Genomic DNA, 72089 nt, shown 5'->3' with positions numbered 1-72089 from the left:
CCTTTACTTATGACACAGGCGCACGCTTGGCACTACTTTGTTGATGCACGTGCGGCTACTGCGCACACAATTCACAAACACAGAAAATATTTTTTTTTTTGGTTTTGACTGGAGTGTACTTTGGGGGTTACAGCACCCTTTAATGGTCAAGCCAGCCGGCCCTTTACTTATGACACAGGCGCACGCTTGGCACTACTTTGTTGATGCACATGCGGCTACAGCACACACAATTCACAAACACACAAAAATATTTTGTTATTTGGTTTGGAGTGTACTTTGGGGGTTACAGCACCCTTTAACGGTCAAGCCAGCCGGCCCTTTACTTATGACACAGGAGCACACTTGGCACTACTTTGTTGATGCACGTGCGGCTACTGCGCACACAATTCACAAACACAGAAAAAATATTTTGTTATTTGATTTGGAGTGTACTTTGGGGGTTACAGCACCCTTTAACGGTCAATCCAGCCGGCCCTTTACTTATGACACAGGCGCACACTTGGCACTACTTTGTTGATGCACGTGCAGCTACTGCGCACACAATTCACAAACACAGAAAAAATATTTTGTTATTTGCTTTGGACTGGAGTGTACTTTGGGGGTTACAGCACCCTTTAACGGTCAAGCCAGCCGGCCCTTTACTTATGACACAGGCGCACGCTTGGCACTACTTTGTTGATGCACGAGCGGCTACTGCGCACATCATTCACAAACACAGAAAATATTTTTTTTTTTGGTTTGGACTGGAGTGTACTTTGGGAGTTACAGCACCCTTTAATGGTCAAGCCAGCTGGCCCTTTACTTATGACACAGGCGCACGCTTGGCACTACTTTGTTGATGCACGTGTGGCTACTGCGCACACAATTTCACAAACACAGAAAAAATATTTTGTTATTTGGTTTGGACTGGAGTGTACTTTGGGGGTTACAGCTCCCTTTAACGGTCAAGCCAGCCGGCCCTTTACTTATGACACAGGCGCACGCTTGGCACTACTTTGTTGATGCACGTGCGGCTACTGCGCACACAATTCACAAACACAGAAAATATATTTTTTTTTGGTTTGGACTGGAGTGTACTTTGGGGGTTACAGCACCATTTAATGGTCAAGCCAGCAGGCCCTTTACTTATGACACAGGCGCACGCTTGGCACTACTTTGTTGATGCACATGCGGATACTGCGCACACAATTCACAAACACACAAAAATATTTTGTTATTTGGTTTGGAGTGTACTTTGGGGGTTACAGCACCCTTTAACGGTCAAGCCAGCTGGCCCTTTACTTATGACACAGGCACACGCTTGGCACTACTTTGCTGATGCACGTGCTGCTACTGCGCACACAATTCACAAACACAGAAAAAAAATTTTTTTTTTGTTTGGACTGGAGTGTACTTTTGGGGTTACAGCACCCTTTAATGGTCAAGCCAGACGGCCCTTTAGTTATGACACAGGCACACGCTTGGCACTACTTTGTTGATGCACGTGCGGCTACTGCGCACACAATTTCACAAACACAGAAAAAATATTTTGTTATTTGGTTTGGACTGGAGTGTACTTTGGGGGTTACAGCTCCCTTTAACGGTCAAGCCAGCCGGCCCTTTACTTATGACACAGGCGCACGCTTGGCACTACTTTGTTGATGCACGTGCGGCTACTGCGCACACAATTCACAAACACAGAAAATAATTTTTTTTTTGGTTTGGGCTGGAGTGTACTTTGGGGATTACAGCACCCTTTAACGGTCAAGCCAGCCGGCCCTTTACTTATGACACAGGCGCACGCTTGGCACTACTTTGCTGATGCACGTGCTGCTACTGCGCACACAATTCACAAACACAGAAAAAAATGTTTTATTTGGTTTGGACTGGAGTGTACTTTTGGGGTTACAGCACCCTTTAATGGTCAAGCCAGCCGGCCCTTTACTTATGACACAGGCGCACGCTTGGCACTATTTTGTTGATGCACGTGCGGCTACTGCGCACACAATTCACAAACACAGAAAAAATATTTTGTTATTTGGTTTGGACTGGAGTGTACTTTGGGGGTTACAGCACCCTTTGACGGTCAAGCCAGCCGGCCCTTTACTTATGACACAGGCGCACGCTTGGCACTACTTTGTTGATGCACGTGTGGCTACTGCGCACACAATTCACAAACACAGAAAATATTTTTTTATTTTGTTTGGAGTGTACTTTGGGGGTTACAGCACCCTTTAACGGTCAAGCCAGCCGGCCCTTTACTTATGACACAGGCGCACGCTTGGCACTACTTTGTTGATGCACATGTGGCTACTGCGAACACAATTCACAAACACAGAAAAAATATTTTGTTATTTGGTTTGGACTGGAGTGTACTTTGGGGGTTACAGCTCCCTTTAATGGTCAAGCCAGCCGGCCCTTTACTGATGACACAGGCGCACGCTTGGCACTACTTTGTTGATGCACGTGCGGCTACTGCGCACACAATTCACAAACACAGAAAATATTTTGTTATTTGGTTTGGACTGGAGTGTACTTTGGGGTTTACAGCACCCTTTAACGGTCAAGCCAGCCGGCCCTTTACTTATGACAGAGGCGCACACTTGGCACTACTTTGTTGATGCACGTGCGGCTACTGCGCACACAATTCACAAACACAGAAAATATTTTTTTTTTGGTTTGGACTGGAGTGTACTTTGGGAGTTACAGCACCCTTTAATGGTCAAGCCAGCCGGCCCTTTACTTATGACACAGGCGCACGCTTGGCACTACTTTGTTGATGCACGTGCGGCTACTGCGCACACAATTTCACAAACACAGAAAAAATATTTTGTTATTTGGTTTGGACTGGAGTGTACTTTGGGGGTTACAGCTCCCTTTAACGGTCAAGACAGCCGGCCCTTTACTTATGACACAGGCGCACGCTTGGCACTACTTTGTTGATGCACGTGCGGCTACTGCGCACACAATTCACAAACACAGAAAATATTTTTTTTTTTGGTTTGGACTGGAGTGTACTTTGGGGGTTACAGCACCCTTTAACGGTCAAGCCAGCCGGCCCTTTACTTATGACACAGGCGCACGCTTGGCACTATTTTGTTGATGCACGTGCGGCTACTGCGCACACAATTCACAAACACAAAAAAAAAATTTTTATTTGGTTTGGAGTGTACTTTGGGGGTTACAGCACCCTTTAACGGTCAAGCCAGCCGGTCCTTTACTTATGACACAGGCGCACACTTGGCACTACTTTGTTGATGCACGTGCAGCTACTGCGCACACAATTCACAAACACAGAAAAAATATTTTGATATTTGCTTTGGACTGGAGTGTACTTTGGGGGTTACAGCACCCTTTAACGGTCAAGCCAGCCGGCCCTTTACTTATGACACAGGCGCACGCTTGGCACTACTTTGTTGATGCACGTGCGGCTACTGCGCACACAATTCACAAACACAGAAAATATTTTTTTTTTTGGTTTTGACTGGAGTGTACTTTGGGGGTTACAGCACCCTTTAATGGTCAAGCCAGCCGGCCCTTTACTTATGACACAGGCGCACGCTTGGCACTACTTTGTTGATGCACATGCGGCTACAGCACACACAATTCACAAACACAAAAAAATATTTTGTTATTTGGTTTAGAGTGTACTTTGGGGGTTACAGCACCCTTTAACGGTCAAGCCAGCCGGCCCTTTACTTATGACACAGGAGCACACTTGGCACTACTTTGTTGATGCACGTGCGGCTACTGCGCACACAATTCACAAACACAGAAAAAATATTTTGTTATTTGGTTTGGACTGGAGTGTACTTTGGGGGTTACAGCACCCTTTGATGGTCAAGCCAGCCGGCCCTTTACTTATGACACAGGCGCACGCTTGGCACTACTTTGTTGATGCACGTGTGGCTACTGCGCACACAATTCACAAACACAGAAAATATTTTTTTATTTGGTTTGGAGTGTACTATGGGGGTTACAGCACCCTTTAACGGTCAAGCCAGCCGGCCCTTTACTTATGACACAGGCGCACGCTTGGCACTACTTTGTGGATGCACGTGCGGCTACTGCGCACACAATTCACAAACACAAAAAAATATTTTGTTATTTGATTTGGAGTGTACTTTGGGGGTTACAGCACCCTTTAACGGTCAATCCAGCCGGCCCTTTACTTATGACACAGGCGCACACTTGGCACTACTTTGTTGATGCACGTGCAGCTACTGCGCACACAATTCACAAACACAGAAAAAATATTTTGTTATTTGCTTTGGACTGGAGTGTACTTTGGGGGTTACAGCACCCTTTAACGGTCAAGCCAGCCGGCCCTTTACTTATGACACAGGCGCACGCTTGGCACTACTTTGTTGATGCACGAGCGGCTACTGCGCACACCATTCACAAACACAGAAAATATTTTTTTTTTTGGTTTGGACTGGAGTGTACTTTGGGAGTTACAGCACCCTTTAATGGTCAAGCCAGCTGGCCCTTTACTTATGACACAGGCGCACGCTTGGCACTACTTTGTTGATGCACGTGTGGCTACTGCGCACACAATTTCACAAACACAGAAAAAATATTTTGTTATTTGGTTTGGACTGGAGTGTACTTTGGGGGTTACAGCTCCCTTTAACGGTCAAGCCAGCCGGCCCTTTACTTATGACACAGGCGCACGCTTGGCACTACTTTGTTGATGCACGTGCGGCTACTGCGCACACAATTCACAAACACAGAAAATATATATTTTTTTGGTTTGGACTGGAGTGTACTTTGGGGGTTACTGCACCCTTTAATGGTCAAGCCAGCCGGCCCTTTACTTATGACACAGGCGCACGCTTGGCACTACTTTGTTGATGCACATGCGGATACTGCGCACACAATTCACAAACACACAAAAATATTTTGTTATTTGGTTTGGAGTGTACTTTGGGGGTTACAGCACCCTTTAACGGTCAAGCCAGCTGGCCCTTTACTTATGACACAGGCACACGCTTGGCACTACTTTGCTGATACACGTGCTGCTACTGCGCACACAATTCACAAACACAGAAAAAAAAATTTTTTTTGGTTTGGACTGGAGTGTACTTTTGGGGTTACAGCACCCTTTAATGGTCAAGCCAGCCGGCCCTTTAGTTATGACACAGGCGCACGCTTGGCACTACTTTGTTGATGCACGTGCGGCTACTGCGCACACAATTTCACAAACACAGAAAAAATATTTTGTTATTTGGTTTGGACTGGAGTGTACTTTGGGGGTTACAGCTCCCTTTAACGGTCAAGCCAGCCGGCCCTTTACTTATGACACAGGCGCACGCTTGGCACTACTTTGTTGATGCACGTGCGGCTACTGCGCACACAATTCACAAACACAGAAAATAATTTTTTTTTTGGTTTGGGCTGGAGTGTACTTTGGGGGTTACAGCACCCTTTAACAGTCAAGCCAGCCGGCCCTTTACTTATGACACAGGCGCACGCTTGGCACTACTTTGCTGATGCACGTGCTGCTACTGCGCACACAATTCACAAACACAGAAAAAAATGTTTTATTTGGTTTGGACTGGAGTGTACTTTTGGGGTTACAGCACCCTTTAACGGACAAGCCAGCCGGCCCATTACTTATGACACAGGCGCAAGCTTGGCACTACTTTGTTGATGCACGTGCGGCTACTGTGCACACAATTCACAAGCACAGAAAATATATATTTTTTTGGTTTGGACTGGAGTGTACTTTGGGGGTTACAGCACCCTTTAATGGTCAAGCCAGCCGGCCCTTTACTTATGACACAGGCGCACGCTTGGCACTACTTTGTTGAAGCACGTGCGGCTACTGCGCACACAATTCACAAACACACAAAAATATTTTGTTATTTGGTTTGGGGGTGTACTTTGGGGGTTACAGCTCCCTTTAACGGTCAAGCCAACTGGCCCTTTACTTATGACACAGGCGCACGCTTGGCACTACTTTGTTGATGCACGTGCGGCTACTGCGCACACAATTCACAAACACAGAAAAAATATTTTGTTATTTGGTTTGGACTGGAGTGTACTTTGGGGGTTACAGCACCCTTTACCGGTCAAGCCAGCCGGCCCTTTACTTATGACACAGGCGCACGCTTGGCACTACTTTGTTGATGCACGTGCGGCTACTGCGCACACAATTCACAAACACAAAAAAATATTTTGTTATTTGGTTTGGAGTGTACTTTGGGAGTTACAGCACCCTTTAACGGTCAAGCCAGCCGGCCCTTTACTTATGACACAGGCGCACACTTGGCACTACTTTGTTGATGCACGTGCAGCTACTGCGCACACAATTCACAAACACAGAAAAAATATTTTGTTATTTGCTTTGGACTGGAGTGTACTTTGGGGGTTACAGCACCCTTTAACGGTCAAGCCAGCCGGCCCTTTACTTATGACACAGGCGCACGCTTGGCACTACTTTGTTGATGCACGTGCGGCTACTGCGCACACAATTCACAAACACAGAAAATATTTTTTTTTTTGGTTTGGACTGGAGTGTACTTTGGGGGTTACAGCACCCTTTAATGGTCAAGCCAGCCGGCCCTTTACTTATGACACAGGCGCACACTTGGCACTACTTTGTTGATGCACGTGTGGCTACTGCGCACACAATTCACAAACACAGAAAATATTTTTTTTTTTGGTTTTGACTGGAGTGTACTTTGGGGGTTACAGCACCCTTTAATGGACAAGCCTGCCGGCCCTTTACTTATGACACAGGCGCACGCTTGGCACTACTTTGTTGATGCACGTGCGGCTACTGCACACACAATTCACAAACACACAAAAATATTTTGTTATTTGGTTTGGAGTGTACTTTGGGGGTTACAGCACCCTTTAACGGTCAAGCCAGCCGGCCCTTTACTTATGACACAGGAGCACACTTGGCACTACTTTGTTGATGCACGTGCGGCTACTGCGCACACAATTCAGAAACACAGAATAAATATTTTGTTATTTGGTTTGGACTGGAGTGTACTTTGGGGGTTACAGCACCCTTTGACGGTCAAGCCAGCCGGCCCTTTACTTATGACACAGGCGCACGCTTGGCACTACTTTGTTGATGCACGTGCGGCTACTGCGCACACAATTCACAAACACAGAAAATAGTTTTTTATTTGGTTTGGAGTGTACTTTGGGGGTTACAGCACCCTTTAACGGTCAAGCCAGCCGGCCCTTTACTTATGACACAGGCGCACGCTTGGCACTACTTTGTTGATGCACGTGCGGCTACTGCGAACACAATTCACAAACACAGAAAAAATATTTTGTTATTTGGTTTGGACTGGAGTGTACTTTGGGGGTTACAGCTCCCTTTAACGGTCAAGCCAGCCGGCCCTTTACTTATGACACAGGCGCACGCTTGGCACTACTTTGTTGATGCACGTGCGGCTACTGCGCACACAATTCACAAACACAAAAAAATATTTTGTTATTTGATTTGGAGTGTACTTTGGGGGTTACAGCACCCTTTAACGGTCAATCCAGCTGGCCCTTTACTTATGACACAGGCGCACACTTGGCACTACTTTGTTGATGCACGTGCGGCTACTGCGCACACAATTCACAAACACAGAAAATAGTTTTTTATTTGGTTTGGAGTGTACTTTGGGGGTTACAGCACCCTTTAACGGTCAAGCCAGCCGGCCCTTTACTTATGACACAGGCGCACGCTTGGCACTACTTTGTTGATGCACGTGCGGCTACTGCGAACACAATTCACAAACACAGAAAAAATATTTTGTTATTTGGTTTGGACTGGAGTGTACTTTGGGGGTTACAGCTCCCTTTAACGGTCAAGCCAGCCGGCCCTTTACTTATGACACAGGCGCACGCTTGGCACTACTTTGTTGATGCACGTGCGGCTACTGCGCACACAATTCACAAACACAAAAAAATATTTTGTTATTTGATTTGGAGTGTACTTTGGGGGTTACAGCACCCTTTAACGGTCAATCCAGCTGGCCCTTTACTTATGACACAGGCGCACACTTGGCACTACTTTGTTGATGCACGTGCAGCTACTGCGCACACAATTCACAAACACAGAATAAATATTTTGTTATTTGGTTTGGACTGGAGTGTACTTTGGGGGTTACAGCACCCTTTAACGGTCAAGCCAGCCGGCCCTTTACTTATGACACAGGCGCACGCTTGGCACTACTTTGTTGATGCACGTGCGGCTACTGCGCACACAATTCACAAACACAGAAAATATTTTTTTTTTTGGTTTGGACTGGAGTGTACTTTGGGAGTTACAGCACCCTTTAATGGTCAAGCCAGCCGGCCCTTTACTTATGACACAGGCACACGCTTGGCACTACTTTGTTGATGCACATGCGTCTACTGCGCACACAATTCACAAACACTGAAAAAATATTTTGTTATTTGGTTTGGACTGGAGTGTACTTTGGGGGTTACAGCTCCCTTTAACGGTCAAGCCAGCCGGCCCTTTACTTATGACACAGGCGCACGCTTGGCAATACTTTGTTGATTCACATGCGGTTATTGCGCACACAATTCACAAACACACAAAAATATTTTGTTATTTGGTTTGGAGTGTACTTTGGGGGTTACAGCACCCTTTAACGGTCAAGCCAGCCGGCCCTTTACTTATGACACAGGCGCACGCTTGGCACTACTTTGCTGATGCACGTGCTGCTACTGCGCACACAATTCACAAACACAGAAAAAAAATGTTTTATTTGGTTTGGACTGGAGTGTACTTTTGGGGTTACAGCACCCTTTAATGGACAAGCCAGCCGGCCCTTTACTTATGACACAGGCGCACGCTTGGCACTACTGTGTTGATGCACGTGCGGCTACTGTGCACACAATTCACAAACACAGAAAATATATATTTTTTTGGTTTGGACTGGAGTGTACTTTGGGGGTTACAGCACCCTTTACCGGTCAAGCCAGCCGGCCCTTTACTTATGACACAGGCGCACGCTTGGCACTACTTTGTTGATGCACGTGCGGCTACTGCGCACACAATTCACAAACACAGAAAATATTTTTTTTTTTGGTTTGGACTGGAGTGTACTTTGGGGGTTACAGCACCCTTTAATGGTCAATCCAGCCGGCCCTTTACTTATGACACAGGCGCACGCTTGGCACTACTTTGTTGATGCACGTGCGGCTACTGCGCACACAATTCACAAACACAGACAATATTTTTTTTTTTGGTTTTGACTGGAGTGTACTTTGGGGGTTACAGCACCCTTTAATGGACAAGCCTGCCGGCCCTTTACTTATGACACAGGCGCACGCTTGGCACTACTTTGTTGATGCACGTGCGGCTACTGCACACACAATTCACAAACACACAAAAATATTTTGTTATTTGGTTTGGAGTGTACATTGGGGGTTACAGCACCCTTTGACGGTCAAGCCAGCCGGCCCTTTACTTATGACACAGGCGCACGCTTGGCACTACTTTGTTGATGCACGTGCGGCTACTGCGCACACAATTCACAAACACAGAAAATAGTTTTTTATTTGGTTTGGAGTGTACTTTGGGGGTTACAGCACCCTTTAACGTTCAAGCCAGCCGGCCCTTTACTTATGACACAGGCGCACGCTTGGCACTACTTTGTTGATGCACGTGCGGCTACTGCGAACACAATTCACAAACACAGAAAAAATATTTTGTTATTTGGTTTGGACTGGAGTGTACTTTGGGGGTTACAGCTCCCTTTAATGGTCAAGCCAGCCGGCCCTTTACTGATGACACAGGCGCACGCTTGGCACTACTTTGGTGATGCACATGCGGCTACTGCGCACACAATTCACAAACACAGAAAATATTTTGTTATTTGGTTTGGACTGGAGTGTACTTTGGGGGTTACAGCACCCTTTAACGGTCAAGCCAGCCGGCCCTTTACTTATGACAGAGGCGCACACTTGGCACTACTTTGTTGATGCACGTGCGGCTACTGCGCACACAATTCACAAACACAGAAAATAAATTTTGTTATTTGGTTTGGACTGGAGTGTACTTTGGGGGTTACAGCACCCTTTAACGGTCAAGCCAGCCGGCCCTTTACTTATGACACAGGCGCACGCTTGGCACTACTTTGTTGATGCACGTGCGGCTACTGCGCACACAATTCACAAACACAAAAAAATATTTTGTTATTTGATTTGGAGTGTACTTTGGGGGTTACAGCACCCTTTAATGGTCAATCCAGCCGGCCCTTTACTTATGACACAGGCGCACACTTGGCACTACTTTGTTGATGCAGGTGCAGCTACTGCGCACACAATTCACAAACACAGAAAAAATATTTTGTTATTTGGTTTGGACTGGAGTGTACTTTGGGGGTTACAGCACCCTTTAATGGTCAAGCCAGCCGGCCCTTTACTTATGACACAGGCGCACGCTTGGCACTACTTTGTTGATGCACGTGCGGCTACTGCGCACACAATTCACAAACACAGAAAATATTTTTTTTTTTGGTTTGGACTGGAGTGTACTTTGGGAGTTACAGCACCCTTTAATGGTCAAGCCAGCCGGCCCTTTACTTATGACACAGGCGCACGCTTGGCACTACTTTGTTGATGCACGTGCGGCTACTGCGCACACAATTTCACAAACACAGAAAAAATATTTTGTTATTTGGTTTGGACTGGAGTGTACTTTGGGGGTTACAGCTCCCTTTAACGGTCAAGCCAGCCGGCCCTTTCCTTATGACACAGGCGCACGCTTGGCACTACTTTGTTGATGCACGTGCGGCTACTGCGCACACAATTCACAAACACAAAAAAATATTTTGTTATTTGATTTGGATTGTACTTTGGGGGTTACAGCACCCTTTAATGGTCAATCCAGCTGGCCCTTTACTTATGACACAGGCGCACACTTGGCACTACTTTGTTGATGCACGTGCAGCTACTGCGCACACAATTCACAAACACAGAATAAATATTTTGTTATTTGGTTTGGACTGGAGTGTACTTTGGGGGTTACAGCACCCTTTAACGGTCAAGCCAGCTGGCCCTTTACTTATAACACAGGCGCACGCTTAGCACTACTTTGTTGATGCACGTGTGGCTACTGCGCACACAATTCACAAACACAGAAAATATTTTTTTTTTTGGTTTGGACTGGAGTGTACTTTGGGAGTTACAGCACCCTTTAATGGTCAAGCCAGCCGGCCCTTTACTTATGACACAGGCACACGCTTGGCACTACTTTGTTGATGCACAAGCGTCTACTGCGCACACAATTCACAAACACTGAAAAAATATTTTGTTATTTGGTTTGGACTGGAGTGTACTTTGGGGGTTACAGCTCCCTTTAACGGTCAAGCCAGCCGGCCCTTTACTTATGACACAGGCGCACGCTTGGCACTACTTTGTTGATTCACATGCGGTTACTGCGCACACAATTCACAAACACACAAAAATATTTTGTTATTTGGTTTGGAGTGTACTTTGGGGGTTACAGCACCCTTTAATGGTCAAGCCAGCCGGCCCTTTACTTATGACACAGGCGCACGCTTGGCACTACTTTGCTGATGCACGTGCTGCTACTGCGCACACAATTCACAAACACAGAAAAAAAATGTTTTATTTGGTTTGGACTGGAGTGTACTTTTGGGGTTACAGCACCCTTTAACGGACAAGCCAGCCGGCCCTTTACTTATGACACAGGCGCACGCTTGGCACTACTGTGTTGATGCACGTGCGGCTACTGTGCACACAATTCACAAACACAGAAAATATATATTTTTTTGGTTTGGACTGGAGTGTACTTTGGGGGTTACAGCACCCTTTACCGGTCAAGCCAGCCGGCCCTTTACTTATGACACAGGCGCACGCTTGGCACTACTTTGTTGATGCACGTGCGGCTACTGCGCACACAATTCACAAACACAAAAAAATATTTTGTTATTTGGTTTGGAGTGTACTTTGGGGGTTACAGCACCCTTTAACGGTCAAGCCAGCTGGCCCTTTACTTATGACACAGGCGCACACTTGGCACTACTTTGTTGATGCACGTGCAGCTAGTGCGCACACAATTCACAAACACAGAAAAAATATTTTGTTATTTGCTTTGGACTGGAGTGTACTTTGGGGGTTACAGCACCCTTTAACAGTCAAGCCAGCCGGCCCTTTACTTATGACACAGGCGCACGCTTGGCACTACTTTGTTGATGCACGTGTGGCTACTGCGCACACAATTCACAAACACAGAAAATATTTTTTTTTTTGGTTTGGACTGGAGTGTACTTTGGTGGTTACAGCACCCTTTAATGGTCAAGCCAGCCGGCCCTTTACTTATGACACAGGCGCACGCTTGGCACTACTTTGTTGATGCACATGCGGCTACTGCGCACACAATTCACAAACACAGAAAATATTTTTTTTTTTGGTTTTGACTGGAGTATACTTTGGGGGCTACAGCACCCTTTAATGGACAAGCCAGCCGGCCCTTTACTTATGACACAGGCGCACGCTTGGCACTACTTTGTTGATGCACGTGCGGCTACTGCACACACAATTCACAAACACACAAAAATATTTTGTTATTTGGTTTGTAGTGTACTTTGGGGGTTACAGCACCCTTTAACGGTCAAGCCAGCCGGCCCTTTACTTATGACACAGGAGCACACTTGGCACTACTTTGTTGATGCACGTGCGGCTACTGCGCACACAATTCAGAAACACAGAATAAATATTTTGTTATTTGGTTTGGACTGGAGTGTACTTTGGAGGTTACAGCACCCTTTGACGGTCAAGCCAGCCTGCCCTTTACTTATGACACAGGCGCACGCTTGGCACTACTTTGTTGATGCACGTGCGGCTACTGCGCACACAATTCACAAACACAGAAAATATTTTTTTATTTGGTTTGGAGTGTACTTTGGGGGCTACAGCACCCTTTAACGGTCAAGCCAGCCGGCCCTTTACTTATGACACAGGCGCACGCTTGGCACTACTTTGTTGATGCACGTGCGGCTACTGCGCACACAATTCACAAACACAAAAAAATATTTTGTTATTTGGTTTGGAGTGTACTTTGGGGGTTACAGCACCCTTTAACGGTCAAGCCAGCCGGCCCTTTACTTATGACACAGGCGCACACTTGGCACTACTTTATTGATGCACGTGCAGCTACTGCGCACACAATTCACAAACACAGAAAAAATATTTTGTTTTTTGCTTTGGACTGGAGTGTACTTTGGGGGTTACAGCACCCTTTAACGGTCAAGCCAGCCAGCCCTTTACTTATGACACAGGCGCACGCTTGGCACTACTTTGTTGATGCACGTGTGGCTACTGCGCACATAAATCACAAATACAGAAAATATTTTTTTTATTGGTTTGGACTGGAGTGTACTTTGGGGGTTAGAGCACCCTTTAATGGTCAAGCCAGCCGGCCCTTTACTTATGACACAGGCGCACGCTTGGCACTACTTTGTTGATGCACGTGCGGCTACTGCGCACACAATTCACAAACACAGAAAATATTTTTTTTTTGGGTTTTGACTGGAGTGTACTTTGGGGGTTACAGCACCCTTTAATGGACAAGCCAGCCGGCCCTTTACTTATGACACAGGCGCACGCTTGGCACTGCTTTGTTCATGCACGTGCGGCTACTGCACACACAATTCACAAACACACAAAAATATTTTGTTATTTGGTTTGGAGTGTACTTTGGGGGTTACAGCACCCTTTAACGGTCAAGCCAGCCGGCCCTTTACTTATGACACTGGAGCACACTTGGCACTACTTTGTTGATGCACGTGCGGCTACTGCGCACACAATTCAGAAACACAGAATAAATATTTTGTTATTTGGTTTGGACTGGAGTGTACTTTTGGGGTTACAGCACCCTTTGACGGTCAAGCCAGCCGGCCCTTTACTTATGACACAGGCGCACGCTTGGCACTACTTTGTTGATGCACGTGCGGCTACTGCGCACACAATTCACAAACACAAAAAAATATTTTGTTATTTGATTTGGAGTGTACTTTGGGGGTTACAGCACCCTTTAATGGTCAATCCAGCCGGCCCTTTACTTATGACACAGGCGCACACTTGGCACTACTTTGTTGATGCAGGTGCAGCTACTGCGCACACAATTCACAAACACAGAAAAAATATTTTGTTATTTGGTTTGGACTGGAGTGTACTTTGGGGGTTACAGCACCCTTTAACGGTCAAGCCAGCCGGCCCTTTACTTATGACACAGGCGCACGCTTGGCACTACTTTGTTGATGCACGTGCGGCTACTGCGCACACAATTCACAAACACAGAAAATATTTTTTTTTTGGTTTGGACTGGAGTGTACTTTGGGAGTTACAGCACCCTTTAATGGTCAAGCCAGCCGGCCCTTTACTTATGACACAGGCGCACACTTGGCACTACTTTGTTGATGCACGTGCGTCTACTGCGCACACAATTTCACAAACAGAAAAAATATTTTGTTATTTGGTTTGGACTGGAGTGTACTTTGGGGGTTACAGCTCCCTTTAATGGTCAAGCCAGCCGGCCCTTTACTTATGACACAGGCGCACGCTTGGCACTACTTTGTTGATGCACGTGCGGCTACTGCGCACACAATTCACAAACACAAAAAAATATTTTGTTATTTGATTTGGAGTGTACTTTGGGGGTTACAGCACCCTTTAACGGTCAATCCAGCTGGCCCTTTACTTATGACACAGGAGCACACTTGGCACTACTTTGTTGATGCACGTGCAGCTACTGCGCACACAATTCACAAACACAGAATAAATATTTTGTTATTTGGTTTGGACTGGAGTGTACTTTGGGGGTTACAGCACCCTTTAACGGTCAAGCCAGCCGGCCCTTTACTTATGACACAGGCGCACGCTTGGCACTACTTTGTTGATGCACGTGCGGCTACTGCGCACACAATTCACAAACACAGAAAATATTTTGTTTTTTGGTTTGGACTGGAGTGTACTTTGGGAGTTACAGCACCCTTTAATGGTCAAGCCAGCTGGCCCTTTACTTATGACACAGGCACACGCTTGGCACTACTTTGTTGATGCACATGCGTCTACTGCGCACACAATTCACAAACACTGAAAAAATATTTTGTTATTTGGTTTGGACTGGAGTGTACTTTGGGGGTTACAGCTCCCTTTAATGGTCAAGCCAGCCGGCCCTTTACTTATGACACAGGCGCACGCTTGGCACTACTTTGTTGATTCACATGCGGTTACTGCACACACAATTCACAAACACACAAAAATATTTTGTTATTTGGTTTGGAGTGTACTTTGGGGGTTACAGCACCCTTTAACGGTCAAGCCAGCCGGCCCTTTACTTATGACACAGGCGCACGCTTGGCACTACTTTGCTGATGCACGTGCTGCTACTGCGCACACAATTCACAAACACAGAAAAAAAATGTTTTATTTGGTTTGGACTGGAGTGTACTTTTGGGGTTACAGCACCCTTTAACGGACAAGCCAGCCGGCCCTTTACTTATGGCACAGGCGCACGCTTGGCACTACTGTGTTGATGCACGTGCGGCTACTGTGCACACAATTCACAAACACAGAAAATATATATTTTTTGGTTTGGACTGGAGTGTACTTTGGGGGTTACAGCACCCTTTACCGGTCAAGCCAGCCGGCCCTTTACTTATGACACAGGCGCACGCTTGGCACTACTTTGTTGATGCACGTGCGGCTACTGCGCACACAATTCACAAACACAAAAAAATATTTTGTTATTTGGTTTGGAGTGTACTTTGGGGGTTACAGCACCCTTTAACGGTCAAGCCAGCCGGCCCTTTACTTATGACACAGGCGCACACTTGGCACTACTTTGTTGATGCATGTGCAGCTACTGCGCACACAATTCACAAACACAGAAAAAATATTTTGTTATTTGCTTTGGACTGGAGTGTACTTTGGGGGTTACAGCACCCTTTAACGGTCAAGCCAGCCGGCCCTTTACTTATGACACAGGCGCACGCTTGGCACTACTTTGTTGATGCACGTGTGGCTACTGCGCACACAATTCACAAACACAGAAAAAATATTTTGTTTTTTGCTTTGGACTGGAGTGTACTTTGGGGGTTACAGCACCCTTTAACGGTCAAGCCAGCCAGCCCTTTACTTATGACACAGGCACACGCTTGGCACTACTTTGTTGATGCACGTGTGGCTACTGCGCACATAAATCACAAATACAGAAAATATTTTTTTTTTTGGTTTGGACTGGAGTGTACTTTGGGGGTTAGAGCACCCTTTAATGGTCAAGCCAGCCGGCCCTTTACTTATGACACAGGCGCACGCTTGGCACTACTTTGTTGATGCCCGTGCGGCTACTGCGCACACAATTCACAAACACAGAAAATATTTTTTTTTTGGGTTTTGACTGGAGTGTACTTTGGGGGTTACAGCACCCTTTAATGGACAAGCCAGCCGGCCCTTTACTTATGACACAGGCGCACGCTTGGCACTACTTTGTTGATGCACATGCGGCTACTGCGCACACAATTCAGAAACACAGAATAAATATTTTGTTATTTGGTTTGGACTGGAGTGTACTTTGGGGGTTACAGCACCCTTTGACGGTCAAGCCAGCCGGCCCTTTACTTATGACACAGGCGCATGCTTGGCACTACTTTGTTGATGCACGTGCGGCTACTGCGCACACAATTCACAAACACAAAAAAATATTTTGTTATTTGATTTGGAGTGTACTTTGGGGGTTACAGCACCCTTTAATGGTCAATCCAGTTGGCCCTTTACTTATGACACAGGCGCACACTTGGCACTACTTTGTTGATGCAGGTGCAGCTACTGCGCACACAATTCACAAACACAGAAAAAATATTTTGTTATTTGGTTTGGACTGGAGTGTACTTTGGGGGTTACAGCACCCTTTAACGGTCAAGCCAGCCGGCCCTTTACTTATGACACTGGAGCACACTTGGCACTACTTTGTTGATGCACATGCGGCTACTGCGCACACAATTCAGAAACACAGAATAAATATTTTGTTATTTGGTTTGGACTGGAGTGTACTTTGGGGGTTACAGCACCCTTTGACGGTCAAGCCAGCCGGCCCTTTACTTATGACACAGGCGCATGCTTGGCACTACTTTGTTGATGCACGTGCGGCTACTGCGCACACAATTCACAAACACAAAAAAATATTTTGTTATTTGATTTGGAGTGTACTTTGGGGGTTACAGCACCCTTTAATGGTCAATCCAGTTGGCCCTTTACTTATGACACAGGCGCACACTTGGCACTACTTTGTTGATGCAGGTGCAGCTACTGCGCACACAATTCACAAACACAGAAAAAATATTTTGTTATTTGGTTTGGACTGGAGTGTACTTTGGGGGTTACAGCACCCTTTAACGGTCAAGCCAGCCGGCCCTTTACTTATGACACAGGCACACGCTTGGCACTACTTTGTTGATGCACGTGCGGCTACTGCGCACACAATGCACAAACACAGAAAATATTTTTTTTTTGGTTTGGACTGGGGTGTACTTTGGGAGTTACAGCACCCTTTAATGGTCAAGCCAGCTGGCCCTTTACTTATGACACAGGCGCACGCTTGGCACTACTTTGTTGATGCACGTGCGTCTACTGCGCACACAATTTTACAAACACAGAAAAAATATTTTGTTATTTGGTTTGGACTGGAGTGTACTTTGGGGGTTACAGCTCCCTTTAATGGTCAAGCCAGCCGGCCCTTTACTTATGACACAGGCGCACGCTTGGCACTACTTTGTTGATGCACGTGCGGCTACTGCGCACACAATTCACAAACACAGAAAATATTTTTTTTTTTGGTTTGGACTGGAGTGTACTTTGGGAGTTACAGCACCCTTTAATGGTCAAGCCAGCCGGCCCTTTACTTATGACACAGGCACACGCTTGGCACTACTTTGTTGATGCACATGCGTCTACTGCGCACACAATTCACAAACACTGAAAAAATATTTTGTTATTTGGTTTGGACTGGAGTGTACTTTGGGGGTTACAGCTCCCTTTAACGGTCAAGCCAGCCGGCCCTTTACTTATGACACAGGCGCACGCTTGGCACTACTTTGTTGATTCACATGCGGTTACTGCGCACACAATTCACAAACACACAAAAATATTTTGTTATTTGGTTTGGAGTGTACTTTGGGGGTTACAGCACCCTTTAACGGTCAAGCCAGCCGGCCCTTTACTTATGACACAGGCGCACGCTTGGCACTACTTTGCTGATGCACGTGCTGCTACTGCGCACACAATTCACAAACACAGAAAAAAAATGTTTTATTTGGTTTGGACTGGAGTGTACTTTTGAGGTTACAGCACCCTTTAACGGACAAGCCAGCCGGCCCTTTACTTATGACACAGGCGCACGCTTGACACTACTGTGTTGATGCACGTGCGGCTACTGTGCACACAATTCACAAACACAGAAAATATATATTTTTTTGGTTTGGACTGGAGTGTACTTTGGGGGTTACAGCACCCTTTACCGGTCAAGCCAGCCGGCCCTTTACTTATGACACAGGCGCACGCTTGGCACTACTTTGTTGATGCACGTGCGGCTACTGCGCACACAATTCACAAACACAAAAAAATATTTTGTTATTTGGTTTGGAGTGTACTTTGGGGGTTACAGCACCCTTTAACGGTCAAGCCAGCCGGCCCTTTACTTATGACACATGCGCACACTTGGCACTACTTTGTTGATGCATGTGCAGCTACTGCGCACACAATTCACAAACACAGAAAAAATATTTTGTTATTTGCTTTGGACTGGAGTGTACTTTGGGGGTTACAGCACCCTTTAACGGTCAAGCCAGCCGGCCCTTTACTTATGACACAGGCGCACGCTTGGCACTACTTTGTTGATGCACGTGTGGCTACTGCGCACACAATTCACAAACACAGAAAATATTTTTTTTTTTGGTTTGGACTGGAGTGTACATTGGGGGTTACAGCACCCTTTAATGGTCAAGCCAGCCGGCCCTTTACTTATGACACAGGCGCACGCTTGGCACTACTTTGTTGATGCACGTGCGGCTACTGCGCACACAATTCACAAACACAGAAAATATTTTTTTTTTTGGTTTTGACTGGAGTGTACTTTGGGGGTTACAGCACCCTTTAATGGACAAGCCAGCCGGCCCTTTACTTATGACACAGGCGCACGCTTGGCACTACTTTGTTGATGCACGTGCGGCTACTGCACACACAATTCACAAACACACAAAAATATTTTGTTATTTGGTTTGGAGTGTACTTTGGGGGTTACAGCACCCTTTGACGGTCAAGCCAGCCGGCCCTTTACTTATGACACAGGCGCACGCTTGGCACTACTTTGTTGATGCACGTGCGGCTACTGCGCACACAATTCACAAACACAGAAAATATTTTTTTATTTGGTTTGGAGTGTACTTTGGGGGTTACAGCACCCTTTAACGGTCAAGCCAGCCGGCCCTTTACTTATGACACAGGCGCACGCTTGGCACTACTTTGTTGATGCACGTGCGGCTACTGCGAACACAATTCACAAACACAGAAAAAATATTTTGTTATTTGGTTTGGACTGGAGTGTACTTTGGGGGTTACAGCTCCCTTTAATGGTCAAGCCAGCCGGCCCTTTACTGATGACACAGGCGCACGCTTGGCACTACTTTGTTGATGCACATGCGGCTACTGCGCACACAATTCACAAACACAGAAAATATTTTGTTATTTGGTTTGGACTGGAGTGTACTTTGGGGGTTACAGCACCCTTTAACGGTCAAGCCAGCCGGCCCTTTACTTATGACAGAGGCGCACACTTGGCACTACTTTGTTGATGCACGTGCGGCTACTGCGCACACAATTCACAAACACAGAAAATAAATTTTGTTATTTGGTTTGGACTGGAGTGTACTTTGGGGGTTACAGCACCCTTTAACGGTCAAGCCAGCCGGCCCTTTACTTATGACACAGGCGCACGCTTGGCACTACTTTGTTGATGCACGTGCGGCTACTGCGCACACAATTCACAAACACAAAAAAATATTTTGTTATTTGATTTGGAGTGTACTTTGGGGTTACAGCACCCTTTAATGGTCAATCCAGCTGGCCCTTTACTTATGACACAGGCGCACACTTGGCACTACTTTGTTGATGCAGGTGCAGCTACTGCGCACACAATTCACAAACACAGAAAAAATATTTTGTTATTTGGTTTGGACTGGAGTGTACTTTGGGGGTTACAGCACCCTTTAACGGTCAAGCCAGCCGGCCCTTTACTTATGACACAGGCGCACGCTTGGCACTACTTTGTTGATGCACGTGCGGCTACTGCGCACACAATTCACAAACACAGAAAAAATATTTTGTTATTTGGTTTGGACTGGAGTGTACTTTGGGGGTTACAGCTCCCTTTAATGGTCAAGCCAGCCGGCCCTTTACTGATGACACAGGCGCACGCTTGGCACTACTTTGTTGATGCACGTGCGGCTACTGCGCACACAATTCACAAACACAGAAAATATTTTGTTATTTGGTTTGGACTGGAGTGTACTTTGGGGGTTACAGCACCCTTTAACGGTCAAGCCAGCCGGCCCTTTACTTATGACAGAGGCGCACACTTGGCACTACTTTGTTGATGCACGTGCGGCTACTGCGCACACAATTCACAAACACAGAAAATAAATTTTGTTATTTGGTTTGGACTGGAGTGTACTTTGGGGGTTACAGCACCCTTTAACGGTCAAGCCAGCCGGCCCTTTACTTATGACACAGGCGCACGCTTGGCACTACTTTGTTGATGCACGTGCGGCTACTGCGCACACAATTCACAAACACAAAAAAATATTTTGTTATTTGATTTGGAGTGTACTTTGGGGGTTACAGCACCCTTTAATGGTCAATCCAGCCGGCCCTTTACTTATGACACAGGCGCACACTTGGCACTACTTTGTTGATGCAGGTGCAGCTACTGCGCACACAATTCACAAACACAGAAAAAATATTTTGTTATTTGGTTTGGACTGGAGTGTACTTTGGGGGTTACAGCACCCTTTAACGGTAAAGCCAGCCGGCCCTTTACTTATGACACAGGCGCACGCTTGGCACTACTTTGTTGATGCACGTGCGTCTACTGCGCACACAATTCACAAACACAGAAAATATTTTTTTTTTTGGTTTGGACTGGAGTGTACTTTGGGAGTTACAGCACCCTTTAATGGTCAAGCCAGCCGGCCCTTTACTTATGACACAGGCGCACGCTTGGCACTACTTTGTTGATGCACATGCGGCTACTGCGCACACAATTCACAAACACAAAAAAATATTTTGTTATTTGGTTTGGAGTGTACTTTGGGGGTTACAGCACCCTTTAACGGTCAAGCCAGCCGGCCCTTTACTTATGACACAGGCGCACGCTTGGCACTACTTTGTTGATGCACGTGCGGCTACTGCGCACACAATTCACAAACACAGAAAAAAATTTTTTTTTTGGTTTGGACTGGAGTGTACTTTGGGGGTTACAGCAGCCTTTAATGGTTAAGCCAGCCGGCCCTTTACTTATGACACAGGCGCACGCTTGGCACTACTTTGTTGATGCACGTGCAGCTACTGCGCACACAATTCACAAACACAGAAAATAGTTTTTTATTTGGTTTGGAGTGTTCTTTGGGGGTTACAGCACCCTTTAACGGTCAAGCCAGCCGGCCCTTTACTTATGACACAGGCGCACGCTTGGCACTACTTTGTTGATGCACATGTGGCTACTGCGAACACAATTCACAAACACAGAAAAAATATTTTGTTATTTGGTTTGGACTGGAGTGTACTTTGGGGGTTACAGCTCCCTTTAATGGTCAAGCCAGCCGGCCCTTTACTGATGACACAGGCGCACGCTTGGCACTACTTTGTTGATGCACGTGCGGCTACTTCGCACACAATTCACAAACACAGAAAATATTTTGTTATTTGGTTTGGACTGGAGTGTACGTTGGGGGTTACAGCACCCTTTAACGGTCAAGCCAGCCGGCCCTTTACTTATGACAGAGGCGCACACTTGGCACTACTTTGTTGATGCACGTGCGGCTACTGCGCACACAATTCACAAACACAATAAAAAAAATTTTTTATTTGATTTGGAGTGTACTTTGGGGGTTACAGCACCCTTTAATGGTCAATCCAGCTGGCCCTTTACTTATGACACAGGCGCACACTTGGCACTACTTTGTTGATGCACGTGCAGCTACTGCGCACACAATTCACAAACACAGAAAAAATATTTTGTTATTTGGTTTGGACTGGAGTGTACTTTGGGGGTTACAGCACCCTTTAACGGTCAAGCCAGCCGGCCCTTTACTTATGACACAGGCGCACGCTTGGCACTACTTTGTTGATGCACGTGCGGCTACTGCGCACACAATTCACAAACACAGAAAATATTTTTTTTTTTGGTTTGCACTGGAGTGTACTTTGGGAGTTACAGCACCCTTTAATGGTCAAGCCAGCTGGCCCTTTACTTATGACACAGGCGCACGCTTGGCACTACTTTGTTGATGCACGTGCGGCTACTGCGCACACAATTTCACAAACACAGAAAAAATATTTTGTTATTTGGTTTGGACTGGAGTGTACTTTGGGGGTTACAGCACCCTTTAACGGTCAAGCCAGCCGGCCCTTTACTTATGACACAGGCGCACGCTTGGCACTACTTTGTTGATGCACATGCGGTTACTGCGCACACAATTCACAAACACACAAAAATATTTTGTTATTTGGTTTGGAGTGTACTTTGGGGGTTACAGCACCCTTTAACGGTCAAGCCAGCCGGCCCTTTACTTATGACACAGGCGCACGCTTGGCACTACTTTGCTGATGCACGTGCTGCTACTGCGCACACAATTCACAAACACAGAAAAAAATTATTTTTTTGGTTTGGACTGGAGTGTACTTTTGGGGTTACAGCACCCTTTAATGGACAAGCCAGCCGGCCCTTTTCTTATGACACAGGCGCACGCTTGCCACTACTTTGTTGATGCACGTGCGGCTACTGTGCACACAATTCACAAACAGAAAATATATTTTTTTTTGGTTTGGACTGGAGTGTACTTTGGGGGTTACAGCACCCTTTAACGGTCAAGCCAGCCGGCCCTTTACTTATGACCCAGGCGCACGCTTGGCACTACTTTGTTGATGCACGTGCGGCTACTGTGCACACAATTCACAAACACAGAAAATATATTTTTTTTTGGTTTGGACTGGAGTGTACTTTGGGGGTTACAGCACCCTTTAATGGTCAAGCCAGCCGGCCCTTTACTTATGACACAGACGCACGCTTGCCACTACATTGTTGATGCACGTGCGGCTACTGCGCACACAATTCACAAACACACAAAAATATTTTGTTATTTGGTTTGGAGTGTACTTTGGGGGTTACAGCTCCCTTTAACGGTCAAGCCAGCCGGCCCTTTACTTATGACACAGGCGCACGCTTGGCACTACTTTGTTGATGCAAGTGCGGCTACTGCGCACACAATTCACAAACACAGAAAAAATATTTTGTTATTTGGTTTGGACTGGAGTGTACTTTGGGGGTTACAGCACCCTTTAACGGTCAAGCCAGCCGGCCCTTTACTTATGACACAGGCGCACGCTTGGCACTACTTTGTTGATGCACGTGCGGCTACTGCGCACACAATTCACAAACACAAAAAAATATTTTGTTATTTGGTTTGGAGTGCACTTTGGGGGTTACAGCACCCTTTAACGGTCAAGCCAGCCGGCCCTTTACTTATGACACAGGCGCACACTTGGCACTACTTTGTTGATGCACGAGCAGCTACTGCGCACACAATTCACAAACACAGAAAAAATATTTTGTTATTTGGTTTGGACTGGAGTGTACTTTGGGGGTTACAGCACCCTTTAACGGTCAAGCCAGCCGGCCTTTTACTTATGACACAGGCGCACGCTTGGCACTACTTTGTTGATGTACGTGCGGATACTGCGCACACAATTCACAAACACAGAAAATATATATTTTTTTGGTTTGGACTGGAGTGTACTTTGGGGGTTACAGCACCCTTTAATGGTCAAGCCAGCCGGCCCTTTACTTATGACACCGGAGCACGCTTGGCACTACTTTGTTGATGCACGTGCGGCTACTGCGCACACAATTCACAAACACAGAAAATATTTTTTTTTTTGGTTTTGACTGGAGTGTACTTTGGGGGTTACAGCACCCTTTAATGGTCAAGCCAGCCGGCCCTTTACCTATGACACAGGCGCACGCTTGGCACTACTTTGTTGATGCACGTGCGGCTACTGCACACACAATTCACAAACACACAAAAATATTTTGTTATTTGGTTTGGAGTGTACTTTGGGGGTTACAGCACCCTTTAACGGTCAAGCCAGCTGGCCCTTTACTTATGACACAGGAGCACACTTGGCACTACTTTGTTGATGCACGTGCGGCTACTGCGCACACAATTCACAAACACAGAAAAAATATTTTGTTATTTGGTTTGGACTGGAGTGTACTTTGGGGGTTACAGCACCCTTTGACGGTCAAGCCAGCCGGCCCTTTACTTATGACACAGGCGCACGCTTGGCACTACTTTGTTGATGCACGTGCGGCTACTGCGCACACAATTCACAAACACAAAAAAATATTTTGTTATTTGGTTTGGAGTGCACTTTGGGGGTTACAGCACCCTTTAACGGTCAAGCCAGCCGGCCCTTTACTTATGACACAGGCGCACGCTTGGCACTACTTTGTTGATGCACGTGCGGCTACTGCGCACACAATTCACAAACACAGAAAAAAAATTTTTTTTTGGTTTGGACTGGAGTGTACTTTGGGGGTTACAGCAGCCTTTAATGGTTAAGCCAGCCGGCCCTTTACTTATGACACAGGCGCACGCTTGGCACTACTTTGTTGATGCACGTGCAGCTACTGCGCACACAATTCACAAACACAGAAAATAGTTTTTTATTTGGTTTGGAGTGTTCTTTGGGGGTTACAGCACCCTTTAACGGTCAAGCCAGCCGGCCCTTTACTTATGACACAGGCGCACGCTTGGCACTACTTTGTTGATGCACATGTGGCTACTGCGAACACAATTCACAAACACAGAAAAAATATTTTGTTATTTGGTTTGGACTGGAGTGTACTTTGGGGGTTACAGCTCCCTTTAATGGTCAAGCCAGCCGGCCCTTTACTGATGACACAGGCGCACGCTTGGCACTACTTTGTTGATGCACGTGCGGCTACTGCGCACACAATTCACAAACACAGAAAATATTTTGTTATTTGGTTTGGACTGGAGTGTACGTTGGGGGTTACAGCACCCTTTAACGGTCAAGCCAGCCGGCCCTTTACTTATGACAGAGGCGCACACTTGGCACTACTTTGTTGATGCACGTGCGGCTACTGCGCACACAATTCACAAACACAGAAAATAAATTTTGTTATTTGGTTTGGACTGGAGTGTACTTTGGGGGTTACAGCACCCTTTAACGGTCAAGCCAGCCGGCCCTTTACTTATGACACAGGCGCACGCTTGGCACTACTTTGTGGATGCACGTGCGGCTACTGCGCACACAATTCACAAACACAAAAAAATATTTTGTTATTTGATTTGGAGTGTACTTTGGGGGTTACAGCACCCTTTAATGGTCAATCCAGCTGGCCCTTTACTTATGACACAGGCGCACACTTGGCACTACTTTGTTGATGCACGTGCAGCTACTGCGCACACAATTCACAAACACAGAAAAAATATTTTGTTATTTGGTTTGGACTGGAGTGTACTTTGGGGGTTACAGCACCCTTTAACGGTCAAGCCAGCCGGCCCTTTACTTATGACACAGGCGCACGCTTGGCACTACTTTGTTGATGCACGTGCGGCTACTGCGCACACAATTCACAAACACAGAAAATATTTTTTTTTTTGGTTTGCACTGGAGTGTACTTTGGGAGTTACAGCACCCTTTAATGGTCAAGCCAGCTGGCCCTTTACTTATGACACAGGCGCACGCTTGGCACTACTTTGTTGATGCACGTGCGGCTACTGCGCACACAATTTCACAAACACAGAAAAAATATTTTGTTATTTGGTTTGGACTGGAGTGTACTTTGGGGGTTACAGCTCCCTTTAACGGTCAAGCCAGCCGGCCCTTTACTTATGACACAGGCGCACGCTTGGCACTACTTTGTTGATGAACGTGCGGCTACTGCGCACACAATTCACAAACACAGAAAATATTTTTTTTTTTGGTTTGGACTGGAGTGTACTTTGGGGGTTACAGCACCCTTTAACGGTCAAGCCAGCCGGCCCTTTACTTATGACACAGGCGCACGCTTGGCACTACTTTGTTGATGCACATGCGGTTACTGCGCACACAATTCACAAACACACAAAAATATTTTGTTATTTGGTTTGGAGTGTACTTTGGGGGTTACAGCACCCTTTAACGGTCAAGCCAGCCGGCCCTTTACTTATGACACAGGCGCACGCTTGGCACTACTTTGCTGATGCACGTGCTGCTACTGCGCACACAATTCACAAACACAGAAAAAAAATTTTTTTTTGGTTTGGACTGGAGTGTACTTTTGGGGTTACAGCACCCTTTAATGGACAAGCCAGCCGGCCCTTTTCTTATGACACAGGCGCACGCTTGCCACTACTTTGTTGATGCACGTGCGGCTACTGTGCACACAATTCACAAACAGAAAATATATATTTTTTTGGTTTGGACTGGAGTGTACTTTGGGGGTTACAGCACCCTTTAACGGTCAAGCCAGCCGGCCCTTTACTTATGACCCAGGCGCACGCTTGGCACTACTTTGTTGATGCACGTGCGGCTACTGTGCACACAATTCACAAACACAGAAAATATATTTTTTTTTGGTTTGGACTGGAGTGTACTTTGGGGGTTACAGCACCCTTTAATGGTCAAGCCAGCCGGCCCTTTACTTATGACACAGACGCACGCTTGCCACTACATTGTTGATGCACGTGCGGCTACTGCGCACACAATTCACAAACACACAAAAATATTTTGTTATTTGGTTTGGAGTGTACTTTGGGGGTTACAGCTCCCTTTAACGGTCAAGCCAGCCGGCCCTTTACTTATGACACAGGCGCACGCTTGGCACTACTTTGTTGATGCACGTGCGGCTACTGCGCACACAATTCACAAACACAGAAAAAATATTTTGTTATTTGGTTTGGACTGGAGTGTACTTTGGGGGTTACAGCACCCTTTAATGGTCAAGCCAGCCGGCCCTTTACTTATGACACAGGCGCACGCTTGGCACTACTTTGTTGATGCACGTGCGGCTACTGCGCACACAATTCACAAACACAAAAAAATATTTTGTTATTTGGTTTGGAGTGCACTTTGGGGGTTACAGCACCCTTTAACGGTCAAGCCAGCCGGCCCTTTACTTATGACACAGGCGCACACTTGGCACTACTTTGTTGATGCACGAGCAGCTACTGCGCACACAATTCACAAACACAGAAAAAATATTTTGTTATTTGGTTTGGACTGGAGTGTACTTTGGGGGTTACAGCACCCTTTAACGGTCAAGCCAGCCGGCCTTTTACTTATGACACAGGCGCACGCTTGGCACTACTTTGTTGATGTATGTGCGGATACTGCGCACACAATTCACAAACACAGAAAATATATATTTTTTTGGTTTGGACTGGAGTGTACTTTGGGGGTTACAGCACCCTTTAATGGTCAAGCCAGCCGGCCCTTTACTTATGACACCGGAGCACGCTTGGCACTACTTTGTTGATGCACGTGCGGCTACTGCGCACACAATTCACAAACACAGAAAATATTTTTTTTTTTGGTTTTGACTGGAGTGTACTTTGGGGGTTACAGCACCCTTTAATGGTCAAGCCAGCCGGCCCTTTACCTATGACACAGGCGCACGCTTGGCACTACTTTGTTGATGCACGTGCGGCTACTGCACACACAATTCACAAACACACAAAAATATTTTGTTATTTGGTTTGGAGTGTACTTTGGGGGTTACAGCACCCTTTAACGGTCAAGCCAGCTGGCCCTTTACTTATGACACAGGAGCACACTTGGCACTACTTTGTTGATGCACGTGCGGCTACTGCGCACACAATTCACAAACACAGAAAAAATATTTTGTTATTTGGTTTGGACTGGAGTGTACTTTGGGGGTTACAGCACCCTTTGACGGTCAAGCCAGCCGGCCCTTTACTTATGACACAGGCGCACGCTTGGCACTACTTTGTTGATGCACGTGCGGCTACTGCGCACACAATTCACAAACACAAAAAAATATTTTGTTATTTGGTTTGGAGTGCACTTTGGGGGTTACAGCACCCTTTAACGGTCAAGCCAGCCGGCCCTTTACTTATGACACAGGCGCACACTTGGCACTACTTTGTTGATGCACGAGCAGCTACTGCGCACACAATTCACAAACACAGAAAAAATATTTTGTTATTTGGTTTGGACTGGAGTGTACTTTGGGGGTTACAGCACCCTTTAACGGTCAAGCCAGCCGGCCTTTTACTTATGACACAGGCGCACGCTTGGCACTACTTTGTTGATGTACGTGCGGATACTGCGCACACAATTCACAAACACAGAAAATATATATTTTTTTGGTTTGGACTGGAGTGTACTTTGGGGGTTACAGCACCCTTTAATGGTCAAGCCAGCCGGCCCTTTACTTATGACACAGGCGCACGCTTGGCACTACTTTGTTGATGCACGTGCGGCTACTGCGCACACAATTCACAAACACAGAAAATATTTTTTTTTTTGGTTTTGACTGGAGTGTACTTTGGGGGTTACAGCACCCTTTAATGGTCAAGCCAGCCGGCCCTTTACCTATGACACAGGCGCACGCTTGGCACTACTTTGTTGATGCACGTGCGACTACTGCACACACAATTCACAAACACACAAAAATATTTTGTTATTTGGTTTGGAGTGTACTTTGGGGGTTACAGCACCCTTTAACGGTCAAGCCAGCTGGCCCTTTACTTATGACACAAGAGCACACTTGGCACTACTTTGTTGATGCACGTGCGGCTACTGCGCACACAATTCACAAACACAGAAAAAATATTTTGTTATTTGGTTTGGACTGGAGTGTACTTTGGGGGTTACAGCACCCTTTGACGGTCAAGCCAGCCGGCCCTTTACTTATGACACAGGCGCACGCTTGGCACTACTTTGTTGATGCACGTGCGGCTACTGCGCACACAATTCACAAACACAGAAAATATTTTTTTATTTGGTTTGGAGTGTACTTTGGGGGTTACAGCACCCTTTAACGGTCAAGCCAGCCGGCCCTTTACTTATGACACAGGCGCACGCTTGGCACTACTTTGTTGATGCACGTGTGGCTACTGCGCACACAATTCACAAACACAGAAAAAATATTTTGTTATTTGGTTTGGACTGGAGTGTACTTTGGGGGTTACAGCTCCCTTTAACGGTCAAGCCAGCCGGCCCTTTACTTATGACACAGGCGCACGCTTGGCACTACTTTGTTGATGCACGTGCGGCTACTGCGCACACAATTCACAAACACAGAAAATATTTTGTTATTTGGTTTGGACTGGAGTGTACTTTGGGGGTTACAGCACCCTTTAACGGTCAAGCCAGCCGGCCCTTTACTTATGACAGAGGCGCACGCTTGGCACTACTTTGTTGATGCACGTGCAGCTACTGCGCACACAATTCACAAACACAGCAAATATTTTTTTATTTGGTTTGGACTGGAGTGTACTTTGGGGGTTACAGCACCCTTTAACGGTCAAGCCAGCTGGCCCTTTACTTATGACACAGGCGCACGCTTGGCACTACTTTGTTGATGCACGTGCGGCTACTGCGCACACAATTCACAAACACAGAAAAAATATTATTTTTTTAGCACTTGGGGGGAGCACCCCTGATGGACAGAGCACCCCCTGGACAACACTACAGCACCCCTTTAGGACTGGGACACTGCACAGGACTTTGGAGTGGACACAGCCCCTATGGAGAACTGACTGCACAACACTGTCCAGCCAGCCCCTATGGACTTTGAAGTAGTGGACACAGCCCCTATTAACAACAGCAGCACAGCACAACACAGCCAGCCCCTATGGACTTTGAAGTAGTGGACACAGCCCCTATGGACAACAGCAGCACAGCGCAGCACAGCACAGCACAACACTACTCTGCACTACACTACACTCCACAGCCCAGCCAGCCCTAACTCCCACCCTCTCTCTTCACTGTCCACAGCCGAGTGAGAAAATGGCGCCAACACGGGTACCTTATATAGGGTCCAAAACCCGCGAGACCCGGAAGGTGGGATGATGACGTTTTGCCTCGATTTCAGATCCGAGTCAGGCGGGAAAAGTCGAGCCTGACTCGGATTGGCCTCGGATCGGGGGGGCTCGGGGGGGTTCGGATTTCAGAAATCCGAACCCGCTCACCCCTAATTTAAAACATCAATAAGTTGAGCCAAGTTGCATTCTGGCAGGCCGGGCAGTGTCACTGTGGACCATGAAGTGTTCATGGAGATGAACCACAATAAACATGCATCAGTCACCGAGAGTTACAGGGAGATAGCCCAGCAGGTGATCATGAAGCTGGGGCCTTTAAAGAAGCAGCGCTTCATGAGAGGAGACTGTGAGCCCGCGTTGATATTTCCATGCCGCAGGTTTAAAAAGATCTTGGCACTTATAGGTGCAATACCGTCTTGCGGATGGATCTTGCAATCTTTAGCACTGTGCATGCTCTGCAGTAATGCAATACAAACAGTGAGCAGCCACCAGCGATTCAGGGTCGTATGCTTTCGGCAGGGCCGGTGCTAGGTTTGCAAGCACCCTAGGCAAAGCCTCACTCTGATGACCATGCTTCCCCAGTTTTCTATCCACTTGTTCACTGACCTCAGGCCATCCTCTCATTTCATGCTGTGCTCCTCCATTCCTCATCTGTGTCTGTTCTGCCTCCAGTGCCTTCCTCTGGCCTATCCATCTGCTGTGCTGTGCTCCTCCATTCCTCATCTGTGTCTGCTCCGCCTCCAGTGCTCTCCTCTGGCCTAACCATCTGCTGTGCTGTGCTACTCTATTCCTCATCTGTGTCTGCTTCGCCTCCAGTGCTCTCCTCTGGCCTATCCATCTGCTGTGCTGTGCTCCTCCATTCCTCATCTGTGTCTGCTCCGCCTCCAGTGCTCTCCTCTGGCGTAACCATCTGCAGTGCTGTGCTGCACCATTCCTTGCCTGTGTCTGCTCCACCTCCAGTGCCTTCCTCTGGCCTAACCATCTGCAGTGCTGTGCTCCTCCATTCCTCGTCTGTGTCTGCTCCACCTCCAGTGCTCTCCTCTGGCCTAACTATCTGCAGTGCTGTCTTACTCCATTCCTCGTCTGTGTCTGCTCCACCTCCAGTTCTCTCCTCTGACCTAACCATCTGCAGTGCTGTGCTCCTCCATTCCTCGTCTGTGTCTGCGCCGCCTCCCGTGCTCTCTTCTGGCCTAACCATCTGCAGTGCTGTCCTCCTCCATTCCTCATCTGTGTCTGCTCCACCTCCAGTACTCTCCTCTGGCCTAACCATCTGCAGTGCTGTCCTGCTCCATTCCTCATCTGTGTCTGCTCCACCTCCAGTGCTCTCCTCTGACCTAATCATCTGCAGTGCTGTCCTGCTCCATTCCTCATCTGTGTCTGCTCCGCCTCCAGTGCTCTCCTCTGACCTAATCATCTGCAGTGCTGTGCTCCTCCATTCCTCGTCTGTGTCTGCTCCACCTCCAGTGCTCTCCTCTGGCCTAACCATCTGCAGTGCTGTATTTCATCAGCCGAGTCCTCCAGTCCAGACTTGTAGTGGCAGCATCGCAACGTCATTATATCATGTCCGCAATGCTGCCGGTAACAGGTACCGCCGGGAAATGGGAGCTAGGTTTCCGGGTGCTGCACCATCCTGATGACGATCCCTGTGTGAGGGGGAGCTGGTCGACCGCCCTACCAGTGATCCAGCCCTGCTAGCAAAATGTAAAAGATGGATCTTTCTGACAGACACCCTTCTTATTTTTGTTAGGTGGACTCACCAGCGCCCTCCACAGGCCGGCACCCCTAGGCAACTGCCTAAAGCTGCCTAATGGTAGCGCCGCCCCTGCTTCTCGATCTCATTAACACTTGAGGCTGAGTGTGCATAACTGGGTGGCGATAGGGCGTTTGCATGTGGGATAATTGGTTCTGTGGGTGTGTAGGAGGTATTTCTGACTATGCAGAGCTGATTGTACACAGATATCCATCTGATTTTGGACAGACATCTTGCACCAAGTATAGGGCTGGTGCAAATATGGCGCTTTTAGTAATGACAGCTACCTCCACAAGCGGATGGATGGGGGGGGCGCATCGTAACGTGCAATTCTGCATAAGGGTGAATATCCCTATTTATATCCACGCACGCGATGCGGCCTGCATACAGCTCTGTATCAGACCCTTAGGGCTATATTTACAAAGACTCAGCTCCAACCAGCCAAGAAGCCGTCACCACTTGGCTGGTTGGAGCTGAAACTTTAAAGCGGCACTCACAGTCCACATAAAGCACACAGAGTGCCGCTTTAAATTGTCAGCTCCAACTCGCCGAGAAGCCTCTGCTTCGTAAATATAGTGCTATGGGGCCCATTTATCAATGATCGCTTTTGCAAAAAGCCATCCTATTGGCCGGATGTATCATCCGGGACATGCAGGGGCATGCACATCCGCCATAGCCGGGGAGGGTTCCGGCGGATCCCTCCACCAGCTAATTATGAGTGGTGTCGCTCATAGGTTACAGCAGCTAACGCCATTGCCAGATGGCGTTAGCTGCAGAGGCCAAAATCTGGAATGCATGGCATTCCGGATATTGGTATATATGGCAGCATCACATCCCCCATAGAAACCTATGGGGGATGCAACTGCGAGCAGCAATGGAGGGATCACAGTAGGTATCGGAGATACCTGCTGTGGTCCCTCCTTAATACATATGGGGGATACTTAGTATTTTAGGTAAACCCCCGAAAACGGGTGTTTTCGGGGATTATACCTCAAATACACTTTGATAAATGGGCCCTTTAATCTTTAAACGAATCATGTCAGAAGTAACACGGTCTCCAGTATTGTGTAGGCCACATGAATCCTTTACACTGCTACATACTGCATTTGCAATCCACGCTGATTCAATTACCGTACAGGATATTCACGTGGCTTTGTGTACAATGAAATAGTCTTTTTTATGTATATTTTTACTATTATTGTATATGAATGTGTATTCTAGCTAGGGGTGTGCACCGGCCCCTTTTCGTGTTTTGTGTTTTGGTTTTGGATCTGGATCCTTCTTCGTGTTTTGGATCTGGATTGGTTTTGCCAAAACCACCCTTCCGTGTTTTGGGTTCTGGGTTTTGTGTTTTGGATCTGTATTTTTTTTTAAAAAAGCATAAAAACAGCTAAAATCACAGAATGTGTTGGTTTTTCTGCTCCTATGCTATTATTAACCTCAATAACCTTAATTTCCACTAATTTTCAGTCTATTCTGAACACCTCACACCTCACAATAGTGTTTTTATGTCCAAAAGGTTGCACCGAGGTAGCTGGATGACTATGCTAAGCGACACGAGTGGGCGGCACAAACACGTGACCCATCTAGGAGTGACACTGCAGTGGCAGACAGGATGGCAGTTTGAAAAACTAGGCCCCAAACTGTACATAATTCGAAGAAAAAAAAGAGGTCCAAGATGGAATTGTCCTTGGGCCCTTCCACCCACCCTTATGTTGTATAAACAGGACATGCACACTTTAACAAAGCAATCATTTCAGCACCAGGGTCTGCCACACTACTGTGGCTGAAATGATTGGTTCGTTTGGGCCCCCACAAAACAAGCTGGCAATTAATCTGTCCCTGCACAAACTGGCTCTACGGAGGCAAGATGTCGTCCTCATCCTCCTCATCCACCGATTCCTCACCCTCTTCAGTGTTGTGTACATCCTCATCCTCACAGAGTATTAACTCGTCCCCACTGGAATCCACCACCACAGGTCCCTCTGTACGTTCTGGAGGCTGGTCTCCCTGGAAGAGTTGATAATTCATTTTGAAGAACATCATCTTCTCCACATTTTGTGGAAGCAACCTCCTACGCCTTTCGCTGACAAGGTTCCCGGCTGCACTAAACACTCTTTCGGAGTACACACTGGAGGGGGGGCAACTCAGGTAAAATAGAGCCAGTTTGTACAGGGGCCTCCAAATTGCCTCTTTTTTCTGCCAGTACAGGTATGGACTGTCTGACATGCCTACTTGGATGCTGTCACCGATGTAATCCTCCACCATTCTGTCAATGGTGACAGTATCATATGTAGTGACAGTAGACATGTCAGAAATTGTTGCTAGGTCCTTCAGTCCGGACCAGATGTCCAAACTTGGTCCTGCCTGCCCTGCATCACCGCCAGCGGATTGCTTAGGATAGCTAAGTTTTTTCCTGGCAGCCCCAGTTGTGGGAGAAAATGAAGAAGGAGCTGTTGACGTGTCACGTTCCACTTTAGCTGACAGTGTGTTCACCAGCAGGTCTTTGCACCTCTGCAGGCTTGTGTCAGCCGGAAAGAGAGACACCACATAGGCTTTAAACCAAGGATCGAGCACGGTGGCCAAAATGTAGTGGTCTGATTTCAACAGATTGACCACCCTGGAATCCTGAAGTCCCACATGCCGAGCGGAATCGCTCCGTCTTAGCTCCTCCTTCACTTTCTCCAGTTGCTTCTGCAAAAGCCTGATGAGGGGAATGACCTCACTCAAGCTGGCAGTGTCTGAACTGACTTCACGTGTGGCAAGTTCGAAGGGCTGGAGAACCTTGCACAATATGGAAATCATTCTCCACTGCGCTTGAGTCAGGTGCATACCCCCTCCTTTGCCTATGTCATAGGTGGATGTATAGGCCTGTATGGCCTTTTGCTGCTCCTCCATCCTCTGAAGCATATAGAGGGTTGAGTTCCACCTGTTGATTCAGGTGATGGCGGGGCAGGTTCAAGAGTGTTTGCTGGCGCTCCAGTCTTCGGCATGCAGTCGCTGAATGGCGAAAGTGGCCAGAAATTTTTCGGGCCACCCGAAGCGTCTCCTGCACGCCCCTGTCGCTTTTCAGAAAATTCTGCACCACCAAGTTTATTGTGTGAGCAAAACATGGGACGTGCTGGAATTTGCCCAGATGTAATGCCCGCACAATATTGGTGGCGTTGTCAGATATCACAAATCCCCAGGAGAGTCTAAGTAGGGTAAGCCACTGGGCGATGATTTCCCTCAGTTTATCTAAGAGGTTGTCGGTGGTGTGCCTCTTACTGAAACCGGTGATACACAGCGTAGCCTGCCTTGGAACGAGCTGGCGTTTCTGAGATGCTGCTACTGGTGACGCTGCTGCTGTTGCTGCGTAAGGTGATACATCTACCCAGTGGGCTGTCACAGTCATATAGTCCTTAGTCTGCCCTGTTCCGCTTGTCCACATGTCCGTGGTTAAGTGGACATTGGGTACAACGGCATTTTTCAGGACACTGAGGACACTTTTTCTGACGTTTCTGTACAGTCTCGGTATCGCCTGCCTAGTGAAGTGGAATCTAGACGGGATTTGGAACCGGAGACACACTACCTCCATCAATTGTCTAAATCCCACTGCACTAATGGTGGATACCGGACGCACGTCTAACACCAACATAGCAGTCAAGGCCTCAGTTATACGTTTTGCTTCAGGATGACTGCTGTCGTACTTGATCCTCCACGCTAAGGACTGTTGGAGGGTCAATTGTTTAGTAAAAGTAGTGGTGTTCCTACTTCCTCTCTGGGATGATGAACGACTCCCACCAGCAGCAACAGCAGCAGTGGCAGCAGGAGGCGTAGCAATGCAGGATCATCCGGAGGAATCCCGGATAGGAGAGTCAGTCATGCCAGTGACATGGCCTGCAGGACTACTTCCGATCCTGACTAAGGAGGAAATTGACGAGGAGGGAGTTGACGGTGTGGTTTGCAGGCGCTTGGATACAACAGGACAACGGGATTTAGGTGTCCCTGGACTGCTTACGGTCTTAGCCAAAGTTTCTGAACTTGACAGTAACTTTTTATGAACGCGCTGCAGGTGCCGTATAAGGGAGGATGTTCGTAGGTGGTTAACGTCCCTACCCCTACTTATTTCACCTTTACATATGGTACATATGGCAAGACAGTTGTTGTCCGGATTTGGATAGAAATATTGCCAGACCAAAGAGGTGGAATGTTTGGTCTTCTGCCCAGGCATGACCGTGATGGGCTTTTTCATCCCACGGACAACAACTGTCTCCCCCGGAGCCTGATTTAAACAAACCACATCACCATCAGAATCCTCCTCGCCAACTTCCTCCTCAGCGCCAGCTACATCAGTATCCTCATTCTGTTGTACTTCAACAGTGACATCTTCAATTTGCATATCAGCAAGTGGACTGTGGGTGCTCCTTTCAGCACTTGCAGGGGGCGTGCAAATGGTGGAAAGAGCCACCTCTTCCCATCCAGTGCTGGGAAGGTCAGGCATCGCAACCACCACCACACTTGGACTCTCCTTGGGGATTTGTGATATCTTCTTAGAACGCACAGTTCTTCGCTGTGCTTTTGCCAGCTTAACTCTTTTGATTTTTTTAGGGAAAGACCTTAGCCATTCCTTGCCACTCCGTGTCGTAAATGGCATATTGGCAAGTTTACGTTTCTATTCAGATGATTTAAATGTTTTTTTCAAGGTCATTTTCCTGAACTTTGCCATTTGGGATTGTATGTGCCCTCTATTATGACATTGGGCATCGGCCTTGGCAGACGACGTTGATGGCATGTTATCGTCTATGTCATGACTAATGGCAGCAGCTTCAGCACTAGGAAGAAGTGGTTCTTGATCTTTCTCTATTTTATTTTTATCGGAGAAAGTTTGGTGCTCCATTTATGTTATATCGATTTGATATATACGTGCGGCTAAGGCGCACACAAACACAGAAATTTTTTTTTTATTTTTGCTGGAGAGTAGTGCACTTTGTGGGTTACACCACCCTTTAAGAAATGAGCCAGCCGGCTCTTTACTTATGGGACACAGGCGCACGCTTGGCGCTGCTCCTTTGTTGATGCACGTGCAGCCACAGTGCACACAAATTCACAAACACAGAAAATATTTTTTTATTTTGTTTGGAGTGTTCTTTGGGGGTTACAGCACCCTTTAACGGTCAAGCCAGCTGGCCCTTTACTTATGACACAGGCGCACGCTTGGCACTACATTGTTGATGCACGTGCGGCTGCTGCGCACACAATTCACAAACACAGAAAATATTTTTTTATTTGGTTTGGAGTGTACTTTGGGGGTTACAGCACCCTTTAACGGTCAAGCCAGCCGGCCCTTTACTTATGACACAGGCGCACGCTTGGCACTACTTTGTTGATGCACGTGCGGCTACTGCGCACACAATTCACAAACACAGAAAATATTTTTTTATTTGGTTTGGAGTGTACTTTGGGGGTTACAGCACCCTTTAACGGTCAAGTCAGCCGGCCCTTTACTTATGACACAGGCGCACGCTTGGCACTACTTTGTTGATGCACATGTGGCTACTGCGCACACAATTCACAAACACAGAAAATATTTTTTTATTTGGTTTGGACTGGAGTGTACTTTGGGGGTTACAGCACCCTTTAACGGTCAAGCCAGCCGGCCCTTTACTTATGACACAGGTGCACGCTTGGCACTACTTTGTTGATGCACGTGCGGCTACTGCGCACACAATTCACAAACACAGAAAAAATATTTTGTTATTTGGTTTGGAGTGTACTTTGGGGATTACAGCACCCTTTAACGGTCAAGCCAGCCGGACCTTTACTTATGACACAGGCGCACGCTTGGCACTACTTTGTTGATGCACGTGCGGCTACTGCGCACACAATTCACAAACACAGAAAATATTTTTTTATTTGGTTTGGAGTGAACTTTGGGGGTTACAGCACCCTTTAATGGTCAAGCCAGCCGGCCCTTTACTTATGACACAGGCGCACGCTTGGCACTACTTTGTTGATGCACGTGCGGCTACTGCGCACACAATTCACAAACCCAGAAAATATTTTTTTATTTGGTTTGGAGTGTACTTTGGGGGTTACAGCACCCTTTAACGGTCAAGCCAGCCGGCCCTTTACTTATGACACAGGCGCACGCTTGGCACTACTTTATTGATGCACGTGCAGCTACTGCGCACACAATTCACAAACACAGAAAAATTATTTTTTTTTTTAGCACTTGGGGGGAGCACCCCTGACGGACAGAGCACCCCCTGGACAACACTACAGCACCCCTTTAGGACTGGGACACTGCACAGGACTTTGGAGTGGACACAGCCCATATGGACAACTGACTGCACAACACAGTAGAGGCCAGCCCCTATGGACTTTGAAGTAGTGGACACAGCCCCTATTAACAACAGCAGCACAGCACAACACTACTCTGCACTACACTACACTACACTCCACAGCCCAGCCAGCCCTAACTCCCACCCTCCCTCTTCACTGTCCACAGCCGAGTGAGAAAATGGCGCCGACGCGGGTACCTTATATAGGATCCAAAACCCGCGAGACCCGGAAGGCGGGATGATGACGTTTTGCCTCGATTTCAGATCCGAGTCAGGCGGGAAAAGTCGAGCCTGACTCGGATCGGCATCGGATCGGGGGGCTCGGGGGGGTTCGGATTTCAGAAATCCAAACCCGCTCACCCCTAATTCTAACTACCGGGATCTCATTAATTATTGTTTTGTATTAATAAATTCACATTGGTTTTTTTTTCTGCTCATTTCAGCATCACCTACGTGAATGAGTTTCCGTGTGTTAGCTCTACAGTACCTCTGTTTCTCGTAGTTATTTACTGGCACGGCAATATCACCCTGGGTGGGGGGGTTTTATCTAGTGACTATCTCTAATTATGGTTTCCTGAATACAAATCAATGATATATTGTTTTTAGTGCATACATTGTGTATCTTTCGATCCTGCACCTGTGAATGACTCATCCAGGCCACCCAGTGACTCTCCTTTATGAATGCTCATTAATTAAACCTGTATAAACCAGTCATTATTCTTATACAGTGCCCTCTCTCGCACAGCTCCCCTGTGTTTTTATGGAGGGTCCGTCACAATAACAAATGTACCAGTGTTAAGTGGAAATGGCAAGTGACAGATATATACTGTACATATGAGCTGTGCATGCACCTTAAATAACTGGATTATTACACTAAAGCTGCATACACACGTAAAGATTTTCTGTCCAACCATCCAACTAGTTGATTGGTTGGAATGAAAATCTGGTAACGTATGGGAGTAACTGATGATCAGCAATTTGCCCCTAAACACCAGAAAACAGATGAAAATGGTCGTCAGACAAGTTTGTTAAATGTGTGATCTAAACAATTTGTTCAAACAACAGTTTTTGTCCATTTTCCGGCGTTTGGGAGCAAATTGCTGATTGTCATTTGCTTTCATTCCTTACCAGATTTTCATTCCAACCAATCAACTAGTTGGATGGTTGGACAGAAATTCTTTACGTGTGTATGCAGCTTAATGGACTATTCATTCCACTTCTCTCCTCAGTTTTCTCCGCAGGGCGATGGTTCCCGATGGATTTAATGAATTTTATAGGGCATGCTTTACTACAGAGGATCTGCGTCGTCTGTCACCGAGTGACCCAAAGTCCCCAATATATCTGGACTGTCAGGAGTTAGATAGTGGAAGCTACCGATCCCTCAACAGTGACATGAGCCTATAGCATCACTATGGTGGAAGATTGTGGGAGTCTATTCTTTCAAGCAATGTGCCCCATTAATAGTTATTGTCTGATCACCAGACAGTAATACCCCTTTTATACCTAAATTCCGGGTCTGACCCGGAGTTGGAACAGAGGGTCTCATTCAGACCCGCTCGCGAGCGCTGTACGCTCGCAAGCGGGTCGATGGTGCCCAAGTGCGCATGGGAGGGACCCGGCGAGCGACGGCCAAGCCGTCGCTCCAGGTTTCACACCAAAGGGGGCGTGCTGTTGATGGTGAGTGACAGCACACCCCCTTTGGTGGGTGTGCCGGGGGCGTGGCTGCCAGGCGGAGGCGTTTCCATGGGAACGCCTACAGTCTGGGTCCGGCCCCACTGACATCACTAGTGATGTCAGTGGGAGTGATTTTGGCTCTGATAGAGCCAAAAGCACTCCAGGGCTTGCGGCAACGAGACCCTACCGCAAGGGTCTCATCGCAAGCCCGATGGTCGTGATGGTCTTGACCATTGCGACCATCATCATGGACGTTCGCATAAGCTGTGGGTGGTAACCCACAGCTATGCAAGCGTCCAGGAGGACGCACAAAAAAAAAAAAACGCCCTGATTCTGAGCGGGCGCTCGTTCAGAGTGTCCAGCTCTGGAATCAGGCCCAGAGTTCCAATCTGGATCAGACCCGGAATTTAGCCGGCGCCGACACAGGAAATTCCAGAGCTGGCGCCATTCACACCGGAGCCGGGTCTGCATAGACCCGGCTTTTCTGGTGTTGAAGTGGACGCTTGGAGATGACGTCATCTCCAAGTGCCACTGAAGCCGGACCAATCGGCCAGCATGCAGCGCCCTCCAGGTCAGCGTGACCCGGAGTGCGCCGTTCACACTGCATGGTTTCACGGGTTACTCCCGTGTTAAACCCTGCAAGTTACCTGGGTTGGATTGCCGGTTACTCGACCCGGCGATCCAACCCTCACCCCTTTTACACCAAGGAGTTGCCCGGGTTATTCCTGCAATAACCCGGGATTTAGTTCCGGTGTAAAAGGGGTATAACACTGTATTCTACTAGGAAATCCAGAGAAGAGTGTTTTCTGGCATCCATAAACACAGGGGTGCCCTCATTCCATGAAGTACGTTGGAATGTGTAGTAGGGCTACGACATTATTCCTACAAATTTTATTTCAATTAAAGGTAAAAAAAAAAATAAAAAAAAATACGCATTATTATTTTCAAATGCAGATTTTATGATAAAAACTATGCACAAACTTCAGCGATTTGGTGATTTTTGAAAGGTGGATTAATGCCAACGGCAAAGTATTTCTTGGTGGTGGTTAGAGTAAAAAAAAATTACTCGTCAATAACAAAGACACTTTTTTTTTGGGAGGGGGGGGGGGGCAATTATGAGTAGATTGATTTTTACCATGTGAGGAGAAATAAGACTGCTATTGGCCTCATGTTGGAACGGGACAACATAGTCCCCGAGTATGAAATACTTATAAATTCATAACGCAAATTCTCTAAATAGATATTCTAATTGTGTGTGTGTGTAACTCTGACACACTGTATGCATGTCACCAAATGACCCCTGTATTCGTGGTTTGCATGCTTGTGCTACATTGTGTCGCTGACGCTCCTATCCACACCTGTCCTATAACTGTCATCATCCTACATGGGGAGAATACCGAAGCCCAACCTGTCCCTATGTCGGGGAGGGGTCGTTACTCTCCTGCTCACCATCATTGTCCTCTTGGGGATCGTTACATGGAGATTAAAGAACAGACCTAGGGGCCTATATATCAAAGCTTGATGAGAGATCAAATTGTGAGATATAAATCACCAACCAATCAGCTTCTAACTTACATTTTATAGGCTGTGTTTGAAAAATGACAGTTAGCAGCTGATTGGTTAATACTTTTTCTCATACAATTTTATTTCTCATCAAGCTTTGATACATAGGCCCCTTAGTCTGAGTAATAAAACGTACTCATATTAAGTCATTCATTCCCTCCCCTGTAAACTTCTCATTAACGAAACTGTAAATATTATGGGAGAGGGGTTTCGACAATCAAAGGTGGTCAGAGAGGACTGGAGTGTGGGTTCTTTACACAACAACATCCCTGATAAACTGCACAAACCAAAGAACTCCCATGTGATACTCACATCCCATCCTGGAGTATCATGTTTGGCCCGACACATCGATCTACTGTCCCGTTCCTGTCCAGTAAGCGGCAGGGTCAGACAGACTGGTGCTATCGTGTTTCTCCCTGTTGTATACAAATTACTTTTTTTTGTCTATATTATTAGCCATAGTTGACTTTGCTGATGTTTTGTTTCCTAGGCAGTTGGAGACTTTATACTGTTTGTGTTCTACGTTGGTCTTTACCAGCCAGCACCTGCCGCCCAGCTGTATTTCTACAGTGGGCCGAGTCCTGTTTGCCCTTTTTATCTCCCACTTTTTTGTCCCGATGCACATTGGTTACTTCCTACATTCTCCAAAGTTTTACACGTTACTTCACATTTTTGGATAAATATAAATACTCCTATTAGCGTTATTACTTTGGTTGACCATACTGAGGAAAAGCTACAAAAATACAAAGTAAAAAGTGATCTAGCAGTCTCTTTGAGACTTTGGATGGCGCTGCACATGCGCAGAAGACCGAACGGTGGGCATCATGATCAAGTGAAATGCTTCACTTATGGCACCAGTAGCACACTCCAAATTTCAATAAAAACCGCTTGCTACATTGGCCCCGAAAGTGATAAGGACTCACTTGCCGACAGATTTAACTGTGTATAATGCAATGAAGACAAACAAGAGATCATTGCCCATAGGATACTTTAGTTATACTATACATCAAAATGATGAATTCCAGTAGATGAGGATAAACTGCCTTCAGAGATAGACAAACATGAGCCAGAGCAAAGTACAGACTGTTCCCCAGGACAGGTACTTGTCACTTATGGGAAAACTTTTTACAACCCTTTAAATTGCCATTTAACTATGCCTATTGTAGAAAATATAATAAAATGAATGATTTATGGTCTCTGTGATAGTAACAGTAGAGATGGAGTTTAAAGTAAGGGTGAGCGGGTTTGGTTCTACTCGGTTCCGTTCGGATTTAAAAAACGAATCTTATTGGCTATAAAAAAACTCGTGACAGCTAATAGCCAATAAGATTCGGTTTTTAAATCCGAACGGAACTGAGTAGAACCGAATCCGCTCACCCCTAGTTTAAAGTAATCACAATTAGTGCACTGACAATGTTGGTGCCGCTACCAGTAACATTGATCAGTGGCATCCAGTGGAGAAGGTACAGGTCATTAGAAAGGGATGTAGTTAATAGACTGGTGGACGCGATGCCGCCGGTCTAAATCCCAACTCATCCTGCCCGACAAAGGACTTAAGATAGACATCGAAATGCTGACGCCTATCTTAATCCTGACGCCAGAAGAACAACCCCCCACCCGCCCCACCCGTTCGTCCTCAGACGGGTAAGTATAACACTTAGCCCGGGGATGGGGGGGTTAGGTTTTAGGACCCCCCGGGGGGACTTAGTGTTAGGCACCCCCCCAGGGAAGTTTAGGGTTAGGCTAGGGAAAGGGGGGGTTCGGGTTAGGTACTAGGGGGGAGGTTAGGGTTAGAGTTAGGTAGGTTTAGGGTACAGGGAGGGGGGTTAGGTTTAGGCAGCCCTGGGGGGAGGTTAGGGTTAGGCACCCCTAAAGAAAGGTTAGGGGGGGGAGAGGGGAGGGTTAGGGTTCTTACCTTTACCTGTTGGGATTTCGACCCACCGTCCTGCCCCTGTCGGTATTACATACCTATTCCATTGGAAACAGTAACTGAACAAACTTATAGTGGGACAGCACTAGAACCCATGGAGCCCCAAAAGGCCTGTCTCAGCCAACAGAGTTTCCTCCATGTGCCTTCATACTTGGGTTTTAGCAGTGGTGTATCTAATTTGTACTGAGCATCCGTAAACCCTTTGTTACGCCTCTTGGTTTTAGACCTACCTTTACTCCCCACTACATACCAACACTGCATTTAGGCCCAGGCTACAGTGTGTATATAACCCTGAGTAAGGGTTTAAATAAGAACTGTACTTATAAATCTATGTAATATTTATACATGTACAATTTATGAGGTCAAATATATATACAGTATATATATATATGTATAGTCACAATTCATGATATATGTATTTAATGTATTAACATATCAATTTATGTGGTACTTTTTTACTTTTTTATCTCTGTGTTGAGGATGTGCTACAGTGTGTTGGATGCACTGTAGGAAAAGGGGCGGAGTAATATAGGTGTGAGTGAATTGGTTCCTGTCAGTAAAAGAGGATCCGGTGAGAGGGAGGATATATAACAGCTGTTAGCAGCAGCTGACAGGCAGTCTGCTGTTCCCTCCCTCCAGTGCCTGCCCTCCTGTGACCTGGGCAGCCAGTGAGCGGCAATGAGCTGCCAGGCGCAGGGGGGCAGAGCCGGAGAGGGAGCCCAGCCCGAGCTGGGAAGCAGGAGAGACAGTGGTACTCACCGCGTCTTGTTGGAGATGCCGGAGAGGTGGCATCGCGGTAGGTGGTCTCGGCAGCGGGGAGGAGCTGATCACACTGATCAGGGCATTCCCTGTGGGAGGAAGCATCTGGCTCAGACTGGGGCCAATGGTGGAAGGGAGACTGCCGGCATCATGGAGCAGGTGGCTACAGCCTGACCGGAGGTGGAGCCTTCCATAACTGTGAGCAGCCAAAAGGGGCCAGAGCCAGTAAGGAACAAGCAGCCTGAAGGAGGGGCACAAGTGGCCGGGTGTGTAGGCTGCAGCAGTAGCGCTGAGCCTATAGTGAGTAATTAAATCCCTGGCACTCACTTTAGGTCAGCCATATCGCTCCCTGTGTGTATAATCAGCTAGGGATAGAGGGCCTGATTCAGAGCTGAACGCTCTGACCAGAGCGCTCGCTTTGAATCAGGGCAGTCCTATTTAAATGTGGAGCGGCCTTTTGGACGCTCGCAGAGCTGTGGGTTACCACCCACTGCTTATGCGAGCGTCCATGATGATGGTCGTGATGGTCAAAGACCATCGCGACCATCGGGCTTGCGACGAGACCCTGCGGTAGGGTCTCGCTGCCACAAGCCCAGGAGTGATTTTGGCTCTATCAGAGCCAAAGTCACTCCCACTGACATCATTACTGATGTCAGTGGGGCCGGACTCAGACGGTAGGCGTTCCCATGGGAACGCCTCCGTCTGGCAGTCACGCCCCCGGCACGCCCACCAAAGGGGGCGTGCTGTCAGTCACCATCGACAGCACGCCACCTTCGGTGCGAGACCCCGAGCTCCCTCCATCGTGCGCATGTGCATTCGCACAACATCGACCCGCTTGTGAGCGACCTTTGCTCACGAGCGGGTCTGAATGACCCCCAGATTCAGTAACCTTGACCATCGCGAGCATCGGAGCTTACGACCAGACCCTAGGGTAGGGTCTGGCCACTAGTAAGCCCCAGGGAGCTTCCTGCTCTGTTCGAGCAGGAAGTTCCCCACTGACATCAGCAATGATGTCAGTGGGGCCGCCCCCAAATGGCAAGCGTTCCGACTGGAATGCCTCCGTACTCCATTTGGCTGGGCACGCCCCCGGCTCGCCCAGCAAACGAGGCGAGCTGTCACTGACCATCGACAGCTCGCCCCATCTGCTACGAGACCCCTAACGACGGAGCGCCCGTCGTTAGCCGGGTCTAGCGCATGCACACGACGGAGCCGGCTCCGTCGTGCGCATGCGCTGTGGGGCAACATTGAGTCAGTTGTGAGCGCTCAGCGCTCATGACTGACTCTGAATGAGCTCCAATGTCCCTGTCCCTTTTTCCTCTGTGTGCTGCCTATCCACATTGTGCCTCTGCCCACATTATCTACTTTGTGCCTCTGCCCACATTATCTACTTTGTGCCTCTGCCCATATTATCTACATGGTGCCTCAGCAGCCTCACCCATTAGCTGCTGGCTGGTGATCAAAAGAGGCACGACTGGACAGAGGATTTTGCCCGTGCAGCCCCCCTCCACTGGAATGAGCTCCCTCGCTCGATCAGACTCTCCCCAACCTTTCCAAGCTTCAAACGTGCACTGAAAACCCACCTGTTCACCAAAGCATACCCTTCCACCACATAACCATGTTACCAGGTCTCTGTCCCTCCCGCCTCAGCCATCTCTACCTCACCTACTTGCTGCACTCAGGTCCCCCTCTACACACTCAGGCCTCATGTCATCTGTCTGTCTCCCCTTTTCCCTAGATTGTAAGCTCCTAGGAACAGGGTCCTCCTCCCCAATGTCTCACAGCTTTCTTCTCTAGCACGTCTATGACAACCTTCACCTTCCCAGCTGTATTGTGTATGGAGAATTGTGTTGCTAATTGTTACTTGTGCTCTGTTTATAAGTTGGTTACTGTATTGTAATGTAATGCTCTGTGTACTCTTTACTGTATGTACGGCACTGCGGACCACTTGTGGCGCCCAATAAATAAAATGTAATAATAATAATAATAATTGTCCTGTATTCTCTGTCGTTGTTTAAAGTTATAATTGCTAAGTAGTTAGGACAGTGCTCCACACTTAGCCCTAGTTTGTGTTGCACTGCAGTAACTGGCCCCTTAGATGTTTGTTGAGTCATTGTGCTGGCTAGACTGGGTGGTACACACTACCTGTTAGATAGGATAGGACAGGCATTGGGGGTGGGTGGTGTGTCCTTACAGGTGTAGGTAGCAGAATGGTGAGCTTAAATCAATTTACACGTTGAGTAGCTCTGTGTTTTTTGATCTGGGCGGTTGGGTATGATATCCCGGCTGTCGGAACACCGCTGGTCAGAATACCGGCAGCAGCATCCTGACAGCCAGAATCCCAACACCCATGGGAATGCACGTAAATATTTTCCTGATCCCTAACACCTACCCTAATCCTAACTTTCCCTCCCCGATGCCTAACCCTAACCCCCCCCCCCCTAGTGGCTAAGCCTAACCTCCCCCTCCCTGTACCTTAACCCTAAAACCCCCTCCCCGGTGCCTAAACCTAACCTCCCCCTCCCCGCACCCTAATCCTAACATTCCCTCTTCGGTGCCCAACCCTAATACTCCCCCTAATGCCTAACCCTAACCTCCCCCTAACACCCTGATACTTACCCTCCCCTTAGCACCCCGATACTTACCTTCAGGATGCCGGTGGTCGGGATACTGGTGCCGGGATCCCGACCTGTCGGGATTTCAGCGCTGGTATTCAGACCGTCTGCATCCTGCACGCCGGGATGCCGACTACATCCTGATCTGGGCCTTCGCTCCCTAGGTACTGCAGGTCGGGTAGGCATCTTTTTGTTCTTTGGCCTTCTGTTATTGACACCTGCACCTCCTGCCATAGGCCATAATTGCACAAGTGCACTGGAGAGTGGCTATGGTGATAGACCCCTGTTACTTGGTCCTAATACTTCCATGTGTAGTCTCTCACCCTCATTGATTATCTCCACAGGTTGGTTGTCTGAATCTGCTAAGGTAGCACCTGCTAAACATATACTGACAAGGTACAGACAAGAACGTAGACAACAAGGCTTCCATACATATGGAGGAAACAAGGCAGCAGCGAGGATTCACCAGGTACCGGGAAGCTTGAGAGAGTTTGCGGTATTTTTTGCATTCATTTACTCCTATATGCCGACTGAGCCTGCGGCTCTGCATATTGGAGTGAATATGTTATTTTTCCATATGTATAACTCTGGCGTAAACTACGCTTCTTTTTTGCAGAAGCTCAACATCAAGCTCTGTATTTGTACTTGCGTGTGAATATTGTATAGCTACCATAAAAGATGTACTTTTACTTTTCGACCAGCAGAGAGCGCTATTGTTCCATCAAGACAGTCCAGTAACTCTTTGTCATGCTTGGTTATGAAGGCTTAAATAACATTCTACACCAATTACACAAAAAAATGGTTTTAAGGCTTTGACAAATAATTTAACAGTCACATCTACAGGGACAGACCTACGGCCAAGTAATCAGAAACTGCAAATTGATGAGAATTACCACTGAAGTCATATGCAATACAATAATCCGTCGTCACCCCCGGGCAGGGGTGTAATTAGAATTTTGTGGGTGCCATAGCGTATTTTTAAAGGGGCCTTCAGTGCTTCTGGAGAGACATCTCTAGAGAGACACCCGCATGTTGAAAATATACCACACAGTACCGTAGCGCAGTAGTGCCCCTAGGTCATAAAGTGCCACACTGCAGTGCCAACCATTTACTGTATGCCCCACAGCAGTGTCCTAGTTATTCTCCTGCCACATAGTGATGCGATGCCCTTGTTCGTTTTATGCCCCCTGTGCTCCATATCAGAGCCCAGTTCCTTATAAGACCAAAGTAGTGCCCAAGTTTATAACATACTTACCGACTTTTAGGCTGTCCCCTCCGATAGGGGCAGTCATGTTGGCTCTCTCCTCACAGCAGGTGGACGGTGCGGGGGGCATGGCGGCTCAATCGTCGTCATCGTGGCCCCACCCCCCGGGGCTACAATGACACAATTCAGCGCAAATCGTTTCATCGCCCTCCCCAGACTGCCCACTTTTGCTCAGTAAGTGGGCGGCCAGGGGGGGTGCGGGCGACCACCGAGGCGGAGCGGGCCGGTGGAAGCCGGAGCCAGGAGAATTGCCTAGTCTTCCGGGTAGTTGGGACCTTTTGATGCACGAATATTACACTATTTAGTGTGAGTTAGGGTACGCCTGCCCCCACTTGAATGAATCACTAAATATTTTGAAGAATCATCTAAATCGCTGTCTGTTGGGACTTAAAACTGTACTACACATATTTTTTCCATTTTATTTTATGATATCACGGATACATTGGAGGAGAAAGAAGAGAGGAATCTCCCTAGACTTTCATCATAGACCTTCATCACGGACATTGCTCTGTGTTTAAGGAACGTAATTATTTTATCACATTTTTTGTAATAGCGCCTTTTGTTTGAGTCACATTTTTTGTAATAGCGCTTTTTGTTTGAGTCACATTTTTTGTTCATTTATTTACTTGTATTGAAATGTTGGTGAGATTTCATATGTTTGAATCACTGCAGGCTGCTTTTCAAGTGCGCCATTCACTAAGGATTCATCCTATTTTTTTCTGTCTGTATTTAGATGCCTATCTTTAGTCCCATGCAGGGCTTTCACTGTCGGGATTTCAACAGCCGGCATCTAGACTACATCCCCAGGTAGCTGCTGTCCCAGGAAATGTAGAGGGGTAGAGAAAGTATGACCTGGGCCATACCTAGGGCAGTGTGCGACTGGTGCTACTGCACAAGGCACAAAGCAGAGTGGACGGCACGGTCACTGCCCAAACCGTGCCCTGTTACAGCTTGCAGGGTGCCTTGTCGGCCATCTTCCTGCTTTTACCACTCTTGCTGTGTGATGTCATGATGTAAGGTGCGCCAGGGGAGGTGTATGCATGGACAGGGCGCCTCTCAGCCTGCCAACGTCACTGCACACAGATTGGCATTGGCTGGCACTGTAAATCTCACCGCGAAGGGCAGCAGGTCACACCAGGAGACAGGTCCATCTTACTGTATATGATTTAGCTAAGTGACCAGGGATTGGATGGGAGGAGCGTGGCCTAGTAATTTTTGTTTTGCAAGGACAATAATAAGTTATTACATTACATGCAATGAAAAGCAAAACAGCCTGACATGTTCTACATCCTAGTCATTGCTTTTTTATTATCTTTAACATATCCCATTAAAGCAATCACTTAAGATGTGGGAGCCTCATCCCATTTTTTTTTTTATTTACGAATATTTTAATTTATTAACCTAAAACTATCTAATACACCATGCACTACATATTGGAGCCATATTAATTCATAGTTCGTTATAGTGCACCCTTGTAGCACTACAAGAGCCAGCATGCATGTGCCTCCATCATTGATAAAGTAATATAGCCCTAATTAACATAAACAATATCACTGGCACTGTTATTTTATTTACAAATAATATTGTCCCCTCGGTATATCATAATGTATACGCATAACTAAATTGTTATTTTTTTTATATAATTTATTATTAATTTGCCTCATTAATTAATTAAATACTTGTGCCTCATAAATAGATTTATTACATGACTGGGCCCCTTAACTAAGTGTTCATTCATTAATTACAATTAAATATGTATGTTTACCGTGCCTCTTTATTATGTTCTGAATAGGCAGACAGCTCACACTGCACGCAGTCTTCTGAGATTAAACTTGATGCCAAAATCGCTCTCCATTACATTTTACTCTTGGGGAGAGTGTAATGGAGAATTTATTCATTTTCAGGTTTTAGACCTGATCATTTTAATTTCTTATTGCTGAACAAGAAATTATCTACTGCAGGGATGTATTAAGAATCAAAGCCTTCCAGCTATCATCCTACCTCGCTGCTACCTCCTCCTTCCTCCCCCATCTGTGTCACCTGTTTGTCTGCCCCTCTCTTTTAGAATGTAAGCTCTTACGAGCAGGGAGCTCTACCCTTTTGTGCTTCTCCCTACTTTAGTTTCATCTACTTCTTACTCCCCACTAGGGCACCTAACACTTGGTTACTTCGCTCTGTTGCTTATCTGGGTGTTATGTTAGCTAATTAGCAATGTAGATTATCCATGTCTTTGTCCTATGTTGTATTGTACTGTTATACCCCTTTTACACCAGAGCAAAAACCTGGGTTTACCTGGGTCTACCTGGTTCACAGCTCAGTGTAAAAGGGTCCCTGAAAAATAACCCGGGTCAAGTGACCCAGCAATCCAACCCAGGTAGTTACCAGGGTTGGACCCAGGATGGACCCGGGTAATGGTGCAGTGTAAACGGCGCGACCTGGGTTATCCGACATGGGTCATGCCTAAAATGAGCTGATTGATGGTTGTGGAGCAGTCACCTCCCACTTTTTATGACCTCACAGGTTTAGCAGGGCAGACCTGGGTTTAGTGTGAACAGGGCTGACCTGGGAGTAACCCAGATCGATGGTGCTGTGTAAATGATGTCTGACCTGGGTTGGAACCATGTCTGAAAACCCAGGTCGGACCCGGATATTTGGTGGAAAAGAGGTACAAGTCACTGGTCAACAATTTGTTTATGTACTTTGTAAGGCGCTGAGGAAAACTTGTGGTGCCATATAAATAAATAATAAGAAGAAGAATCACATACAGAGACATGGGCTCTTATAGCAGCCCGTCCTTGCAGTGTGTAAAGTAAAGTGATCGATGATATACTGTAGTCACTTTACTACGTGATGTGGGACCCCCCAACGGCCCTACTGCGCATGCGCCATTACCTAACCCTAAAACTAACCCTAAACCTAATCTTAAACCTAACCCTATACCTAATCCTAAATCTAAACCTAACCCTAAACTTAATCCTAAACCTAACCCTAAACCTAACCCTATACCTAATCCTAAATCTAAACCTACCCCTAAACCTAATCCTAAACCTAATCCTAAACCTAACCCTAAACCTAATCCTAAACCTTAACCTAATCCTAAACCTAATCCTAAACCTAACCCTAACCCTAAACCTAATCTTAAACCTAACCCTATACCTAATCCTAAATCTAAACCTAACCCTAAACCTAATCCTAAACCTAATCCTAAACCTAACCCTAAACCTAATCCTAAACCTAACCGTAAACCTAACCCTAAACCTAACCTATCCCTAAACCTAACCCTAAACCTAGTCTTAAACCTAACCCTATACCTAATCCTAAATCTAAACCTAACCCTAAACCTAATCCTAAACCTAACCCTTAACCTAACCCTTAACCTAACCCTAAACCTAATCCTAAACCTAACCCTAAACCTAACCCTAAACCTAAACCTAAACCTAATCCTAAACCTAATCCTAAACCTAACCCTAAAAATCAACAAAAAACTTTTTCTGCGTGCTAACAAATTTGATATAATTTCATATAATTTGAAGTCATCTTCTGTTGTTATCTGTTTCATTTTATTAAGTTAAGTTGTAATTACAGTACTGTGCAAACGTTTTAGGCAGGTGTGGAGTACATGCTGCAAAGTAAGAAAGCTTTCAAAAATAGAAGTGTTAATATTTTTTTTTTTTTTAGCAATTAACAAAGTGCAAAGTGAATGAACAGAAGAGAAATCTAAATCAAATCAATATTTGGTGTGACCACCCTATGCCTTCAAAACAGCATCAATTCTTCTAGGTACATTTGCGCACATGGAGGTCATTCCAAACATCTTGGAGAACTAAGCACAGATCTTCTGGGGATGTAGGCTTGCTGACATCCTTCTCCCCCTTCATGTAATCCTTAGAGACTCGATGACACTGAGATCAGGGGTCTGTGGGGGCCAGATCATCACTTCCAGGACTCCTTGTTCTCTTTTAGGCTGAAGATGGTTCTTAATAACATCGGCTGTATGTTTGGGGTTGTTGTCCTGCTGCAGAATAAATTTGGAGCCAATCAGACGCCTCCCTGATGGTATTGCATGATGGATAAGTACCTGCCTGTATTTCTTGGCATTGAGGACACCATTAATCCTGCCCAAATCTCCAACTCTATTTGCTGAAATGTAGCCCCAAACTTGCAAGGAACCTCCACCATGCTTCACTGTTGCCTGCAGACATTCATTATTGTACCGCTCTCCCGACAGCTGAATATCCTGATGGAGGCTGGTAAGTACCCTATCCCTCCTCTCTCCCTCTCCCTAACCCTAACATTCCCTTAGTGGTGCCTAACCCTACCTTCCAGGGAGATGCCTAACCCTAACCTCTCCCCAGTGGTGTCTAACCCTAAACCCCCCTCCCCACAGCCTAGCCCTAACCCTCCCTGGGGGTTGCTTAACTCTAAATCCCCCCAGGGGTGCCTAAACCTAACCACACACCCCACGGCTAAGACTTACCTGGCTCTGGTGTCTTACGATCGAGATGCCGGCTGTCAGGATTTCCAGCGCCGGTTTCCTAATCCATAAGAGGATAGCGGCATCTGTATTTTGCCCGACGGCGGGATGCTGGCATCGGTATAAAAACACCCAGCATCTCGTGCTCAGGGATATGCAATACATCCCAGGTGAATGTATAGTAGAAATGTGTATATGTCTAGTAAATGGTTAAATAATTGTAAGTATGTGCATTGAATCCTCCCCTTTTTTCAGACTTTGGTGCATGGCCCCGCCAATATAAACATGCATCAGGACTAGGCATGGATTCTCCCACTTGATTAAAAAGGGGAGTCCTGTCTGCAGGGGACAGTTGAAAAGCCACAGGGGCAAAAAGACAGTTGGGAAGAGCCTTTGTGAGGAGGAGACGAGAGCGCCATTGCCTGACCTGCACTGCGGTGGGTGAATAAGCAGACTAGCGAAGTAAGGACTTTTCGGGCACCGGGCTCAATCCAGGAGCAAGTCTGTCTGGCATTCCCTGGCTCAGGAGGCTCGGCTGGTAGCAGTGACAGACAGAGGGGGTGTGGCCAGTGAATGACAGCAGAGGTCGGATTGGATGGCCTGCCGGAGAAGGATGGGCCCCTCTGAAGTAGTCTGACGGCAGAGGCAGCGGAATCGAGGTTGCCCAGCAGGGAGTTAAGCCAGACTTAACCCATTCATAACAGCAAGTAGCAAATAGCTTGCACCACAGATTACATGTACTGAGGCCACAGTAATTATCCAGTGAGTGAGCAGCGCAGGTATCATCTACAGGGAACGTTTAAAATAGAGGAGAGAAGCCGCAACTTGCCGCCCCAAAACTAAAAGACAGCAGAATCAATTATATGCATACTGTACTTACTACTGCTCCACAGTCTAAAGCTGCATACACACACAACGATTTAGTAAATGAACGATTTTAGTATATGATTTTCGTTCATTTTTTCAAGGGAAAAATGAACGAAAATCGTTCACTAAAATCGTTCATTTACTAAATGTAATGAACGATTATTTTGAACTACAAACGATTTTTGCATATTCCCTTACTGAAAATCGTTGAGTTGGTCAGTCTGACTGAACTACAAACTACATATGTGAACGCGCATGAACGATAATCATTCATCGTTTTAACTCAGAACATGAACGATTTTTTCAACGATTGAATGATAAACGATATCGTTATCGATAATCAAAAAATCGTGTGTGTATGCACCTTTAGCCTAGCTACAACGATTTAAGGGGGCTATCCATTTGCAGATAAATTTGAACGATGAACAATTTATCGTTCAGTCGTTCAATTTATCTGCTAATGGATAGGCTCTGAACGTTAAAAATGCACAGTCCGGCAGCTGACAAATTGGGTCTTTTGTCTCTCCAACATGTTGGTCAATGATCATTTACCGCTGACAGATATTAGAAATATCTGTCGCGGTAAACGACGAACGATTTTTTTAATGAAAATGAATAGAAACATTAAAAAAAATCCACTCCCAGAATGATGTCATGCAATATCGTTCGTCGATTGCAAATATCTGTCACCGCAGACACAGGAATTTTCAAAAAATAAATCTTTTGTCTTTTGTCTTTCAGAAAGATCTGCTAATGGATAGGCCCCTTTAGGATTGATACATAAACGACTGAAGCAACCTGTCAGGAGACATCAACCCAACTGCCTAGGAAAGTCTGCAGGGAGTATAGCATAAGAGAGCAGGACAACCTCCCTAGACCCATCAAGTAGCTGTAAACATTCCCTCACAGGCTGAAAAAGCTGGGAATAGAAACATTGGCCCTCATTCAGAGCCGTACGCTCTGAGCAGAGCGCACGCTCTGAATGAGGGCCGGCCTCCATGAAAATGGAGCGTCCTCCTGGACGCTCATATAGCTGTGGGTCACCACCCACAGGCTATACGAGCGTGCAGTTTGATGGCCGCGATGGTCGTGACCATCGCGACCATCGAAACTGCGAGCCGGAGCCTGCGGTTGAGGTTTTCAACCGCAAGCTCCGGAGTGATTTTGGCTCTATCAGAGCCAAAATCACTCCCACTGACATCACTAGTGATGTCAGTGGGCCAGCTTCTGACGGGAGGCGTTCCCATGGGAACGCCCCCGTCAGGGAGGCGCGCCCCCGGAACGCCTACCAAAGGGGGCGTGCTGTCAATCAACATCGACAGCACGCCCCCTTTGATCAGACACAACGAGCGAAGGACTTTCCTTCGCTCGTCGCGTCTGGCGCATGTGCACGACGGAGCTCCCTCCGTCGTGCGCATGCTCAGTCCAGAACATCGACCCACTTGTGAGCGGACAGCCGCTCGCGAGTGGGTCTGAATCAGGCCCATTATATTAAGCAATTGCAAATCTGTAGGAAGGATACAAAGTTATAAAAAAGTTACTCCACTCAGTTGCTATTTTCTAGCCATAAGGATTAACTAGTGGAGACCCATATGGAAGTTTCCTTTGAAGCATCTATCCCGGGCAACGTACAGCAGCAGAGCTCTTATATAACATTTAAATAATACCTATAACAAAGCGAGAGGGACGTCATAACATCGTCTTGTATGTGCACCACCGAAAGGGAGCAAACTTTAGCCTTGGGTAGCATGAATGCCATTATATGGGTGAGCAAAAAGGGGTTTTAAATGCAATGTGTGTTTTTGTTCAAGAGTGTTACATTGTGCTGCCACATTTGGTTTGCTATTGATAACTGCAACTGCGTATTCTATACGTGCTAAATACTAAACTGTGAGATCATTGTATTTTGATATAACCAGTGAGTTAGTAGATCAGGGGGTCTATTTACTAAGCAGTGTTAGGAGACAGAGTGAAAAGTGATAAGGTGCCAGCCAATCAGCTCCCAACTGTCATCTCACAGGCTGTGTTTGAAAACTGACAGTTGGGAGCTGATTGGCTGGTACCTTATCACTTTTCACTCCGTCTCCTAACACTGCTTAGTAAATAGACCCCTTAGTATATACAGTTGTAGGCAGGCTTGAGGAATTGGCAGGGATTATCCCTTATTTTGCAGATGCGCAACGTCGATGGGACCTGCTGAAAAATTCTCACCAGTTTCCAGTATAATAAATATTGAATTGTAAACCTACTGTGTAAAACTAGGCAAAGTTAAAACTGTATTTCAATATTCTGTTGTTATTTTTCTTCAGCGAGTACTAGAAGGGAATTACCTCCTTTAATAAATCGAATTATCAAGGAATAATTGTGTTATTCTGCTGGATGGATTCAATTGCTTACCTCTCCAATCCTCACGAAAGAAGTAAGTGAACGTAATGGAGACATCCCGCATTTAGTGAAGGCAAAGTTACGAGTACACCGATTTCCACGACCAGACTACCGCAGGAGGATAATCAATTTTTAGGTAAAAGCATTATTATATGTCAGTTTATGGGTCTGAGGGGTAAATTTACTAAGATTCGATTTGGTCCCGATTTGTCCCATTTTTGAACTCGGATAGGATCGATCAAAAACAGACGTTTTATTCACTTTAAAACTAGGAATTTACCAAGCCCCCGGTTTTGACAGGATCATTTTGATTGATGGTGTATTTGGCCGATCCTGTCCGTTTTGAAGACCCGATTTCACCACCCGAATTTCTCTCCCGAATAAGCAGGCTACACATATCAGTGAAATATGTGCATACCGCTTGTTTATTTTTTTATATTTTAAGGGTTAATTTTGTAATAAAAAATGACAAGGGGTCCACCCCCCAAAAGCCTAGCCAGCCTCGGACTTGTCAGCCTGTCCTGGTACCTAAAATTACGGAGAACAAAATGAGTAGGGTTCCACCGTAATTTAGTTACCAGCACCAGGCTGCAGTGCCAGTCCTGGTTTTAAATATAAGGGGGAAAAAATGCGTAGGGGTCCCCCTACATTTAAAACCAGCACCAGACCCGAAACGACCGGGGTGTAATGCCACAGCCTAGAGACCCTATTACCGGGTCTCCAGGGCCAAAGCATTATCACCCCAAGCCGCTCAGGCCAAGCCGGGGATCTCAGGGGAGGTGGTGACCACATCAAAAAGTGGTCCCCCCTCTCTTGAACCCCAGGCTTGGTCTGAAATCCGGGGCTCTTTGCCGCACCCCTGGTATGGGGTAATGGGGGGGCCAAATAAAGTGTGACTATTGCATTTTAGCGAATCTTTGTAAATTTACCCCTGAGTTGGGAGCAAAGCAGAAACAGCAAGTCATTTTGTATCTGGAACAAGCCATGCTGCATTGCAAGGGGTGCAAACTGCAGAGTAAATACTGGCTGCTTTTGCATTTAGCCCATAGATGCTGAACAGCTTTATTCTTACACTGCAACTTATAGATTTGTGTTTGGACACTCCCTTCCCAAATCTAAACCTCTCTGCACAGTGGGCCGAATTCAGACCCGCTCGCGAGCGCTGAGCGCTCGCAAGCAGGTCGATGTTGGCCAAGTGCGCATGCGCACAACGGAGGCGGCTCTGTCGTGCACATGCACGAGACTGGAATAACGACGGCCAAGCCGTCGTTATGAGTCTCGCACCAAAGGGGGCGTGCTGTTGATGGTGAGTGACAGCATGCCCCCTTTGGTGGGCGTGTTGGGGGCGTGGCTGCCCAGACGGAGGCGTTTCCACCTTGATACACACAGCACACCCCCGGCACGCCCACCAAAGGGGGCGTGCTGTCAATCAACATCGACAGCACGCCCCCTTTGGTGCGAGACCCGGAGCGATGGAAAGTCCTTCGCTCGCCGGGTCTCGCGCATGCGCACGACGGAGCTCCCTCCGTCGTGCGCATGCGCAGTGGGGACCATCGACCCACTTGCGAGCGTACTGCCGCTCGCGAGTGGGTCTGAATGACCCCCATATTCCCGTCTTTTTAACAAAGACTTTTCACACCGCCGAAAAGCCTTTGAAATTGAATACGGGGATAATAAAAATAGGCGAAAAAATGACGGGTATTCGCTGCCAAATTGAATACTGCCCTATGTATATGGTTAATTCCTTCACACCTATCGTCTCATCTCTCCTCTCTTTTCGATTCCTGGTTCTGATTATGACAATTCAGCCTGAAAACAACATTTCTGACCAGTGCACCAAGTATTTAGACTGTGGGAGATTCCTCTGTCTCTATTTACAAGGAAAAGACGTAATCTGCTACAGAAACCTGTAAGCCTTAATTCTCTGTCACTAATTTCCCCATTCTGAATATTATTCTGCAATCTGCATGAATACAAACTGTACAAACACTTAAAGGGCGCATAGATAATAAGATATTGAATTATATTGTATTTTACAGTATTGCATTGTACAATGGATATTGTAGTCATTTATCTCTTTATACGTATAACACCGCAGAGTACCCAGGATGACAGGAGCATGAGCAGGCTTGGAATGTGGAGACCTCTGGGACCCTCATGTGTGAAACATGTGAGGGAAATAATTAGGCCACATTTACTTACCTCATAAAGAGGTTACTACATTCCAGAGTAAGTTCCCTGTGTGATACATAATCCCGCCCCCTCCTATTCCTCTCCCCCAGTGAGTCCTGCAAACTTTTTGAAGTCAGTTGCCGGCATTTAATTTCTTGATATATATTATAATATAATATTATAATTTAATATTAAAATTTTATATTATAATTTAAATTGCTTATTTTGCATTTTGTAGAGATTGCTTATTGTGGATATCGGAGCACTTGTAGAAAATGATGGCATGCATTTGTCAGACTGGTATCCAAGGCACTCCTGTCCTGTCTCCAGCACAAGAGTCCTTTAAGCATTATTAATTATTTAACCCAGGATACAGCCCCCCTGAATATCACTTAAATATCTTGTTCGACAACCACCTTCAACATCTCGTGATGCCTGGGTGATATAATAGAGGGGATGATATAATAGGGGGAGATGGGATGCAGTCACAATCCCGACGGCAGAATACTGGCTAGGGATTATTGATAGGCGTGATACCGACGCCTATCATAATCCTGAAGCCGGAATCTAGAACGACGCCGGACCAAATGAGGTAAGTACGGTCCATGCGTCTTCATAGCTGCGGGAGGGGGAGGGTTTGGTTTAAAGCACCCAGGGTTAGGCACCCCCCGGGGGGTTAAGCTAGGGGAAGGGGGTTTAGAGTTAGGTACCCCCGGGGGAAGGTTAGTGTTAGGCACCCCCGGGGGAAGGTTAGGTTTAGGCACCCCCCCCCGGGAGGGTTAGGTCTAGGGTGCGGGCAGGGAGGGTTAGGTTTAAGAACGCCAGGGGGGAGGTTAGGATTAGGCACCCCTAAAGGAGGATTAGGGGGGGAGAGGGTAGGGGTAGGTAGTTTACTCACCTCCGTCGGGATTTCCGCTGTTCGGCCTGCCGGTGATGGGATTTCAATCGCTGGGCTCTTGTCATTCATACCAATCCCAGGGGAGATTGCCCTTAGCAATCAATAAGATTCTGCCAAACATTTTCTAGATAAATGAATAAATTAAATACTAAATAAATGGAAGCTACAGTTTATTGGTTGCTATGGGTAACACCTCCAACTGTCATCTTTGCAAAATCTTCCCCACAGTCCATAGCAATTACAGACCCACAATGCCTCATGTGCAGTTACCTGTCCATCTAGCGCATTACCAATGTGCCCTCACTGTCCCTTTATCTCAAGTTTTCTCATGCTTGGTGAAACTATGTGCACCACCAATGTGCCAACTCCATACTTGCCAAGCAACTCCCCCGTCCATAAATGAGGCTCCTGACAGAAAATATTAATTGTGACATTATTTGCCCATTATTTGCGCTTTCAGATATAATTAGAAGAGATTGAAGAAACGCGCGGCTTACATGACGACATTATGCCTGTATTATCATGTATAGAACCCATGGCCGTGCTGAAAACCAAACAAACAATTACACAGAATAACAGCAGGGTCAGCGAAAGTGTCACTTCTGCACAGTTCTGCTCAGTTACAAGACACGGTGAATAATTGCGAGATTTCAATCAGACAATATCACATGATGGAACTAAGGGGAGCGCGTCGGGGGCAAAGCGCAGCACAAATAGTGGCGAATGTAGCAGTATCCTGGGATACTGCTACCTGGATCAAAGCTGGACCTGGATCAAAGCTTATTCTCCATATGTCTTCCGCCCAGCTCATCCCACATTAATTAGTTGCAACCTAAAGTTTTTTTCCTAAAATACTTCTTCTACAATCTCTATTTATATCCTACATTGAAGCTAAAACCTGATGGATGACAAATGGTCGGATTTTTTACAACAACACCATGGTGATAACAGTCGCCTATCAGTTATGGTTTAAAACCAAAGCCGACCTTTAGTAAATTTACCCCTATGCAGGGATGCCGACAGCTCTGCCAGGCCCAGGTACAAGGAGAGGTGTAGCCAGACCACCTCCTTACATAAAATAAAAAATTTAACATGTTTGTGGTCGCGAATTGGCTGCGTGCTCTGCACAGGGAGGGTGCTGGTTGCTACCCCCCTCTCCGCACATAACACCGGGAAAGAGAGGACTGCCGGCTGCTACAGCAATGTTTATCCCTAGACCAGCACACAGCGTGACAGCAGTGTGTGTGTGGGGCTGGGGAGAGAGGCTGATGTAGCAGCAGTCAGCCCTCTCTCTCTCCCTGCCTGAAGAAAAGTACCGTCAGCAGGGGTTTGGGCTGCCGGGCCCGAGTCCTTCCAACAGGCCCGGGCCCAGGTAAATAGTACCCGCTGCTCCCCCTCTGTGCCCGTGCCCCTATGTTTCAGTTTGATCAATCAGTCAGAAAAAGTTTTGGCAATTCAATTTCTAGGTGCTTATTTACACAATTCTTCTCAGAAGTCGGCGTTGCTCAGTGTGGGCGTAAATACAAATAACTGTTTTGTGATTCATGTAACAAGTCTCATGCAGTTTTCAGCGATATTCAATAAGAAAAGATGAGTAATAATTTATAGGCTTTGAGGTTAGATAAGAGAATTGCTATAGACAAATCTGGCCAGAAATATTTATGTGTTTTTTATTGGTGATTAACCAATATACAGTATGCATTCAGTGATAAAGAGATTATCCCACAGACACTACACAAATCATATCTGTGACAGCTAAGACTGGCATATTACACTACAGAGGGTGCCCGTATGCCATACTTCTTCCTCCGTGATCTTTATACAATGGTTAAAGTGGCTGCCCAAACAGCGTCGCCCATTGGTGCCATCCAATAGACATTGTAACACGATAGTTGTGCCCAGCACCCATTGTATTGAGGATACAGATTAACTGAGGGTCTGATTCAGATCTGGGAATAGAGTAAGATCATTGGTAAACTGCGCATACATCTAAGTTGCATGGGGCTTACGTCATGGTATCGTAGTCACTCACAGCGACTCTTTACTCGCAGAATGATGGACAGTCATGGAGCGCTTGTAGGAGGTTAGATGGGCAGTGGCGGCAAAGAACTCAGATGCGTCGCAACTGTTTTCAGGGCCATGTCACAGCCTGCGTCTGCGATCCTGTTATGCAGTGAAAGTGGCTTGGGCGTCTCAGTCCCCGCGTGACTCAGAACTGCGGTAATTGAATGATCTGAGACCGATACTGCGTCCTTTGTATACAGATGCTCGGATTTGCAAAGCCGCCAGCGGGCATCGCAATACACTCCTCAGCGCCTGCGGCATTTGCATGTTTTCACGCAGATTCTGAACCCACCCGATCTCCCGGTATCTGAGTAAATTTAGTTGCAACCTGAAGTTTTTTCCTAAAATATTGCTTCTTCAAATATATCCTACAGTTTTCCATCTGTTTTGGTTTAGAACCAAAAATCGACCTTTAGTAAATGTACCCCTGTGTTTAAGCTAAGCCTAAGTTTGCTCGATCAAGGGCAGATGTCCTAAGGCCCTGATTCAGAGCCGGACGCTCTGACCAGAGCGCTCACTCTGAATCAGGGCCCTCCTACCTAACCTTGGAGCGGCCTCCTGGCCGCTCGCATAGCTGTGGGTGACCACCCACAGCATATGCGAGTGGCCAAAAAGATGGTCACGATGGTCAAGACCATCGCGACCATCGGGCTTGCGACGAGACCCTGCGGTAGGGTCTCGTGGCCGCAAGCCCTGGAGTGATTTAGCTCTATCAGAGCCAAAATCACTCCCACTGACATCACTAGTGATGTCAGTGGGGCCGGACCCAGACAGTAGGCGTTCCCATGGGAACGCCTCCGTCTAGCAGCCACGCCCACGGCACGCCCACCAAACGGGGTGTGCTGTCAATCAACATCGACAGCATGCCCCCTTTGGTGCGAGACCCATAACGACGGCTACCCCATCGTTATTCGGGTCTCGTGCATGCGCACGACGGAGCTCCCTCCGTCGTGCACATGCGCACTAGGGCACCATCGACCCGCTTGCGAGCGTCGTGCGTTTCTGGAAAGTGATGAAGTGGGGAGAGATAAAGTGCCAACCAATCAGCTCCTAATTGTAATTTTTCAAACACAGCCTGTAACATGACAGGAGCTGATTGGTTGGTCGTTTATCTCTTTCCAATGTGTCACTTTCCAAAGCTTTAGTACATCTCCCCCTCAGTCTGAAAAAGTTTTGGCAATTCAATTTCTAGATGATTATAAACACAATTCACACTTCTCAGAAGTCGGCGTTGCTCAATGTGGGCATAAATACAAATATCTGTTCAATAAGAGAAGATGAGTAATAACTTGTAGGCTTTGAGGTTAGATAAGAGAATTGCTATAGACAAATCTGGCCAGAAATATTTATGTGTTTTTCATTTGTGATTAACCAATATTCACTCGGTGACAAAGAGATTATCCCACAGACACTACACAAATCATATCTGTGGGCCTGATTCAGACCCACTCGCGAGCGGCTGTCCGCTCGCAAGTGGGTCGATGTTCTGGACTGAGCATGCGCATGACGGAGGGAGCTCCTTCGTGCGCATGCGCCAGACGCGACGAGCGAAGGAAAGTCCTTCGCTCGTTGTGTCTGATCAAAGGGGGCGTGCTGTCGATGTTGATTGACAGCACGCCCCCTTTGGTAGGCGTGCCGGGGGCGTGCCTCCCTGACGGGGGCGTTCCCACGGGAACGCCTCCCGTCAGAAGCCGGCCCACTGACATCACTAGTGATGTCAGTGGGAGTGATTTTGGCTCTGATAGAGCCAAAATCACTCCGGAGCTTGCGGTTGAAAACCTCAACCGCAGGCTCCGGCTCGCAGTTTCGATGGTCGCGATGGTCACGACCATCGCGGCCATCAAACTGCACGCTCGTATAGCCTGTGGGTGGTGACCCACAGCTATACGAGCGTCCAGGAGGACGCTCCATTTTCATGGAGGCCGGCCCTCATTCAGAGCGTGCGCTCTGCTCAGAGCGTACGGCTCTGAATGAGGGCCAGTGACAGCTAAGACTGGCGCATTACCCTACAGAGGGTGCCCGTATACCTTACTTCTTCTAGAGATGAGCGGTTCGGTTTTACTCCGTTATGTTCGGATCTCAAAAATGACATCTTATTGGCTATCCAGCTCTCATGTGTTTTGGATAGCCAATAAGATAGCTAATACGAAGTTGCGCTAATTTGACAAAAATAACCAGATAAAACCTAACCCGCACATCTCTAATTTCTTCCTCTGTGATGGGGCTGTGATTGACAGTCAGGGAGTGTTTGGGGCAGTGGCATAACTAGGATCTTTGGCGCCCGGGGCAAGATGAAAATTGGTGACACACCCCCCCCACAACTGTGTGCCAAAAAGGGGCATGGCCACAAGGGGCATGTCCACTGAAAAATGGGGGCCAATGAACATGACACGTCACCATTTCCCGTCATTCCTTTCCATTTCATATACATCTTAATGCCCCAGTACTAGTGCCCTTATACTGTGCCCTAGTAGTAGTGCCCCTTATACAGTGCCCTAGTAGTAGTGCCCCTTATACAGTGCCCTAGTAGTAGTGCTCCTTATACAGTGCCCCCAGTAGTAGTGCCCCTTATACAGTGCCCTAGTAGTAGTGCCCCTTATACAGTGCCCTAGTAGTAGTGCCCCCAGTAGTAGTGCCCCTTATACAGTGCCCCCAGTAGTAGTGCCCCTTATACAGTGCCCTAGTAGTAGTGCCCCTTATACAGTGCCCTAGTAGTAGTGCCCCCAGTAGTAGTGCCCCTTATACAGTGCCCCCAGTAGTAGTGCCCTTTATACAGTGCCCTTGTAGTAGTGCCCCCAGTAGTAGTGCCCCTTATACAGTGCCCCCAGTAGTAGTGCCCCTTATAGTGCCCTAGTAGTAGTGCTCCTTATACAGTGCTCCTTATACAGTGCCCCTAGTAGTGTCCCTTATACAGTGCCCCAGTAGTAGTGCTCTTATACAGTGCCCCTTATGCAGTGCTCCTTATACAGTGCCCCTAGTAGTGTCCCTTATACAGTGCCCCAGTAGTAGTGCCCTTATACAGTGCCCCTTATGCAGTGCTCCTTATACAGTGCCCCTTATGCAGTGCTCCTTATACAGTGCCAGAAAGTAGTAGTGCCCCTTATATAGTGCCCCTTATACAGTGCCCCAGTAGCAGTGCTCCTTATACAGTGCCCACAGTAGTAGTGCCCCTTATACAGTGCCCAAGTAGTAGTGCTTCTTATAGAGTGCCCCCAGTAGTAGCCCCCCTATGCAGTGCCCCCAGTAGTAGTCCCCCCTATGCAGTGCCCTGAGTAGTGCCCCATAAACAGTGCCCCCAGTGTTCCCCTGTATGCAGTGCCCCTTATATAGTGCCCTCATTAGTAGTCCCCCTATGCGGTTTCCCCAGTAGTCCCCCCTATGCAGTGCCCCCCCTATGCAGTGCCAGTGCCCCTTACATATATAGGACACACACACACAAAAAAAAAAACACACAATGCTGTCCATCCATCCTGCCAGCCCGCTCTACACTATGGGAGAGATGTCATTACATCTCTCCCATCACACACTGACTTGAAACCGGTGTCCTGGACCGTGGCCGGTGGCACCACCCACGCCGCTGGTCCGACAGTGCCCAGGGCACTTGCCCTGCTTGACCACCCTAGATACGCCACCGAGTGCAACAGAATATGCTGGTGCTATATAAAAAAATGTTTAATGTTAGCTAAATTACCCCACATAAAACTGTCTGTATTGTTTGCTTTTTTGTAAAGCATAATTCTCAACCTTTGGGCTGCCCCCTCCTCTCTGAGTCATTTCGTGGCCAAGTGGGTGGCGCTGGGGTCGTGATGATGTGATCGCCTCATCATGGCCCAGCCCCTGCTATACAATACCTTGACTACCTGCATTGTGAAGCACGAATCGTGTCAACGAATGCCCGGAAGTGGGCGGCCACGGCCTGCCATTCGCTGGCCTCAGGGAGACTTGCCCACTTTTCCGAGCAGCCAGGAGCGCTCCCCAAGATTTAGGAGCCTCCTGGCCAAAATGGGAGAGTATAAATTAAAGTTCTCATAAAGGTAGAGAATATGAATCTAATAAAATGGCCATTTGTAATAAGAAAAGACATTACTGGGTACATACTCACCGTACAGAAGCATTGGCATGTGAGACTGGTTATATAACAGAGGCAGCAGTGTCACCCAGAATGATGTCTCCATGCACACATAAAAAAACGGCCATGACACATTGTTTTATTTAAATAAATATATTTATGAATAGCTGCAGTGAGACATAAGTCTGCTCTGCAAACATCTGTGCTCCGTACTCCCAGCCTTCAGCCTGTGCTCCGCAGTGTCCTGTTAACCCTCTGACGCCTGGGTGGCTTCGGAAGTTGTAGATGTCATTTTTATGCACAGCAGTAAAACGATAAAAACATTAAATATGCAGCAGGATAATGGGTTATCCAGAAAAGCCTGGTGCACTGTAATGCTGGAAATCTGATTTCTTTCACACTGTTTGGCACCTTCTTTCTCCACCGTTTTGTCCAGATGTTTCCTCCCCAATTCGCGGCTGTACGTGAAGTGCTTACAATACACATATAAGCCTTTCAGTCATTAAAATGAACAATCTCTGTTGACTTAAACTCCTCAGGAGCCCCCTGAATACATTGCTCTCTTGTATAAAACTAATCATACAGGACATACAAACATACGATACGAGAGCTTATTCTGAGTTGGGGCAAGGCAAAAAAAGTCAAGTAACTCTACACCTGGACAAACTATATCACATTGCAAAGGGTGCAGGTACATTTATTGTTTTTGCATGCAGGGTAAATACTAGCTGCTGTTGCATATAGCCTACACCATACCTGCCTACCCTCCCGATTCGGCCGGAAGCCTCCCGAAAATCGGGTACCGCTCCTAGCCCCTCGGAAAGGAAGTCAAGCCTCCCGGCCCAGCGACCCGTCTGTATAGACCCCAGCAGCAAGGGGGGCGGTGACGTGATTCGCGCTGAATCGCGTCATTTGTGGCCCCGCCCCCTGCTCCACAATGCCATTATGCAACATTTGCCTGGTCACGCCCCCTTTTTGCCGCATCATGCCCCCGTGTGGAGACTCGATAGCTCCCTCCCGGAAGGAGAGAGCTAAATGTCGGCAATCCTGGCCTACTACTACTGCACCACCTGCAGTGCACCATGGTTTGTCCAGGCCACCGCCATAACAGGGCAGCAGTGCGCCCCGTGATGACTCCGCCCCCTAAATCCATGCCAATATAATGCCACGTCTAGGGGGTGGGGCCACCAGTTCTGGGAAATAGAAGCTGCAGGGTGCCTGCTCAAAGCCTCCCTTGGACACTCCGGTCAGCTCTGCAGAAGCGCTACTGGCTGCAGTGTTCTAGGCCCCTTGCAAACCACATGCAGGTACAGTGGGGCAGTGATTGGTACCACCCTTAGGGCCATGCACCAAATACAATATCACACATCGCACACGCCTAGCTGCGGCCATGGTTCCAGTGCACAGTAACTTGCTCTTTGTTATTCTCTGCTCCAGCTCAAAATTAGTTCCCAAAAGTTTTTATAATGCCTCCATAGAACTTTTTCAAAGCATTATGGATGGACTGATGGCACAAGCTGACTCTCAGATCCAGGAAACAGTGACGGTGTAATTTGTGAAATGAGGGTCTACAATTAAGAAAAAAGAATATTATTATTTTCAATGGACAACAATGCATATAGAACATTTTCGAACAATTTTAGTAACATAGAGTCCTTCAGTTTGTGTCACTACTGTACATTGTGGTCGATCAGTAGTATTCTATTACACCAAATTGGAGCAAATATGAGGGATTCCAATCAGTTCGTTTCTGCTATTTAAACTTCACCCATCACGGCACAAAAGGAACCCAGTCTATGACACAGAGCAAACAAACGATAAACTACAGTAGGGAGGACACGGGCAAGGGTTGGGTAACTCATCGAATCTTGACGGGCAAGCAGAGGTGAGTCATAGGGAGGGTTTAGGCAGTAACAGCCCTCAGTGAGCCTGTACCGTGCAAAGGGCAAGCGCCAGAGTACCTGAAGCAAAGACAGTGTTGGGGAGGAACATGAGGATGGAGGGTCCTGCCTGTGAGAGTAATATGCCAATTGGAGGGGTAAAAAGCTGGAGGGTGACCTGGGCAGAAGCAAAGGTCAGGGGAGGAGAGATTGAGGATTTAGGAGGAGGGATGGTAGGCTATGATGAAAAGATGTCTTTTGAGTTTTACAGATCTGCCCAGCTACATTGTTGTCCATAGCGCAGCGAATCGCGCTAGGCGTAGCGCGAGACGGACTTCCGCGATAAGAGACACACTTTCGCGTCTCCGTAGGATACAATGGGAGGCGCACTCCCGCAAACAGGTATGCGCTTTTGCATCTCCATAGGATTGAATGGAGACGCACTCCCGCGATCGGGGACGCGCCATGGCATAGAGTGGCACATAGCGTGATTTGCGGGTCACATTTCTGCCGCGGTCAGCCACAATGAACGTGGGCGCTACTGTAGTTACTTTCAGATCGTAAGGCCGCTCATACATGCCAAGTGTGTTACATATAGATATGCCCGGAACACCTGATTTTATATTGCAGCGATTTTATTAGGGTGAAACTGATTAGTTGTAAGGCTGATTTTGTTATTGTATTCTTTTCAGTTTTAAAAATCTCATATTTAAAGTCAACGAAAAAGTTTGATTTTAGATGAAAGTTTATTTTTTGTTAAGAGATCAGCAATTACACAGAAGTTGTCCATTTTGTTGAATTTTTTTTTTTTTTTTGAACACTACATAGAAAAAAAAAGTTCCTTCTCTGTTCGTTATTACTTATTTTATGAAAATACGTCATTCAATAGTTCATTATTCCAAATATACTAACAATCTTCTACAATCATCCTTAAAATGTCAAAAATCAGTCATAAAATACACAAGGTTCATAATGACCCACCTCAACATCCGTGTAACAACTTTTCACCACAATGACTCCGGATTAATAAACAAAGCACAGTATTTGATGTGTCTTTTGTCTGCAGGATATATTGTCCATGATGAGGGGGCCTGGAATTTCTTTATTATCCTCTAAAGAAAACTATTTGTAGAATTAACAATTTTTACTTTTGCCCAACTGAGTGTTAGCTCAGAAGCCAAATGCTTGAGCCTTGAGTCAGACAAAACCACCGAACCCAGGGGAGAACACATCACTGCCCACCACTAAATGCACCTAATCACCATGACCATTATGTTCCTGAGGCCCACGTGTGTAATACTCACATTGTACACAACGTGCGTTCCCATGTAACCCTGATAACCTGTGTGTAATATGTGTGCTATATGTATCAGTGTATGATAGCGTTGTCCCTGGCCCGCGGGGGGGACACTGACCTCCTGGTTGTCCCTTTGCGGCCTGAATTTGTCTCACAGAGAGGGGAAAGTGTCAGGATATTCTGCACACTCTTCACTATCAGAGATCAGAGAACAGTGTGTACTGCGGCCAGTGACTCACACGTACAAACACACACACACTGCACCGTCACCGCTGGGTGACTCATGCAGACAGGCCAAGACACACACAGGGACATGTACTTAGTGAGAAACATATGAATCTCTGCAAACACCCTGCACGGCAACTGTAAACAAACAAAGTGTGTACACACAGGGTACTTGCTGTGCATAGAAACCGCACACCTGACCTGCAGAACAAACACTGGACTCAACCATATGGATGTGGCTAAAGTTTTCCGAACTGCAGGGACACCTGGGAGGTTCTCCGAGGCCTGTGCAGGAAAACGACAACATGAGGCAGTGGGGGGACCTGCGCCAGTTTGCGTAGCGTAAAATAAGTAAATTCGCTATGCACATGCCCAGAAAATAGGGGACATGTAGATTTGTGTGAATATGATACATATGCGCACTTGCGTCCGGAGAATTGGGATGGGGCGGACTAATGCCGGCTGAGTACAGCAAAATAGTGCTTACGTAATTGCGAACAGATGCAGACCGGGACAAAGGCGATATATATTTATATTTACACAAGCCATATTATTTGCCGCTGTCGGAGAGCGATTGCAAATACATAATGACGAGAATGGTGACGGTGGCGGTGCCAGGGAAGATATGAACTATGAGAGAGCTACAGATCGCATAATTTTTTGCCATTGCGCATGTGTGAAAGTCGCACTGTGCACGCGCAGCGATTGGTTTGTGACTACAGCCGCACAGAGGATCCATTCGCAAAGTGAGTGATAGGTTGTCAGCGTTTGGGGATGGTTAGAAAACCGCAGGCATGTCTGACCGTTTAAACGCAGCATGAGTGCCCTCTGCGTGTCCGGAGAGGTACTGAGTCTGCGGCTGGTCAGGTCTGCTGCATATGAAGCATGGCTGCCTGCTGTATGTCGATGTTACCGATATTTACGCTGTTGCACGTCGTATATGACAAAGCAGCGGTGGGCGTCCCTATGCTGGGCTGTGCTTTGGAAGGCACTACCATATTTTAGCAAAAGCGTTCCGCTAGCGTCCGTCTCTGAATCAGGCCCAGTGTCAGGTGAGCGGAGGCTGCCCACCTGAGATACCCGACAGCTGGCAGAAAGAGACAGGCAGTGGTGAGAGAAAGGAAAAGCGTCAGTGACAAGCGGCGTAGGGGCGAGAGAGAACAGAGGGCCTGATTCTGAGGCTTATGCAATCGCAGGCGGATTGCATATGCACCTAACAACGAAATAGCCGACTGCGCATGTGTGAAAGTCGCACTGTGCACGTGCAGCGATTGGTTTGTGACTACAGCCGCACAGAGGATCCATTCGCAAAGTGAGTGATAGGTTGTCAGCGTTTGGGGATGGTTAGAAAACCGCAGGCATGTCTGACCGTTTAAACGCCACATGAGAGCCCTCTGCGTGTCTGGAGAGGTACTGAGTCTGCGGCTGGTCAGGTCTGCTGCATATGAAGCATGGCTGCCTGCTGTGTGTCGATGTTACCGATATTTACGCTGTTGCACGTCGTATATGACAAAGCAGCGGTGGGCGTCCCTGTGCTGGGCTGTGCTTTGGAAGGCACTAGCGTATTATAGCAAAAGCGTTCCGTTAGCGTCCATCTCTGAATCAGGCCCAGTGTCAGGTGAGCTGAGGCTGCCCACCTGAGATACCCGACAGCTGGCAGAAAGAGACAGGCAGTGGTGAGTGAGAGAAAGGAAAAGCGTCAGTGACAAGCGGCGTAGGGGCGAGAGAGAACAGAGGGCCTGATTCTGAGGCTTATGCAATCGCAGGCGGATTGCATATGCACCTAACAACGAAATAGCCGACTGCGCATGTTCCAGATCAGGCATATTCCCACTGACAGAGATTTCTACCGCAAATGGATTGGATTCGTCTGTTGATGGACCACACTTTTTATGGGAGTGTCACGGATATGGAAGCCGACTTCCATGCACATTTGCAGACTGCAGACGCCTGGTGCGAGTATGCCGCGCCGATGCAGTGTAGCGCCTTACGTGCAACACAGTTAGACGGGTGTCGCATATCAAATGAATCAAAGCAATTTCGTGAAGTGGTGTTGTCGCACCATGCTGCAAAAAAGACCCTCAGCGCAAGCCGAGTGGCATGCAACCTGGCGCGTTGAGAAGGGACGTTTGGCGCAACTGTGGCAATAGCGTATGAGGCACATCTGTACTAGAGGTCTGGTGCAAATACAGAAACCAGTAATGACTAGAGATGAACTCAGACCCCACCGTATTTTTATTTTAAATCACCATCGTGTTTTGGTTTTGGCAAAACCACCCTCAAGTGTTTTCCGGTTTCGGTTTTCCTTAAAAATTTATAAAATCACGTAACCTGTTCATATATTAATGACATCAATGACATTAATTTCCAGTCAATTTGGACCACCTTACAGCACCTGAAAGCAACAGCTTATTTCAGCAAAATCGAACCGCTCCTCTCAAACGATGACTGCTGTTTGTACGGCCGTGCCAACGTTAGTCAGTACGTTTACCAGCCTCTCATGTGCACCGAATGCCGTTCCGCTGCTGATCATTCTTTAGCTCATCCATTCTATTCCCTCTAGGCTTTTGAAACAATATAATTGTGATTAATTTCTACAAGTGGCATTTTTCCTGCTGTTCTGTGTGCCGTGTTTGTTCTACATATTCCCTTCCTGTGTGGCCTTTAGTAGATTAAAAAAATAAAATTAGTTACAAGCATAAACCTATACGGAGTGATCTGGATTGTGTTATATATCTATTTTAAAAATGAAGTACCAGAAAATCTATGCTCATTTGCATGAAAGCTTATTCGTGCTATTACATTTTTCTTTATTCCTGAGAGTTTACGTTACATAGATGACATTTATAGATACAGTATACACTGTAGATAGACATTTACTGTAAAATGTTTGGTGTGTCATTTTTAACTTTCTTTGCATACATATGTAGTTCGAAAATATTTATTTCAAGTAGACAGTTTTTTCTATTACTTTCTATATATACTTATTTATTAACAGTTACTTATGGAATCGGTATGATATAACGGCGTATAGAATGCTGGCGGACAGAAGACCGAAAGCGGCATCTCGATGATGAAGATCCCGACAGAGGCTGGTAAGTAATCTAACCCTCTACACATCCTTCCCCCTAGCCCTCCCCTGGTGGTGCCTAACCATAACCCCCCCCACCCCCCCCACCGCGGAGATTCTAATCCTAACCTCACCCTGGTGGTGTTTAAACCTAACCCCCCTTCCCGCACCTTAAACCTAACCCTCCAGGGGTGTTGCCTAACCCTAACCTCTCCCCCGGTGGTGCCTAACCATGACTCCACCTCCCCACAGCCTAACCCTAATCCTTCCCAGTCGGTGCCTAAATCATCATCTAGGGTGCCTGGGATTTGCCTAACATAGTGTCGCTCATTTAGGCACTGGCCAACCCTACTCAGTGCTAGTAATGGGATGGTAGTGTGGTGATTGGCTGTGATGTCACAGACCAGCGACACACCCCTAGAATAGTAGAAGCCACACTGGACAGAGTAATGTGGCAACCTTGTACTGCACTAATACAACTGCATGTCCAACC

The sequence above is a fragment of the Taudactylus pleione genome, unplaced genomic scaffold, assembly GCF_031769625.1.
Source record: "Taudactylus pleione unplaced genomic scaffold, aTauple2 ptg000393l, whole genome shotgun sequence".
NCBI lineage: Eukaryota > Metazoa > Chordata > Amphibia > Anura > Myobatrachidae > Taudactylus > Taudactylus pleione.
Note: the sequence above shows the minus strand (reverse complement) of the source record.